Genomic DNA, 70,467 nt, shown 5'->3' with positions numbered 1-70,467 from the left:
TATCTAAAAATTAGTTCAAATGACAGATTTGAAAAGGTTAATTATGAAACAACGTAGTAAGGCACCAGTAAGTAGGGGAGAAAAATGTGGAAAAGGCTTAGATAATAAAATATTCTTTAAAACCTGATAGAGAATTGGAGAAATTTGGCTAATTAACATGTTCATAGTTAAAGCTCTTAGTCTTGATTAAAGTAAAATAAATATTGTAAAGAAATGCATCAGAAGTTTGGTAATTCTTTTTTAAGCATGAAGCTGGATTTAGTGTGGAGCCAAATTTCACATACATGCTTGCATTGCTTCACACTACGTTTACTGTTTTGCATGGATAGCACTGGCACTGGAGTACTTACTGGTCATGGGCCTACAGTGAATTTCTTCTTTCTTTCTTTATCTTTTTGGAGATGGAGTTTCACTCTTGTGCCCCAGGCTGGAGTGCAGTGGAGCAATCTCGGCTCACTGCAACCTCCGCCTCCAGAGTTCAAGCGATTCTCCTGCCTCAGCCTCCGAAGTAGCTGGGATTACAGGTGTACGCCACCATGCCCAGCTAATTTTTGTATTATTAGTAGAAATGAGGTTTTTACCATGTTGCCCAGGCTGGTCTCGAACTCCTAACCTCAGGTGATCCACCCACCTCAGCCTCCCAAAATGCTGGGATTACAGGCATGAGCCACTGTACCTGGCCTAGAGTAAATTTATTGATTGCACAGGATGTGTGGTGATATTGGTGGACTTAAGGATACTGAATTGTGTATCAGGAATAAAATATTTATTATGTGGGGTTTTGGGGGCCCTGGGTAACAATGTAGCCTCCAGGGTAGATTGGGTAGAAAAAATTTAGGGTTGGTTTCCTGTTTCTGTGTTTTTGCTTCTAATTTTTATTAATTTGCTGTTTATTCTCCTCTGGGCTTTGCTTGTGTATGCATATATATAAAACCATGATTTTTTTTTTAGTTTCTAGTGGAAAACTTTTATTTGGTTCTGTGAATAGTTATTTCATTTCCTATGCCTTTCTAGCAAGTCATCATTTGTTCCATTAATCTGGAATTCCTAGACTACCTTTGTCAGGCCCACAGGAATTGATGGGGTGCACCAGCTTTTAAAACTTAAACTGACTTTTTGGATATTAGGCTCCCTGATACTTTGAATGTATTGAGTATACTTTCATAAATAGAATTTGAGTCATTTTTCTCTCTGTCTGCCTAATTTCTCCAAAATTTGTAAACTATTTGTGAATGTTCTTAACTCATGGCAATTTATTTATTTATTTATTTTTTTGCCTACAGTTGAGTAGGGTTGCTAGGGCTGCCTAGGGAAGGAGAACCCAGAAATCTGACATGCCAGCAAAAGGGTAAGAATTTCTTACCAGTTGGACTTCTGACCTCTCTCTGTGCAAACCAATCGAATGAATGGTAAAAATCACTGTTTATCTCCTTTGTAAAGTTTTGGTTAATGTGAAAAGAAATTCTGAGGCTACTCATAAGCTGTAGCAAATCTGGGTTATTTTGTGCTATGAATTTTTCTTTCTCTGTTGTACTGTCATGAAGAGGTGTACCTTAGGATAGAACATGGGCTTAGGACCCCATAAGCTCACTGCTCGTGACAACCCAGTAGCCTGGTCAGTAACAAACTTTGCTGCAGGTCCCTGAAACAAACAAAACAACTGGATGAGGTCTCCATCTTGTTTTATGTCCCTAGGAGGTCATAGTTAGCTCTAAAAGTTGTCTTAAGTAGTTGGAAGCCTTTGCAAGCTCAAAATGAGCTACTCTAGACTCCTTCTGAAAGGAACAGTGTAGACTGTCCAATGCTGTGGCTCAGCAGCTGGGGTTTTGCCATTTTACAGTGGTGGCCTGTGTTGAGTCCTGGCTTGGGAAATGATTCCTTTCTGGTTTGATATCTGTGTGACCTTTACCATTTGTTGGTTCTTTTCCCCTCTGTGAACCATCTTGAATTTTTCTTCTCTGAGCATCTGGGAGGTTACCTTTGGTAACGTTCAAAAGCCAGAAATATTGGCCACTTCATGTGGCTAAAATTGGGTAATATGAGATTTTAAAGGATTTTTTTTTTTAAAGAATGCTGTGGTTAAGTCAGTTTAATTAAAAGTGGATTCTAACTATAGGTACATTTAAAAGGCCTTTATGTTGTGTTTTTTTTCTCTTCTTGGATCTTGTTTTTCTGGAAGAAGGTTTTTTTCTTCTCAGTCGACTGAATGATTTTTGTGGGAGTCCTAAAATTCTAGTATATTCTGAGTATATTCTATCAATCTTAATTATTACGTTAAGTTACTGTAGACCACAGAAATAACCAAATTTCCTTGTCAATAGTGTTTTTAACTACCATTATTTAAAGTCATTTGAACTCCATGGTCTTAAGTCAAATTACCTATTATAACCCATTAGTTATCAGTACTATGCCCGTAAGTTGGAGAAACAACTGGTATTCAAGAGGTCATAAGTCCAGTGTTAAGCATAGGCTCATGGAGAACTAGGATAGCCACCTTGTCCTTCCTGAGTCCTTAAAGCTTTTGTTATTAAAGGTTATGCATTCTATGACTCATCATGGAAGAGATAAAATGATCCAAATTAAATTTATACTGGAGTGCTGACTTATAAATTGCTAAAGTATTTTATAACCAATATTTGGTTTCTCAAATCCATATTCCTGGGAAGACAATCAAAGCTTCAGGTACGTTTGGCTACCTGATGGGTCACTTAAACATTTCAATTGTCATTTTCAATGCACGTTTTCTGGCTGTATAAAAGCGTTCCCATGCAAGAGGGTTGATGTTGTAACCGTAGATTATTATGCTACAGTGTATTTTCACCAGGTAAAGAAAGCTTTTTATGGTTCACTGAGTGAGGAAAATCAACCCCTTCACAGTCTAGAACCGGAAGATTGGATCTTCTGAGAACATCAGAGAAAGACTGTCCTTGCCATCCACGCTACAGCAAAACTTCGGGACCTTGAACTTGGAGTTCGTAATCTCACAGATGAAAAGGGTCCCTCCACACTCTTGGAACTGTACACCCATTGGAACCCTTAAGGTAAAGCTAACCAGGGAAGTTTCTCCCCAGAAAAAGATGGCATCCTTGATGTGAACAACTTGTCCCAACATCATGGATCAAAACTTCTCCACTATCATGAGACTCTTTGAATATTTTTTCCTTGTTTATGCCTCTATGAACAGTAGAAATGGAAAAGAGGTTTGTTGTGTGTACTTATGCGGCATACTTTTATTTGTGAAGGATTTTGCAGCCAGCCTTACACACGGATAACCTTATACTTTGGTAGATAAAAGATGAAAGCCCGATGTAGGTGAGAAAGTTTTTTGTTTTTTTTTTTTTTTTTGAGATGGAGTCTCGCTTTGTTGCCCAGGCTGGAGTGCAGTGGCACAATCTCGGCTCACTGCAAGCTCCACCTCCCACCTCAGCCTCCCAAGTTGCTGGGACTACAGGCACCGGCCATAACACCCGGCTAATTTTTGTATTTTTAGTAGAGATGGGGTTTCACTGTGTTAGCCAGGATGGTCTCGATCTCCTGACCTTGTGATCCACCCGCCTCGGCCTCCCAAAATGCTGGGATTCCAGGCATGAGCCACCACACCTGGCCTGTAGGTGAGAAACTTCAATGGTACATGTCACCTCATAATCAGTCAGAAATGGAACATTGGTTCATTCCTCTTAATCCACATCATGGGTTAAAGAGAACATTGCCAGGAGGCCTTCACTCTTCTAGAAGGGCATCATTTGTTAGGTCCTTTTTCCATGGTTTGGAGTAAAAACAATGATTAGAAATTTATCCCTCGTGATAGGCTGTACAGCAGATTCTACTGTAAAGGCTATAGTTACACAACAGACTTCAAAGACTTTAAATTCTCTTGTAAAGGTTATGATAGAATTGGCTGAATGGAAGTATCTGTGCAGCTGCTGGCACTGTGACCTATGGAGAAATGCATCAAATGAAGATTATAGAGATTCAGTGGTAGGGGATTAATGAAGGGATTGCTTATTTAGGTGAGTAGACTGTTTAGCTCATTCTTTGATCTATTTGATTTTATGTGGTTTGGTTTATGGGAACCCTGGGTAAGGAGTACACTCCAAGGTCTTGGTATTATCCTCCCGATAGTCATGATAATAGTCTCCCTGGTGAGCTGCATTATCTCAAAGGTTTTAAGTGTTGGCGTGCAGCCATCTCTAGAATGTCAAATGGTTTCTCTTTAAACTGAATGACAAGAGCTGAAAGAAATATGCCACCATGAGGACACTGTAACCTATCAATGATGTGCTGAGACCGGAAACCCAACATGGTGGTAACTGAGAGTGGCGGTAACGCCTTAAGTATTGGTCACACTCTCACCTAAGTGAGAACCTGACCAAAAAGGGGGAATTTTTTAAAACAAAATTATGGGAGGTCATTGTTTTGGACTGAGCTCATGTGCTAGGCCCCAACAGACCAAACCAAACCAAAATGGAGTCATTCATGCTAAGACTTTAAGGAAACATACAGATCTTAGAACAGATCAGGTTTTGTTTTTCTCCCGCAAATCTGTATAACAAACATTCCTGACAGCACAGGTATCCACCTCCTGAAGTTCCCATTAAATCTTTTAAACAAATGCATTTCCTGTCCCCTAGAGACTGTCAAGCTTCAGATGATCATGCAAGAAGGGTTCCAGTTAGTTCCAGATGAAGACACCCCCCACCTCCCTGGCCATCAAGAAGCTACCCTGCCTCCATTAGACAGCACAGGGTGAGAGTTCCATGATCCCCAGTAGGTAGAGACTACACCCCAAGCCAGCATGAAGGAGTTGCAGAAGAAAGACCATCAGTCCCTCTGACTCCCAGAAAGATTTATGAGGCTCATGTCTCTCATGGGGGAGATGAGGCAGGAGAATAGGGTCAGGGGGCAGGGAACCTAAGGACTTCCTAGAACTAAATCAAACAGAAAAAACCCAACTTTCTAAGACCAAGTAAATAACTTTGTAACTCTACTTCAGCTATGACAGGAAACATTCTCTTCATTTGCACAAGGTATACACCAAATAAATAACTTTGTAGCTTCACTTCATCCCCTTCATCTGCACAGGGTGTACCCCAAGTAAATAACTTTGTAACTTCACTTCAGCCTCTCCATTTAAATAGAGTGTACACCAAGTAACCAATAGAAACCTCTAGAGGGTATTTAAACCCCAGAGAATTCTGTAACTGGGCCCTTGAGCCACTTGCTCAAGCCACTCCCACCCTGGGGAGTGTGCTTTCATTTCAATAAATCTGTTTTTGTCGCTTCATTCTTTCTTTTCTTTGTGCGTTTTGTCCAATTCTTTGTTCAAAATGCCAAGAACCTGGGCACCCTCAACTGGTAACAGTTTCAATGCCTGCTTACTCATGTCTTATTTTCTAAAGGAAAACAAAGTTTTTCTTATGCCATCATATACCTTTAATAAACCTTAGTTTGGTGAAGCTATGAAATTTTCCATTGGCAGTTACTGCCACAAAGTTAACTTTATGCTTAGAGCTACCAAAGTTATAGGGCATGTGAACAGCAAATTATTGGGGCAAATATATTACAATACCTCATCTAGAGAAATGGAAGTGTTGATTTTAGAAATCAACTAAAAGTTTTAGTTTCGTATACATTGAAGTCTTGTCAGTGTCATTTTTCTTACTATGTTCACCAGTCAATTTCAATAGTTAGTGCTTACATAGTTGTAGTAGTTTATATTTCTTAGAATTCTTTAAATTACATTTGTCATCTAGAACACAGAAAGACCATGATTTTCTTTCAGTATTTTAAAACTTTCCTTTAAAGATGATATTGTTGTATCTAGCATAGAAGAAAATTGAATTTGAAATTTAGTTTTGGGTCATAGATTGGATTTTCAGTTGAATTGAAATGTCTTGGTCCTTTTTCAGGCTTGCCTATATCAGTGAGTTTGTCAATGCCAAGAGACTTTGCAAGTTTTTTAGTATCAATATATTTTTCCTAAGCATTATTGCTGTGTCTTCAAAAAAGTTATTAATTCCTTTAATGCTTTTAAGTGCATTATGTACATTGAATTTTTGCTCCTGCATCATTTTGCGTATAACATCAATTTTACTGAAGCTATTATACCAAATTGGTGCTGAGCAAATATATTTAAAATTGGTTATTTTCAAAATTATCACTTTGGCTTGTGTTACAGAAAAATTCAACAATTAAACTCACAATAATGTCTGAGTATTGCATTCTTACTTTGAGTTTCTAGGGTCATGATAGCTTTGACTGGATTTTTATCTTTTTTTTTTTCAAAAATGGCTTCAAAGTTTTCTCTTCTAAAATTATTTTCAAGTATCTCCAACTCTGATGCCAGAGACATTGCTGCGTGTTTTCTGTAAAGTTTAAAGAATGTGCAAAACAAGGAACACAGGCTGTGTTATATACATTTTTTCAGGGATTTACTGTTACTGGTCTTTTTTTTTTTTCTTTTTCTCTGAGACCGAGTCTTACTCTGTCATCCAGGCTGGAGTGCAGTGGCACAATCTCAGCTCACTGCAATCTCCACCTCCCAGGTTCAAGTGATTCTCCTGACTCAGCCTCCCTAGTAGCTGGGACTACAGGTGCCCGCCACCAAGCCTGGCTAATTTTTGTATTTGTAGTAGATACAGGGTTTCACTATGTCGGCCAGGCTTGTCTCGAACTCCTGGCCTCAAGTGATCCGCCTGCCTCAGCCTCCCAAAGTGTTGGGATTACAGGTGTGAGCCACCGCGCCCAGCCAAGGGATTTGTTGTTCCATCCCTTACATTTTCCATGTGTATTTGTAGGATTGTTATTTTCCTGGCCATCTAAATTATTTCATCTAGATTCAGTTTTTATAAGCATTCTACTGAGAATTGATATTATCTCTGTCATATAGCTCAACCATTTTTTCCCCCAGTAAATTATAGCCCCAGAAAATAAGACTGCAGACTAATAAGTAAGTAACTTTATCATTTGCTTTAGGAAATTCCTGCAAACTAATTTATTAAGGCAAACAGTTGCCTGGTTGTGGCAACAACTAGTCTTATCAAGAGTACTGTGTGCTCACCTGGACAAACAGCTGGTCTTATCAAGACAATAGTTTCGTTTCTCCAGACTTGTTTAAAGACTTGCTGTGACCACCAATCCTAAACTATTATGTCACGAACTTTCTTTCCAAATCCCCACCAGTCCCTGCCTTGAAGGACCTGCCCTGCATCACCAGACCCCAAAACTTTCCCCTGCCAAGACACTGCAGAGACTTTGCTAAGATGCTGCTCTCCCTTGCTGCCATAAGTCAAATACACTTGTCTTTGCTTGACTAACAGGTTATTCTGGCAGTTTCTGCAGAGGAATCAACAATCAACATTATTAAAAACACATATAGTCATTTTCTAGTCATGTCATTTATGGAACAAACTGCCACAAAATTTTCACCCACAGACATATTTGCCTTTTCAACATCCAGAAATCTGGTAATAATTACTATCCAGTCTATATAGCTCGTATCAGGGGCTATATCTAAAATGGCTCAGTAATATTTAGAACTTCCTGCCTTATCCAAGTTATATGTGATTTGATGTTAGTGTTTGTAGTCTAAAAAAAGGTTCTGTATTTAACATTAAAATTTGCTGTGGTTTCTGCCAAATGAGGAAAATTTTTCATTATTATGTTTATAAAGTTCTTAGATGGTCTTCTGAATGCTGACATTGTCCACCAAAAATGAATCATCTACATTCTGTCCTTCACAAGAGTGCACTCATATTTTATCTTATTTTCATATAGTTAATGTTTTGTAGCATTAATAATTATAGCTATACATATAATTATTTTATTTTTAAAAAATATTTTTCCCTTTTTTCACAGATGAAGTAAATGTAACTATATTTTAAAATCACATTTCAATTTTAAATACTTAACACTGTTGTGGATATCTGTTTAATTTTCTTCACGTTTATTAAGGGCATAGGGTAAATACTGCCAATGTTTGTTTTATTTTCTATTTTTCTTTGATTTTTTTTTTTTCTATTCCCGAAGATTTTCAAATAAAGACAGAAAACACGCTATTTTGAAGTATAAAAGACTAGTAATATTTTTTGTGACCTGGGAGAATTTGTGTGTAATGTTTTTAAAAACTTATTACCTGTAGCTTCGGGTAGATAATTACCAACTAGAGATTCCTTTAAATATGCAAATTATGTGAATGTGTACTAGGATCCACAGAAAGTATATGGGGCTTAATGGAGTCTTGTTTTTTTTCTCTTCTGGTTTTTCTGGAAATGTGTCAGTTATAATGAACATGGAGATGAAAAGTAAATTCATATTCTGTCCAAGTAGTGACACATAAGTGCTATATTGTGCTCATACCAATAACTATTCCTTTTTTCTCCCTGCATTTAATCTATTTCCTCCACAAATGTGTTCAATTATCCAAATGTATTTCTGTCATTTACTGTTTTCTTTTCTGTTGTTGTTGCTTTTACTTTTTTGTGGTTGTTTTTTCTTTACATACATATATAAAAATTATATATACTTTATATATTATATATGATAAAATATATATACTTTATATATTATATATGATAAAATATTATATTTTTGTTATTTAATAGAAACAGGATCTTATTATATTGCCCAGGCTGGTCTCCAATTCCTGGGCTCCAGCAATCCTCCCACCTAAGTCTCCCCAAATGCTGGCATTACAGGTGTGGCCCACCACATCCAGCCCATTTTCTGTTTTCTTTCTTTTTTTTTTTTTTTTTTGAGACGAAGTCTTGCTCTGTCGCCTAGGCTGGAGTGCAGTGGCATGATCTCAGCTCACTGCAACCTCTGCCTTCCAGGTTCAAGTGATTCTCCTGCCTCAGCCTCCCTAGTAGCTGGGACTACAAGCATGCACCACCATCCCTGGCTAATTTTTGTATCTTTAGTAGAGATGGGGTTTCACCATGTTGGCCAGGCTGGTCTCGAAATCCTGACCTCATGATCTACCTGCCTCGGCCTCCCAAAGTGCTGGGATTACAGGCATGAGTGACTGCGACTGGCCCATTTTCTGTTTTCTTATACTGGTAATTAGAAAAAAATTCTTTTTGACATCAGGAAAAAGTTATGTAATAGCTTCGTATTTTAACTTAGAATCTGAAACATTACAAAAATAATAGGTTTGGGGAAGACAGGTTTACAGTGGAGATACCTGGCCAACATCACCTTAGCCAAATGACCAAAGTTACCATACCAGTAATATAACCTATCAACATCATGTGCCTCCTGATGTGATGCACTAAGAAGGACTCAAAATCACTTCCGTGGTATTTTTACCAAAAATATATAATCTGAATTTGTCATAAGGAGGCCTCAGTTAACCCTGTCTGTCATTTTCCAACACTAATTCAATAACATCAGCTGGGTGTCCTACAATTTAATTTGACCTTGATGGTAACTACCTGGAGTTAGCACAGACCCTACATGTTAAGAGGCTCAAACTGCCTCATATCAGACACCAGCTGCAATTTTCAGGTGTCCTCAAGGCACCCACATTTCTCCCTACCAACCACATTGATATGGTTTAACTCTGTGTCCCCACCCAAATCTCATCTCAAACTGTAATCCCCATGTGTCGAGGGAGGGAACTTGATTGGATGATGAGGGTGGTTTCCTCCATGCTGTTCTTGTGGTAGTGAGTGAGTTCTCATGAGATCTGATGGTTTTATAAGTGTTTGGATGTTACTCCTTTTTTCTTCTCTCTCCTGACACCTTGTGAAGAAGTTTCTTGCTTCCCCTTTGCCTTCCATCATAATTGTGATAGGGACAGGAGGCAGGGAAATTCTGGGCAGAAGAGGGCCTGTCCCCAGTAAGGGTCCCACCCTCAAGCTTGGAACTGCAACCCAAAGTGAGAGCATACATTCCTGTTGTCCTGTTTGAATGTAGCCTTTTCCAAAACCACCCATGGCCCTCCCTGTCCTCCATCCTGTGCCCATAAAAACCCCAAACTCAACCAGAGAGGAGAAGCAGCTGGACGTCAGAGGCTATGCTTGGACGTTGGAGAGAAGCAGCTTAACTTCAGAGGGATGGCTTGATGGTGTAACTTTGGAGAGGAGTCTGGTTGGGGATGGCTAGACTCTGGGGGAAGATCACCTTCCTCTTCCATCCCCTTTCCACTAAGAGCCACTTTCATTGGCAATACAATCCTCTGGATTCACTGCCCTTCAATTTGTTCTTGCGACTTGATTTTTCCTGGACACTGAACAAGGGCTTCAGTACCACAGGTGAGGATACAAAAGGCTGTCACCCTGAATTTCTGCCCTTGCTGGCAGAAAGCAGCCACCTCACTCAAAAGGGCAGAGGGCTCACTGACCTGTTTAAAACTTAAGTTGTCCATGGACAACAGAGCTAAGAGAGCACTGTAACACACTCCCTCTGGGCTTCAGGGGTTGTAGGCACCCCCTAGACACTGCCATGGGGTTTGCTCTGGCCGGGACCCAAAAGCACTTGCCCCAGCTCCTGCACCTGCTCACCTGCATGCTCCCTCCCATGAAGGGTGAAGCACAGCAGGGTCAAGTGAGTGGAGTTTGCCCCTGCTGGCACTGAAGCAGTCAGCTACATCCAGTGCCCATGTGCTCCAGTTCCTGCCCACAAAGGGGTCAGGGAAATTTCCTGCTTCAATTGTAAGTTTCCCGAGGCCTCCCCAGCCATGTGGAACTGTGAGTCAATTAAACCCATTCTCTTATTAATTACCCAGTCTTGGGTATTTTTTTTTTATCACAGTGTGAAAATGGACTGATACACACATATTTGGGGGTTCTCCTGACCTGCCTCCTCTGAGGTTTGACAATTCTCTAAAATGAGTCACAGAACTCAGTAAAGTGCTATACTTACAATTAAAGTCTTATAAAGGATACAATGCAGGAATGGCCAGATGCAAGAGATGCCTAGGACAAGGTATTGGTGCAGCATGAGTTCAGAGTTCCCATGCCCTCTCCAGGTATACCACCCTCTCAGCACAGCAATGTGTTCAACTTGGAAGCTCCCAGGGCCTTGTTGTTTAAGGGCTTTTATCAAAGGGCTTTATTATGTAAGCATGGTTGTTTAAATCACTGGTCATTGGTGGTTGGACTAAATCTCCAGCTCTCTGCTTCCCTGGAGGTTAGGGAATAGGGCTGAAACTTCTAACATTCTTCTCGCAAGATTGGTTTTTCTGGCAGCTGGCCCCTATTCTGAAGCTACCTAGGGTTAGGATTAACCTCATTAGTATAACAAAGACACTCTCCTAACTCTGGAAATTCCAAGAGTTTTAGGAACTCTGTGCTAGGAACTGTGGACAAAGACCAAAAATAGTTTATATTATGCCACAAGCCCAAATTGTGGAACTGAAACTGCCACTGCAAAATTATAGCTGAGACATAGCTGACCTAGCCGACTCCATCTTGTTTCTAACCTCCAAGCTGTCCTCGTTCATTTCTGGATGTAGGCTGAACTAACTTTGGGAGGAACCTAGTTTATAGTTTATAGTTCAGAACAAAGATGAAGACGGCTCTCTCCCAAGGTGGTCCCCTTCTTGCTTGGGGACTAGACTGCCTTTGTAGGACTAACAAATTAGCCAAAAGATGAGAAATTATGGTTTAAGAGTCATGCAGCTGGAGGCTACAAGATTCTAACCCTCCCCAGATTGTTCCTGGGGATAACATCATTATTGTAAAGCCTAAGATCTGTGCTGGAGATATTTTGCAGACCCTGCACTTAATGGATCAGCTGGCACCACCCAAATTGAGAAACTGGCTCATCTGATCTTGTGGCCCATCTGATCATGTGACTCCCTATGATTTCATCTCCAATCCAAACAATCAGCACTCCCCACTCACTGGCTGCCCCCACCCACCAAATTATCCTTAAAAACTCTGATCTTCGAATGCCTGGGGAGACTGATTTGAGTAATAATAAAACTCCAGTCTCCCGCAGAGCCAGCTCTGCATGTATTACTCTTTCACTATTGTGATTCCTCTGTCTTGATAAGTCGGCTCTGTCTAAGCAGCAGGCAAGGTGAACCTGTTGGGCAGTTAAAGAACATTCCACAAAATAACCAGCTAATGGTCTTCAAAATTGTCAAAGTCAGATAATGCAAAAAAACAAACAACAACAACAAAAAACACCCCAAAACCCAAGCTGTCCTAGATTGGAAGAGACTAAGGATACATGAAAATTAACTGCAACACAGAACCCTGGACTGGATTCTGGGTCAGAAAAAGAACATCAGTGGGACAACTGGTAACATTTGAGTAAGGCTTTGAGATTAGTTAATAATATTGTATCAATATTAGTTTGCTGTTTTTGATCATTGTATGATGGTTATATAAGATGTTAAGGCTGGGCATGGTGGCTCACACCTGTAATCCTAGAAGTTTGGGAGGCTGAGGTGGGAGGATCGCTTGAGCCCAGGAGTTTGAGACCAGCCTGGGCAATATAGTGAGACCCTGCCTCTACCAAAACAACAACAAAAAAGTTAACATTAAGGAAAACTGAGTGAAGTGTATAGTCTACAGAAAATTTTTATGCCATTTTTGCAACTTTGTAATAAGTCTGATATCATTTAAAAATAAAAAATTGAAAGCTAAAAATAAATGAAAAATAGTATGCATGTTACTCTAAATATTTATATTTATTTTTCTTTTTATTTTTGAGAGAAGTCTCGCTCTCGTCCCCCAGGCTTGAGTGCAATGGCTCGATCTCGGCTCACTGCAACCTTCGCCTCCTGGGTTCAAACGATTCTTCTGCCTCTGCCTCCCAAGTAGCTGGGATTAAGGTGCCCGCCACCACACCCGGCTAATTTTATTATATTTTAGTAGAGACAGGGTTTCACCACGTTGGCCAGGCTGGTCTCGAATTCCTGACCTCAGGTGACCCACCCACTTAGGCCTCCCAAAGTGTTGGGATAACAAGTGTGAGCCACCATGCCTGGCCTCTACATCTCAATAGTAGTTATTTTTATATTGATGAAATCGCCATAATTAAAAAATTGCTGTTTTTAAAAGTGGATTAATATTTAGCAATCTCAACTATCGCAGGGACAAAAAACCAAACACCGCATGTTCTCACTTATAGGTGGGAATTGAACAATGAGAGCACTTGGACACAGGAAGGGGAACATCACACACCGGGGCCTGTTGTGGGGTGGGGGAGGGGGGAGGGAGAGCATTAGGAGATATACCTAATGTAAATGACGAGTTAATGGGTGCGGCACACCAACATGGCACATGTCTACATATGTAACAAACCTGCATGTTGTGCACATGTACCCTAAAACTTAAAGTATAATAATAAAAAAAATTGTTAAAAAATCAAAGACAATAAAACTACCAAATTTGTAATAAAAAAAAATTAGCAATCTCTATGCAGTATTTCTTTGTAAATTTTTAGTGGTAAATAAAGGTTAGTTATTATGTAGTGAATCATATGTGGAGCCAAGGGGCTTGTCCTCCTAAAGGTTTGCTGAAAAATCACTGAAATGAGGCAGATTGATTAATAGGAGAAAAGACATACAAATGTATTTAATGTATATACATGTGAGCCTTCAGAATGAAGACCCAACCCCTCAGTGAGGTACAAAAACTTGTGTAACATCTTGAGGTTACAAAAAGAATGTGGGCTCAGAGTATGGCCAAAAAAAATAATAATCATCAGTTATAGCGGTAAGTCAGGTTTTAGTGGCAAAGCAGATCACGGGAGGGAGAAAGGAAGAGGCTTGCCTAACAAATGTGGTCTTGTTATGTAGATGAAACCTCACAGGTAGGAGCCCTTAGAGAGAATAGATGGTAAATGTTCCTTTTCAGACCTTTAACTCTGTTAATCTTTCCTGGATCCAGAGAAGTGCTGGCTGTATTAATGCAGATTCTCTACAGATGGACATATGCAAATTTCTCCCACAAAAGACATCCTTGCAGGTCACTTCAAAGTATGGCAAAGAAATATATTTTGGGGTAAAATATTTTTATTTCCTTCACATGTTATAATCAAAAGACTCAGAGATACTCGACAATATCTTTCCAATATAATAAATAAGTAGGTGATCATATGAACTATTATATGAAATACTAAGTGCCCTAAGACCAACAAAGAATTTTGCTTCACATGTTACGATGCTCCCTAAACAGTATTTTGGTTGAAAAGCATCTCCTTGTGTAGAAGGACAGATTTGTTTCACTTGCTTTTGGATCTTCAAGATCTTTATATTATTGTACTTATTCCTCCTGTTTAAATTGAAACCGAATTATACATATTGAAACAGTTAGATAAACCATTTACTTTCATTTTTCAGAAAATGGTAATATGCAGATTTTATTAGCAAGAGACATTTTACTGCCATCTGCCAAAAACTCTCATAGCATCAATTTTTAGAGCCAATAACATTATAAATACAAATATTCACAAGAATGGAAAATTATAAAGATGTCTATGAGTTGGGCACAGTGACTCATGCCTGTAATCCTAACACTTTGGGGTGCCAAGGCAGCAGGATCACTTGAGCCTAGGAGCTTGATGCTGCTTGAGTGATCTATGATTGGGCAGAGGGAGATGCGCTCTCTCAAAAAAAAAAAAAAAAAAAAAAAGATAAGAATGACATCCTTTACGCCCTTGTGGTTCACAGTCTGAACAGCTGGTCTTGGAGTTACTGAAAATGGAAAAGGTCAGTTTTCCATGGGAGACCAGCCATATAAAATCTCTCGTCTAGTTGTTCTTGGATTCCTTCCAGAAAGAATAATTGAGATGTGCTTCTTTTTCATATTTTCTTTGCTCTGCAAGCCAAGTCATCATAACGTAATAATCTGCTTAAAGCAAGTGGACATTCAAGCACATATACTTTTTCTTACTTGTTTCTGTCAACCTGAAATAATCAAAAGGACCAGAATCCAGTTTAAAGAGTTTATTCAAGCAAAAAGCTGGGAATAGCCATCTGAGACACAAAGACTCTAGAGAAATGGGGTCAGTGTTCCTAAACGAAAAGCTAAGTTCTTACTTATATAGAAAGATAACAAAGACATTTAGTAGGATTATAACATTTTCTATAAAAGACTGGTTTATGAGTTACAACAATGTAATTTGTTGCAGTTTTGTTTTCTTTTCCATAATGCTTGTTTTCTTTTCTTTATAGCTGGTTTTTATTTCCTTTCCAATTAAAAAGAATGTATTTAACATCCCATCTTAAGACAATGTGATAGCCATGAAGTTTTTGTGTGAGAAAGGTAAGAGGAATGTTAATCTATAAGTGAAGAGGGAAGCGGTCTTCCTCGGGGCTCTTTAATAATTTGCAACATTTTACAAAACAATATAGGCAAGGTAAAAGGCTAATCTATAAACAGAGAAACAAAGTTTACGGCTGCCTAGGTTACAGCTGTCTTTCACGTGACTCAGGTGCCATCATCACATTCATTTATTTTGTTTTATTTTATATTTTATTTTATTTTATTTTTTGCTTGTAAAAATTTATAAGGTACAAGTGCAATTTTGTTACATGCATAGATTGCATAGTGCTCAAGTCAGGGCTTTTAGGGTACCTATCACCTGGATAACATACATTTTGCCCTTCAAAAGTAATTTCTCTTCATGTACCCTTGCAATCTCCTTACCCTTCTGAGTCTGCATGTTCTGTCATTCCACTCTCTACATTCATATGTATACATTTTTTTAAGTTCCAACTTATGAAAACATGAGATATTTGTTTTGTGTGTCTAGCTTGCTTTACCTAAGTTTTTTGTTTGTTTGTTTTTAAACAATATAGCTCTGTCACCCAGGCTGGAGTGCAATGGCATGATCTCCGCTCACTGCAACCTCCACCTCCTGGGTTCAAGCAATTCTCCTGCCTCAGCCCCCTGAGTAGCTGGGATTACAGGTGCACAGCACTCTACCTGGCTAAGTTTTGTAGGTTTAGTAGAGATGGGGTTTCACCATGTTGGCCAGGCTGGTCTTGAACTGCTGACCTCAGGTAATTCAGCCACGTTGGCCTTCCAAAGAGCTGGGATTACAGGTGTGAGTCACCGCGCCTGGCCTTTACCTAACATATTGACCTCTAGTTCCATCCATGTTGCTGCAAAAGACATGATTTCATTCTTGTTTATAGCTGAATACGTGTATATATGCCACATTTTCTTTATCGAATCATCCATGGATGAACACTTAGGTTGAGTCCACATCTTTGCTATTGTAAATAGTGCTTTAATAAATGTACAGGTGCAGGTGTCTTTTTGATATATTGATTTCCTTTGGGTAGATATTCAGTAGTGAGATTGCTGGATTGAATTGTCGTTCTATTTTTACTTCTTTGAGAAATCTCCAAACTGTTTTCCGTAGACGGTTACTAATTTACATTCCCACCAACATTGTGTAAGAGTTCCCTTTTCTCCACATCCTCGCCAATAGTTGTTTTTTTTTTTTTTGACTTTTAAATAATAGCTGTTCTGACTGGGATAAAATAATATTTAATTTTGTTTGTTTGTTTGGTTTTGAGACAGGGTCTTACCCTGTTGCCCAGGCTGGAGTGCAGTGGTGTAGTCACAGCTCACTGCAGCCTCGGACTGTTAGGCTCAGGTGACCCTCTCACCTCAGCCTGTCGAGTAGCTGAGACTATGGGTGGGCACCACCATGCCTGGCTAATGTTTGTATTTTTTGACAGGTGGTTTCTCTCTATGTTGTCCAGGCTGGTGTCAAACTCCTGGGCTCAGGTGATCCTGCTGTCTTGGCCTCCCAAAGTGCTGGGATTACAGGCATGGGTCACCATGCCTGGCTTAGATGATATTTCATTGTGGTTTTAACTTACGTTTCACTGATAATTAGTGATGTTGAGCATTTTTTCACATAACCGTTGGCCATTTTTATGTCTTCTTTTGAAAAATGTTGGGCCAGGCATGGTGGCTCATGCCTGTAATCCCAGCACTTTGGGAGGCTGAGGCAGGCAGATCACCCGAGGTCAGGAGTTCGAGACCAGCCTGGCCAACATGGTGAAACCCCATCTCTATTAAAAATACAAAAAATTAGCAGGGTGTGGTGGTGGGTGCCTGTAATCCCAGCTACTCAGGAGGCTGAGTCTGGAGAATCGCTTGAACCAGGGAGGTGGAGGTTGCAGTGAGCCAAGATCGCGGCATTACACTCCAGCCTAGGTGACAAGAGCAAAAACTCCGTCAAAAAAAAAAAAAAAAAGGAAAAAGAAAAATGTCTACTCATGTCCTTTGCCCACCTTTTTTTTTTTTAACAGACAGATATGACTGTTTCTCATTAAAGGTTTATTCACTAAAATGAAATTTGAATTTCATGATTTTCATATAATGAAATATTGTATTTTTTATTTATTTTTTTTTTGAGACAGAGTCTTGCTCTGTCGCCCAGGCTGGAATACAATGGCATGATCTTGGCTCACTGCAACCTCGGTCTCCCAGGTTCAGGTGATTCTCCTGCCTCAGCCTCCTGAGTAGCTGGGGCTACAGGCATGCACCACTATACCTGGCTAATTTTTCTGTATTTTTAGTAGAGACGGGGTTTCACCTTGTTGGCCAGGCTGGTCTCGAACTCCTGACCTCATGTGATCTGCCTGCTTCTGCCTTCCAAAGTGCTGGGATTACAGGCGTGAGCCACTGTGCCTGGCCTGATTTTCACATAATAAAATATTTTAAAAATTTGTCTTCAACCATTAAAAAATGTGAAAATCAGGACGGGTGTGGTGGCTCATGCTTACAATCCCAACTCTTTGGGAGGCTGAGTGAGCCAGGAGTATTGCTTGAACTCAGGAGTTTCAGACCAGCCTGGGCAACACAGTGAGACCTCTCCTCTGCTAAAAATAAAAAAAAAAATTACCCAGATGTGGTGGCACATATCTGCAGTCCCAGCTACTCAGGAGGCTGAGGCGGGAAGTTTGCTTGAGCCCAGGAGTTTGAGACTGCAGTGAGCTGTGATCATGTCACTTCACTCCAGCCTGGGTGACAGAGCAAGACTGTCTATTTATTTTAAAAATAAAATAATAAAATATAAAATAAAATAAAATAAAAATGTAAAAACCAGATTCAGACCATATGTTATTAGGCAGTGGGCAGGATTCAGTCCAGTGGCCATAGTTTGCTGACCCCTGTCTTAAGTGAAGATATTGATAAGCCCCAAACCTGAATCTCTCCTAAAGTCAAGACTTTCAAAGCAGATTATTAATGAGAAATGCCCTGTGCCAGATGCCCCTGTGGTATGAACAAGGTCAGGTTCCTCATACAGGACAATGGACTGGCACTTGCCCACTTTTTAATGGTATTTTTTTTGTTGTTGTTGAGTTGTTTGAGTTCCTTGTATGTATATTCTGGATATCAGTCCCCTGTCAGATGCATAGTTTGCAAATATTTTCTCCCATTCTGCAGGTTGTCTGTTCACTCTGTTGATTATTTCTTTTGCTGTGCAGAAGCTTTTAGTTTAATTAAGTCTAACTGGTCTATTTTTGTTTTTGTTGCCTGTGCTTTTGAGGTCTTAGTCATAAATTCTTTGCCTAGACCAATGTCCAGAAGAGTTTTTTCCATATTTTCTTCCAGTATTTTTTTTTTTTTTTTTTTTTGAGACGGAGTTTCACTCTTTTTGCCCGGTCTGGAGCATAGTGGTGTGATCTCAGTGCCCTTGGCTCACTGCATCCTCCTCCTCCTGAGTTCAAGTGGTTCTCCTGCCTCAGCCTCCCTAGTAGCTGGGATTACAGCCTTGCACCACCATGCCCTGCTAATTTTTGTATTTTTAGTAGAGACAGGGTTTCACCATGTTGGTCAGGCTGTTTTCAAACTCCTGACCTCAGGTGATCCACCCACCTCGGCCTCCCAAAGTGCTGGGATTACAGGTGTGAACCACCATGTCTGACCTTCTCCTAGTATTTTTACAGCCACAGGTCTTACATGCAAGTCTTTAATGTATCTTGAGTTGATATTCATATGTGATGAGAGACAGGGGTCCAGATTCATTCTTATGCATATGGCATTCTAATTTTCCCAGCAGCATTTATTGAAAAGGGTGTCCCTTTCCTAATGTATGTTCTTCTTGACTTCAACAAAGATCTGTTGGCTATACATATGTGGCTTCATTTCTGGGTTCTCTATTCTGTTTCATTGATCTTTTTGTCTAATTTTATACCAGTATCATGCTGTTTTTGGTTACTATAGATTCAGAGTCTAATTTGAAGTCAGGTAATGCAACGTCTCCAGCTTCAATCCTTTTGCTTAGAATTGCTTTGGTTATTTGGACTCTTTTTTTGGTTCTGCATGAATTTTAGAATCTTTTTTTATAGTTCTGTGAAAAATAATGTTGGCATTTTCATGGGGATAGCATTGAATCTGTAGATTGCTTTGGGTAGTATGGTCATTTTAGTAATATTAATTATTCCAATCCATGAACTGGGACTTTTTTTTTTCATTTGTTTGTAGCATCCCTAATTTCTTTCATCAGTGTTCTGTAGTTTTCCTTGTAGAGATCTTTTACCTCCTTGGTTAAATATAGTCCAAGGTATTTCATTATTCTTTAATATTATAGCTATTGCAAGTAGGATGTCTTCTTGATTTCACTCTCAGCTATATTGCTAATTGGTGTATAGACACACCCCTGATATTTGTATATTAATTTTGTATCCTGCAACTTTACTAAATTCATTTATCAAATGTAAGAGTTTTTTGGTGGAACCTTTATATTTTTTCAGGTATAAGATCATGTCATCATCAAACAGAGATACTTTGACTTTCTATTTTTCAATTTGTATGCCTTTTTCTTCTTTCTCTTGCTCAATTGCTCTGGCTAGGAGTTCCAGTACTTCATTGAAGAGTGGTGGTGGATTGCTGTTCATAACACAGGCCAGCAGAAAGATGTAAATGCTAATATTATTTGGAATGATTATTACAGAATATATCTTTATATATATATATGTATATATATGTGTGTGTGTGTATATATATATATATATATATATATATATATATATATATATATGTATTGCCCTCTGTAAGTCCCCATTCAGCATCTGGTACAGCATCTGCTACTAATTAGTAAAAGAGACTTAAAGCTTTCAATTCCCATTAAATAGACAGTTCACCCTCATTAATTGGGCAGTCCTTTTGACATAGTTTGGGGTTCTAGGCACACATGGTTTGTTATCTATAGAACTATGACTAGTTTGCCTCTTTTCCCAAAATAGGAAGAGAACCCAGCTTTTGGGAACCTGAGATGACCAAAACTTTTTTTATAACAGCCATGCCAGCATTATGTAGACAAGAGTGTGCTGTATATCTTTCTGAACTAACACTTACCACACAACTGATTAAAGGCCTAGGATTTAGGACTGAAAGATATGTGAAAAAATTCAGAATCTAAGCTGTTGGAGATCTAAATTATTTTGAGCCTTAAAAGAATGTGACCTAAAAAAGAAAACTATAGACCAATATCCCCAATGAACATAGATGCAAAATTCCTCAACAACATACTAGTAAGCCAATTCAAACAGCACATCGAACAGCACACATCATGACCAAGGATGGGATGCAAGCATGGTTCAACATATGCAAATTAATAAATGTAATACATCATATAAACAGAATTATAGATAAAAACCATATAATTATCTTAATAGATGTGAAAAAAGCATTTGATAAAATTCAGCATCCCTTTGTGATAAAAACCCTCAACAAACTAAGCATAAAAGGAATATACATACCTCAAGCTAATAAAAGCCATGTATGACAAACCCACAGCCAACATCATACAGAATGGGGAAAGGTTGAAAGCATTCCCCCAACAAACTGGAATAAGACAAGAATATTCTTTTATGATCAACTATATTCATTATGCCTAATATTTTATTTCCTCCATGGCATAATTTAAATCATCACTTCCAAACTATTAGTTTTCCAATTACCAGGTATAATGCAGTTTTTCTGTTATCAGGTCTATGTAGTTTTCCCCAAGGGCAAACCAACTCTTTAAATAAATTTTCCAGTGGCCCTGGGTCACTAGATTATCCAGAATAGAGCTCTTTGGTAAGGCAAATTAAGCGGTGGCAAACTTGGCTGGGACACTGAAGCACAGTCTCTGAGGATGCAGGGTTGTGACATAACAAACTCCTGGAAAGTGTTGGGGACTGAGGTTAAGGGTTAATGCAACCAGAAAATCTGGAGCCTGTCTTCAGAGCTGCTAGGAGAGGTTTATAGCAGGGATTTCTTCCCTTCCCTTCCCTTCCCTTCCCTCCCCTTCCCTTCCCTTCCCTTCCCTCCCCTCCCCTCCCCTCCCTCCCCTCCCCTCCCCTCCCCTCCCCTCCCTCCCCTCTCCTCCCTCCCCTCCCCTCCCCTCCCCTTTCGTTCCTTCCTTCCTTTCTTTGTTTCTTTCTCTCTTTCTCTTCTCTCTTTTTCTTTCTTTCTTTCTTTTTCTCTCTTCCTCTCTTTCTCTTCTGTCTTCCTCTCTTTCTCTTCTTTCTTTCTTTCTTCTCTCTTTCTCTTCTCTTCTTTCTTTCTTTCTTCTCTCTTTCTTTCTTTCTTTCTCAATCACAAGGTCCCACAATAGGCCATCTTTCTTTCCCTTTCCCGTGGTACCAATATGGCAGGGATTTCCCTGAAAATTGCCAGGTGTCTTCTAGCTCCTGCAAAAGCAGCTAGAATGGGCTTGCTCTTCCTCACATCCTAGCCACACTCTGAATCTAAGGGCCCCTGTGTTCAGGGTCACTCCCCAGTGACAAGCTGCCTTCTAGTGTGGTCAGTAGGTGGATGGGAGAGCTTGGGCTGGGGAACAGGACCATCAAGGGGCTCAGTTTCTTCCTCCTCACTATTTTTGTTGTCCTGGCCTAGTTTGGGTCTTTGGTGCTAGGGATCCTGATAGAGCTCTTTTTAGTTTGTCTGGACAATGTCTGGGGTGAATACCAAGAGCCAGAGTGAGGTAAGACTCCACATGTCTTGAGATGAGCTATTGGCTGAAACCCAGAGAGGGGACTAAGGCTTCTTGGAAGTTCTATGAGATCGAATGCCCTATTTAGTAGAAGGCTCAGTGTTAAAATATGAATGTAATAGTATTGAAATGTAAACTGTGTCCAGCCAAGGAGGAAACGAAACACTGAGGACTGTAAGTCAAAAACTTTGGTTCTGTCTTTCTGTCTTTACTATTCCACATAGTAGACAAGTGGCAACAGGGATAGTAGACAAGTGGCAACAGGCAGATCACTAAATCTCCCTGTGGCTTGGCTTCCTCTCTGTAATACAGTAATGGGGTTATGGTGAGGGTCACTGAGACAGCATATGTGGAAACAAACAGAAATACATGCAAAGTTGTTCACCATTATTAGTATTTTCTGTCTCATAGACACTTTAAAGATTGGAAAAAAGAAAAGAGCTTCTCTGAAGAAATTAGTCCAATACAAACCATTTAAAATCACTGACCAGTAGAGCCTGATTTCCCACATTTTCCAAATTCTAAACTAAGAGGTCAATGTTGGTTTTGGGGGCTGTATTAGTCAGGGTTCTCTGGAGGGACAGAACAAATAGGATAGATGTATATATAAAGGGGAGTTTATTAAGGAGTATTGACTCACACAATCACAAGGTCCCACAATAGGCCATCTACAAGCTGAGGAGCAAGGAAGCCAGTGCAAGTCCTAAAGCTGAAGAACTTGGAGTCTGATGTTTAAGGGCAGGAAGCATCCAGCATGGGAGAAAGATGTAGACTGGGAGGCTAAACCAGTCTAGTCTTTCCACATTCTTCTGCCTGCTTTTATTCTGGCCACACTGGCAGCTGATTAGATTGTGCTCGCCCAGATTGAGGGTGAGTCTGCCTTTCCCAGACAACCGACTCAAATGTTAATCTCCTTTGGCAACACCCTCACAGACACACCCAGGAGCAGTACTTTGCGTCCTTCAATCCAATCAAGTTGACACAATATTAACCATTATGGGGCATTTCAGCAACACCATCAACCCCCATAGATACACCACCAGATTTTTAACTCCCCCTCACTTTTTTGCTATACAGATTGGCATGACTGTTTCTTCTTCTGCTGCTTCTGCTTCTGCTTCTGCTTCTGCTTCTGCTTCTGCTTCTGCTTCTGCTTCTGCTTCTGCTTCTGCTTCTCCTTCTCCTTCTCCTTCTTCTTGACAGAATCTTGCTCTGTCGCCCAGGCTGGAGTGCAGTGGTGCGATCTCACTGCAACCTCCACCTCCTGAATTCAAACAATTCTCCTGCCTCAGCCTCCCAAGTAGCTGGGATTACAGGTGTGCACCACCACGCCCAGCTAATTTTTGTATTTTTAGTAGAGATGGGGTTTCACCATGTTGGCCAGGCTAGTCTCCAACTCCTGACCTGGTCATCCACCCACCTTGGCCTCTCAAAGTGCTGGGATTACAGGTGTTATCCTCCATGCCCAGCCAGCATGACCGTTTTAAACATTTTTAACACTGAGGAATGGAATACATATGTAGAAAAGGGAATAAAACGGCTGAGCGCTGTGGCTCACGCCTGTAATCCCAGCACTCTGGGAGGCCGAGTTGGGTGGATCACCTGAGGTCAGGAGTTCGAGACCAGCCTGATCAACATGGTGAAACCCCGTCTCTACTAAAAACACAAAAAATTAGCCGGGTGTGGTGGTGAACGCCTGTACCAGCTACTTGGGAGGCTGAGGCAGGAGAATCTCTTGAACCCAGGGAGGTGGAGGTTGTAGTGAGCCAAGATCATGCCATTGCACTCCAGCCTAGGCAACAAGAGCAAAATTCCATCTCAAAGAAAAAAAAAAGGGAATAAAACATAATTTTGCTAGCTTGGGGTCCTTCGAGAAGCAGAGGCCAAGAAGGGATTAAATGTGCAATGATTTTATAAAGAGAAATACCTTTGGGAAAGTAAATAGAGAGGGAATCGGAGAGGCTTTGGGGAAAGGCTAGGACAGCAATTGTTCCCCTGCAAGTCTGACCCAGGGTGAAAGAGAGAGAGATAGATTTGTCCTAAATTGACTTGAAGTCTAGGGAAGGTTTGGCAAAGCTATTGGGGAGCCCCTCAGCTGAAGTTTGTGGTTGCAAGCCTCCTGTATCTCCTAGGATCTGTTCTGCCCTGCTCTACCTGTCAATCTCAGCCATGAGTGGAGCAGCCTCAGGGCCAATCCTATTGTTGTGGGTGGGGTTGGCCTTACCACAATGCTGCAGTGGGGTTCTGAATGCATCTACGCCTTCAGTCAAGTAATACTCCTTGTAATAGGAGGGCTGGGTGGTGCATTCTCGTAGGCTCCACAGTAAATGTTCAGTACAGTAAATATTTATAAGGCAAACACTTGTCTGATTATCAGCTAGATTAAGACAGGAAATTTCATAATATCCCTGTGTTTTGAAACAACATCTGGCTCAAACTCCTCCTTTTCCATGGAGGAACCACAATTCTGCTTTTTATGAATGTTGGTCACTTCTTTTGGTCACTTGCCATTCTTTGGTGTTTTGCCAATTATGTATGTATTCCTAAACAATAGTTTAGTTTTGCTTATTTTTGAACTTCATATAAATGGAATTAGCATGTATGCTTTTGTGTCTTGCATTTTTGCATGATATTAACTTTAAGATTCATTTATATTATCGTGCGTATCTCTAGTCTGTTTACTTTTATTGCTGTGTGTATTTCATTGTGTGAACATCTCACAATTTATCCATTCCAATGTTTTTCCTGCACGGGCTATTGCAAACAATGTTGAGTATATAAGACCATCAGGATACATGTACGATGTCAAATGTTTTTGTGAGAGAAAGGTCCAAAGGCAGCCAGTGTTCCCAAGAAGAAGAAGAACGCTGTGCTTGGTACAGGAGGTGCTGACCAGCTCACTAAGCAAATTGCATGCAAGAGCTCAGAGCGCACCGGACTGTACCTGTTCCCTCTTTACTGAGCACAAGTAAACCTTTCTCAAAACTGCTTAACAGGCTGGGCGTGGTGGCTCATCTCTGTAATCCCAGCACTTCCGGAGGCAGAGGAGGGTGGATCACCTGAGATCAGGAGTTGGAGACCAGCCTGGCCGACATGGTGAAACCCTATCTCTACTAAAAATACAAAAATTAGCTGGGCATGGTGGTGGGTGCCTGTAATCCCAGCTACTCAGGAAGCAGAGTCAGGAGAATTGCTCGAACCTGGGAGGCAGAGGTTGCAGTGAGCCAAGATCATGCCATTGCACTCCAGCCTGGGCGACAGGAACAAAACTCCATCTCAAAAACAAACAAACAAACAAAACAAATAAAAAACAGACTACTTAGCCATGCATGTGTCAGGCATGCCTCCAGCTTTTTGTATTTCAGACCTCATGGGGCAAGGGTCTGGGCCCAGCATACTACAGCCCAAAAAGGGCTGTGTGTGGCCATGCTGCCTGGATTGGATATGAAGTGTATCTGCTGGTTGTGGGGACCGATATCTTGCAAGGGACTGGATTTTGTGTTCTCACTCGTCTTGCTGTAAATAGATGCTTGACCCTGGTGTGCATGTTGTCTGTTCTCAGTGACCTTGACTCATGCTCTGGTCTTCTCTTCCCTGGGCAGCACTTACCTGCTTCTTGACCTTGGCCACACTCATGTCATATTTTATCCCGTGGCACCATCTGACCACCTGGTAAAACAGTTCCTGTATAAATATCCTGGTGCAGATGCACATAATTTTCTCAGGGAATATGTCCCTGGGTCACTACATGGATCTCTGCTATTTACATATTTATTTTTCACTCTAGTAGTTAAATATGAAGAGCTTAGCATGATGTTGGTGGGTTTTTGACACAGAATTAAACAAGTAGAAAAAAATTTAATTTTCTTCCTTTAAAACCTCGAACATAAAAGAGAAAAAGGATTAAGATTCATAACAGTCGATGAGAGAAAGAGGGAAGTGTAGTGGAGAGTGGTGAACGAGTAGGTTGGAGACCTGTGTGCTTACTCAGGGTGACCCTGGTGTGTCCCTGGACCTCAGTATCTTCATCTCTTAAGTCCCCTTCCGGTTTAAACATTCTAAGATTGAGATAAGATAACTAGCAGCAATTTCTATCCCTTTCAACCTTATTCTAAAGGTATCCTAATCAGTTCTTTTGAACGTTAATTTTTTTTTTTTTTTAAGGGAGTCTCATTCTGTCACCCAGTCTGGAGTGCAGTGGTGCGATTTTGGCTTACTGCAACCTCCGCCTCCCAGGTTCAAGCAATTCTCCTGCTTCAGCCTCCCAGGTAGCTGTGACTATAGGCGCTCGCCACCATGTCTGGCTAAGTTTTGTATTTTTAGTAGAGATGGGGTTTCACCATGTTGGCCAGGCTGGTCTTGAACTCCTGACCTCAAGTGATCAGCCTGCCTCGGCCTCGCAAAGTACTGGAATTATAGGTGTGAGCTACTGTGCCCGGCCTTGCATATTAGAATTTTTAAATGCTTGTCATTGTGCAGCTCATGTGCTCCTTGGGTGTGGACGTGGTCTCTCCTTTGTGAATTGACAGCTGAGGATACTGGCATTCACGCAGCCCCAGGAAAAGCCCAGGGAAAGAGAATGGTGATCCTATTAGTTTGAAGATGGCAGCACAGAACAATTCTTTGGTGCAGTGGAAGATTAAGAAGCACACAAGGATAGTTTGAGCTTAGGAGTTTGCAGCTGCAGTGTGCCATGATCACGTCTGTGAATAGCCACTGCACTCTAGCCTGGGCAACATAGCCAGGCCCCTCTCTCTAAAAAAAAAAGACATACACCACGAAGTAAATTAGTTAACATGAGCTGGGAATACACAGTTTATGAGGAGGCTTGGTGGGAGCCATCAATGTATAGGACACACCCATACAGATGGGAATGGCAGATGGAGAGAACCTCTGTCATGGCAGCAGGCAGGAGGTGCCTACTACAAAGAGAGCCTCTACTCTACTCCAGAGCTCCTCCCTTAGACTACACATGCTCACTTAGCAAATTCAGCATTTCCTACCTGCCCTTTCCGTTCTTTTTTTTTTTTTTTTTTTGGAGACAGTCTCGCTCTGTAGCCCAGGCTGGAGTGCAATGGCATGATCTCAGCTCACTGCAATCTCCGACTCCCGGGTTCAAGCGATTCTCCTGCCTCAGCCTCCCAAGTAGTTGGGATTACAGGCCCATGCCACCACACGCGACTAATTTTTGTATTTTTAATAGAGACGGGGTTTCACCAGGTTGGCCAGGCTGGTCTTGAACTCCTGACCTTGTGATCTGCTGGCCTTGGCCTCCCAAAGTGCTGGGATTACAGGCATGAGCCACTGTGCCCAGCAATTACATTCCTATTACATTCTGACTCCCCCAGACTAATTCTCTGTAGTCTTTCCTTGTGGCACGCTGCATTCTTTTAATATACCTAAGGAAACTGGTGCTCGCCACCATGCCTGGCTAATTTTTGTATTTTTAGTAGAGACGGTGTTTCACCATGTTGGCCTGGAAACTGGGAAAGTCATGGCACCTCCTACCCACTCCCCCTTTTCTTTTTAGTTAAATCAAGATGTTGAACATGTGTGGGAAAAACACTGACCCTTAATAGAACAATATGCTCAGCATCCCGCGTTTTCCATTTATGGTATCTCACTTCACTTTTAACTTTCTATGATGAGTTATTTTGTAATCACTGTTTAAGAAAACAATGTCAGCCATGTATGGTGGCTCAGGCCTATAATCCCAGCACTTAGGGAGGCACAGATGGGAGGATCACTTGAGCCCAGTAATTCAAGACCAGCCTGGGCAACAAAATGAGAAAAAAAATATTTTTAATTAGCTGAGCATGCTAGAGTGTGCCTACAATCCCAGCTACTTAAGAGGCTGAGTCTGGAGGATCCCTTGAGCCCAGGAGTTCAAGGCTACAGTGAACTAGGATTGTACCACTGCACTCCAGCCTGGGCAACAGAGTAAGACCCTGTCTCTAAAAAAAAAAAAAGAAAACAACAAACAACAAAACAATACCAACAACAATCCTTGTCAACCTTGTTTGATTGGTGAATGTTGTGAAAGGAAATTAAATTTTGAGACCCCCAAACTCATTTAGCCAAAGGGAAAAGTCAAGCTGGGAACTGGGTCACGCAAACCTGCCTGCCCCATTTGGTTCTTAAATAAGATGGCTGCAAGAGGAAAGTCTACATGCCTCCCCCATGATTTGTCCATAAGAAATTCCTAGTGAGCTGTTAAAACTTTACCATGGCAATGCAAATTGATAGCTTATCTTTTTTTTTTTGAGACGGAGTTTCACTCTTGTTGCCTAGGCTGGAGTGAATCTTGGTTCACTGCAACCTCCGCCTCCCAGGTTCAAGTGATTCTCCTGCCTCAGCCTCCCAGATAGCTGGGATTCAGGCATGTGCCACCAAGCCCAGCTAATTTTGTGTTTTTAGTAGACAGGGTTTCTCCACGTTGGTCAGGCTGGTCTCGAACTCCCAACCTCAGGTGATCCGCCCACCTCATCCTCCCAAAGTGCTGGGATTACAAGTGTGAGCCTCTGCATCTGATCCAGAGCTTATCTTTATAGGTGCAGTCACCCCCACCTGCCAGACACAAATGCCTATCTGATTGTTCCCCTACCCCATTCTGTCTGTATTATTGTAACTGCCCGAGGAGTTCACCTTGCCCACTGCCTAGACAGAACCGATTCATCAAGACAGGGGAACTGCAATAGAGAAAGAGTAATTCATGCAGAGCCAGCTGTGCGGGAGACCGGAGTTTTATTATTACTCAAATCAGTGTCCCCATGCATTCAGGGAGCAGAGTTTTTAAGGATAACTTGATGGGTGGGGAGGAAGCCAGTGAGCCAAGAGTGCTGATTGGTCAGGGGTGAAATCCTACGGAATCGTAGCTGTCTTCTTGCGCTAAGTCAGTTCCTGGGTGGGGGCCACAAGATCAGATGAGCCAGTTTATTGATCTGGGTGGTGCCAGCTGATCCATCAAGTGCAGGGTCTGCAAAACCTCTCAAGCCCTGCTCTTAGGAGCAGTTTAGGGAGTGTCAGAGTCTTCTTTAGCCTCCATCTGCATGACTCCTAAATCGTAATTTCTAATCTTGTGGCTAATGTTAGTCCTACAAAGGCAATCTAGTCCCCAAGCAAGAAGAAGGTCTGCTTTGGGAAAGGGCTGTTAGCATCTTTGCTTAAACTATAAACTGTAAACTAGGTTTCTCCCAAAGTTAGTTCAGCCTATCACCAGGAATGAACGAGGACAGCTTGGAGGTTAGAAGCAAGATGGAGTCGGTTAAGTTAGATCTCTTGCACTCTCTCAGTCATAATTTTGCAAAGGCGGTTTCATTATCTTATGTAAAATGCAGATTCCCACATTTTTCCTCTGCCCTCTTTTGTTGATGCGAAAATTCTGTGCTTTTCTCTTTAAATTTGGAGCCCTCAAATCATCTTCGGAGAAAGACATAGACCTGTCTCCCGGGCACGTCCTTAACTTTGGCAAATAAATCTCCAAAAATGATGGAGACTTTTCTCATCATTTTCTTGGATTGACAATGTAAATACTTTTTATTGATTATTATAAAACAAAAGACAATGTTTTTATTTCTTTTTAACATGTAGCTGCTGTATGTGGTGCGATCTACCTTTTGAGGGGGAGACATTTCCATCAAAGGAAGGGACCATGCATAAGTTTCTCTTTAGGGCATTTACCTTGTAATTTAGTTACATTTCTGGTCTAAACAATTTCTTATAAAGAAACAGTTAAAGGCCAGGCGTGATGGCTGACGCCTGTAATCTCAGCACTTTGGGAGGCCAAGGCAGGCGGATCACGAAGTCAGGAGTTTGAGACCAGCCTGGCCAACATGGAGAAACCCTGCCTCTACTAAAAATACAAAAATATTAGCCAGGCATGGTGGCATGAGCCTGTAATCCCAGCTACTTGGGAGACTGAGGCAGGAGAATTGCTTGAATCCAGGAGGCAGAGGTTGCAGTGAGACAAGATCCAGGCTGGGTGACAGAGCAAGACTCAGTCTCCAAAAAAAAAAGGAAACATTAAAATATATGAATTGGCTGGGTGCAGTGGTTCATGCTTGTAATCCCAGAACTTTAAGAGGCCCAGGCAGGCGGATCACTTGAGCTTAGGGGTTCAAGCCTGGGCAACGTGGTGAAACCTCATCTGTACCAAAAAAAATATAAAAATCAGCTGGGCATGGTGGTGTGTGCCTGTAGTCCCAGCTACTCAGGAGGCTGAGGTGGTAGGATGGCTTGAGCTCTGGATGTGGAAGTTGCAGTGAGCTGGGCAGCAGAGTGATACCCTGTCACAAAAAAACAAACAACAACAAAAACAAAAACAAAAATGAATTGATATTGTTAAAACTAAATCTTCCTTAAAGTTAAGGTTTATGAGTTTCCAGAAAGATTTCCATTTTTGTAATTTGATACTTAAATGGAAAGAAGCCACAGTTAATCTTATTCAGTGTTAGGTGCAGTAAGTTCCTCTTCAAAGAGTTGAGTTGGCTTGTTCAGCTTCCTTGTTCTTTGTTCTCTGTTTTCTTTTTTTCTTTTTTTTTTTTTTGAGACAGAGTCTTACTCTGTCACTCTGTCACCTAGGCTGGAGTGCGGTGACATGATCTCGGCTCATTGCAAGCTCCGCTTCCTGGGTTCATGCCATTCTCCTGCCTCAGCCTCCCAAGTAGCTGGGAATACAGGTGCCCGCCACCACTCCCAGCTAATGTTTTTGTATTTTTAGTAGAGACGGGGTTTCACCGTGTTAGCCAGGATGGTCTCGATCTCCTGACCTCATGATCCGCCCGCCTCGGCCTCCCAAAGTGCTGAGATTACAGGTGTGAGCCACAGCGCCCGGCCTATTCTTTGTTCTCTATTTTCAAGCCTAACTTCCTCGTTCTTTATACTTCTTCTTGCCCCTAGTTACAGTAAATAACCTTCCCGCCAGCCTTAATCTGTAACTCACATCTATTTCTTATGTGCTCTGCAATTGCCCTTCCTGCCAAAACTACCCCTCCAGCCTTTGCTGCTCCCTAACACGCCCGGACATGCCTTGTACTGTAACAAACAGCCTCTCCCTTCCCACCAAGTTAGCCCTATTCAATTTTAAACAGTAGCCAATCAAGTCACCTTAGATTGTGTAGTCGGACTCCAGCCAATGGGGAAAGGACACAGCTACAGGAGCTGCTGCGTTAGGGATAAAAACCACTGCCCTACCCCACTCTGTGTGCTATTGCCATGGCCAGGAGTGTGAGCAGCACCTTCTGCAGAAGTAAATTTGCCTTACTGAGAAATCTTTTGTTCGAGTGCTGGTTTTCTTTATGACTCCGAGCTCTTATTTCTAACATTCAGTAACAACTGCTAAGCAATAACCTAATTGCCCTTTTCTCTTATCCCCAGTCTCTCACCTGAGGTCCTTTTAAGTAAAAAAATTATTATTTCTGAGGAGAAATAATTACCTGTCAAATATGAGTGACAAATTCAAACTGTAACTGGTAGGCACTGAATCCTTAGCTCAGTGTCAGTTTGGGCCTGGATTGGTTGTTTCAGAAGCTGAAATCTTGTAAGTTTCAGCCTCAAAGATTTGTGGTGTTAGCCTCCTGGTGCTCAGCACAGGATGTGTTCTTACCCTAACCAAATAGAAAGAGTAGGCTGAATTAACCTATGCCATATACACCTCAACCCAGGCCCTGCAACTCCTCTGTATTGTCAATGGGTGGACATGGAGGGGGATTAAAAAAAAAAAAAAAAAAAGAAAGGCCGAGCATGATGGCTCATGCCTGTAATCCCAGCACTTTGGGAGGCTGAGGTGGATGGATCACCTGAGGTCAGGAGTTCAAGACCAGCCTGGCCAACATGGTGAAACCCTGTCTCTACTAAAAATATGAAAATATTAGCTGGGTGTGGTGGCACGTGCCTGTAATCCCAGCTCTTTGGAAGGCTGAGGCAGGAGAATCACTTGAACCTGGGAGGCAGAGGTTGCAGTGAGCCGAGATCGTGCCACTGCACTCCAACCTGGGCGACAGAGCAAGACTCTGTCTCAAAAAAAAAAAAAAAAAAGAAAGAAAGAAAAAAATGATTGATGGCACCACTCACCGCCTGCAGTGGTTTGATCAGAAAATACACCACTTGCATGAATAATTTTAGATGCAATTTTTGAAGCCGATGTATTTATTGAGTAATTATGACAGATGGAGGAAAAATGACATGTAGTAAGTTAAATTCTTGTCTAAAATTGTTGTTCAAAACATGTGAAGCACAATTAAATTATTCTGAAGCAAGATTTTTTTAAAAAGCAGGATTTTCTTTTGGTGTGATTAGGCTCTGTTAATTACTCTCTTATTCTATGTTTAGAATGAAAAGGTGGGCGTCATTACCCAGTGCAGCTGGATTAACAATAACAGCCCGCCCACAAAAGAAGGGGAGGACTTGTCTTAGACCCTATTAGGATCACAAGGCCTTTGTAAGTATGCCGATCAGACTTCCTTGAACCTTGGAGACATCTCTGAGAAAGAAATGTTCTGTCACTCTGAAAACATTCCTGAGGTGGGTCAAGCATGACCTAATCATAACACAATGGATTCCTTTTATGACCAACAGGAGAAAACACTCTATGGTAAAATGAATGCCTTGCACTATATACGCCTATTTAAATTTGAAAGCCTGGGAAATTCACTACCCGGCATGGATGACTCACCCACTAACGAAAATAGCATGAAATACACGCTGGTAACTGCCAGTGACTTCTTTCCATTCATCTGTAGGGAAGCTCCAAGAGACAGTTTCCTTTTGGGACTTTTTGTCTGTGTATCTGCTTAAAAATTGTTAAAAGAGATTTCTGGAAATTGTATTTTGCAATTTCCTCCCATCTTTCTCCTTTTCCTTCTCCTCCTTCTTTTGCTCCTCCTTTCCTCCTCTTTATTCTCTTCTTTTCCTTCTCCTTGGGCATTTCCATTTGAATTTAGGTGCAGCATTCGGTGCAATCTAGGACCATTCTTGGTATGGGAATTGAATTTGGGTCACAGGTGGAGCCTTTAGCCTTACGATGATGAAAAGAATATTGCACTAGCATTTAGAAGAACTAGATTGGTTCTGTTTTAAGTATCAGCACTGGAATTGCAACTCAGGTTTTCTGATTTCAAACCCTGTACTCTTTGAAACACACCATTATTTCTTCTGTTCATTTTTGTCCTGACATCATTATATCATTTGGATATCAAATTTTTAAAATTAATTAATTTTTTTGAGACTGAGTCTCGCTCTGTCACCCAGGCTGGACTGCAGTGGCATGATCTTGGCTCACTGCAACCTCCGCCTCCCGGGTTCAAGCAATTCTCCTGTCTCAGCCTCCCAATTATCTGGGACTACAGGCACATGCTACCACACCCAGCTAATTTTTGTATTTTTAGTAGAGACGGGGTTTCACCATATTGATCAGGCTGGTCTCAAACTTTTGACCTCAGGTGATCCACCCACCTTGGCCTCCCAAAGTGCTGGATTACAGGTGTGAGCCACTGCATCCATGTCTCCATCCATCTGTAATCCTAGATTACTGGATATCAAATTTAATAGGCAACTACTAAATATTGTGGGGTTTCCTACTTGGAGAAGGTAGATTAGGATAACAGGGTATACAATTTTCCTGGGACAGATGGGTCTGGGTTGGGGTATATTCAGAATAGTTATTCCCTGAATCAGTTGTATTACTCAGAAAAGCCTATTTTGGCTTCACAGAAGGAAGGCCAAGGTGAAGTCTGGAGGGAAAGAGAATAAAAAAAATATTAGAATAAACAAAATGACTAGCTGGGAAGGTGTGTGATTTGAATGTCCCTGAAAGAGATATGTCGAAGTCCTAACCTCTGGTACCTATGAATGTGATCTTATTTGGAAATAGGATCTTTGCAGATGTGATGAAGATAAAATGAGGTTGTACTGGAGAAGAGTGGACTCTATTCCAATGACTGGTGTTCTTATAAAAAGAAGGAAATTTAGACGTGGAGAAAACGTCACGTGATGATGGAGGCTTGGGGTGATGTGTCTACGAGTTAAGGAACAACAAACAAGGAACTACCCAGGCTGGGCGCAGTGGCTCATGCCTGTAATCCCAGCACTTCAGGAGGCCAAGGTAAGAGGTTAGCTTGAGGTCAAGAGTTGGAGAACAGCCAGGACAACACAGTGAGACCATGTCTCTTTAAAAAATAAAAACAAACTAACTGGACGAGGCGGCACACGCCTGCAGTCCTAGCTACTTGAGAGGCTGAGGTGGGAGGATCGCTTGAGCCCAGGTTGAGGCTGCAGTGAGCCGTGACTGCACCACTGCACTCCAGCCTGGGTGACAGAGCATGACCCTGTCTCAAACAACAACAACAACAACAAAAACAAAACCAAACAATAAACTATCAAAAGCTAGCAACAGGTGAGGAAGGATGGAAGGATCACAGGATCCTCGCTTAGAGCCTTCAGGGAGAGCATGGCTTGCTGACACTTTAATTTAAAACCTGTAGTTTCCAGAACTGTAAGACAATGAGTTTCTGTTGTTTTAGGCTACCTAGTTTGTGGTACTTAGTTACAGTAGCTCTAGGAAATTAATACAGAGAACTAGAAATGCAAGTTGAAAAAAATCGATGGAATCGGTTGAATGAAGTGACTCAAAACTATGAAAGAATCATGCTGTTTTTATACTTAGATCTCTCAGATTCATTTCTTTATTGACTTTCATTTTGCAATACTACAGGAAGAAAACACCTAGATTAGGGTTCTGAGGTTTTCTGATAGCAGGGAAATCTTCCTTCTCAGTAACTATCAGCAAAAATAGGAAGAGAATCTTGTATCTAAGAAAACACAATATGCAAACATTACTTTTTTTTTTTTTTGAGACGGAGTCTTGCTCTCTTGCCCAGGCTGGAGTGTGCAGTGGCGCGATCTCGGCTCACTGCAAGCTCTGCCTCCTGGGTTCACGCCATTCTCCTGCCTCCGCCTCCTGAGTAGCTGGGACTACAGGTGCCCACCACCATCCTGGCTAATTTTTTGTATTTTTAGTAGAGACAGGGTTTCACCGTGTTAGCCAGGATGGTCTTGATATCCTGACCTTGTGATCCGCCCGTCAGTGCTGGGATTACAGGTGTGAGGTCCCCCCACCATGCCCAGCCTAATTTTTTAAAAAAATACATATTTTTGAGACAAGGTCTCACTCTTTTGCCTATGCTGGAGTGCAGTGGCATGATCATGGCTCACTGCAGCCTTAAACTGTTAAGTTCAAGTGACCTTCTTGTCTCAGCCTCCCTAGTAGCTGGGACTACAGGCATGTGTCACCACTCAGCTATTTTAAATTTTTAAATTTTTTGTGGAGATGGAATCTCACTACGTTGCCCAAGCTAGGCTTGAACTTCAGTTCCCAAGTGATCCTTCCGCCTCAGTCTCCTGAAGCGCTGGGATTACAGGCATGAGCCACTGAGTTTGTCTAATGCTATTTCTTGACTTCAGTTTTAGCTATTATTTATTGTCATCCCCCTATTGTGGAAAAAGACGCTTTGGCTCTTTTTACCATAATACCTTTGTCTTCTTTCTCTAGTCTCAATACTATTATTTAGTTTCCAAACTCATTGTCAGAAGTATAGATCTTTTCTCAATACATTCGCGCACACACACATACACGCACACACACATACACACACACACACACACACACAGAGAAATTGGTGAGAAAAAGTGACCTGATAGAATAAGAGTGGAGGACATGAAAAGACATTTCACAAAAAAGAAATACAAATGTTAAAACATTTATGAAAAGACGTTAAATCCAATTCATAATTAGATGAATGCAAATTAAACTGAATATACCATTTTTCACTTCTCAGATTAGCATAATCTGAAAGTTTTACAATGCATTCTTGGCAAAGCTGCAGAGAAACAGGCTCTTTCATACACTGCTGTTGTGATTGCACGTGTTATAAAGAATCTCTATGTAGGGCAATTTGGCAATATCCCCCAAATTACAAATGCATTTATTCTGTGACCTGAAACTCCTACTGATGAGCATTTATCCTTGAGATATACATATATAACGTCAGGAGTATATCAAATTATTTGTCACATTAAGGAACATTAAAAAGAAAATAGTAGGCCGGGCGCGGTGGCTCACGCCTGTAATCCCAGCACTTTGGGAGGCCGAGGTGGGTGGATCATGAGGTCAGGAGATCGAGACCATCCTGGCTAACACAGTGAAACCCTGTCTCCACTAAAAATACAAAAAATTAGCCAGGCGTGGTGCTGGCGCCTGTAGTCCCAGCTACTTAGGTGGCTGAGGCCGGAGAATGGCGTAAACCCGGGAGGCGGAGCTTGCAGTGAGCCGAGATTGCGCCACTGCACTCCAGTCTGGGTGACAGAGCGAGACTCCGGCTCAAAAAACAAACAAACAAACAACAAAGAAAATAGTAAATAATGATGTGTGTGTGGAAGATGGTGGTCAGGATGGACGGAGACATGGATGAAAACAGATATTTTATGTTTCTAAAAACTATATGAATGTACTGCCTATTGTAATTCATACATAATGCATTCGTATGCAAATGAAGAATCTGTTAAAATAAAAGTTGATAAATGGCAATTACTCTTCTCTCTCTCTCTCTCTCCATACCCATCCATCCATCCATCCATCCCTCCATCCAGTTTGAGACACTGCTGATATTTGTTCTGGATTTCATGTCCTCCTTCCTCCCTCTCCATTCTGGGTGAATTCTCTTCTAGTCTTGTTTTATAGTTGTTGTTTTAAAGAGTCTGCCCAGGTACAGTGTCTCATACCTGTAATCCTAGTGCTTTGGGAGTCCAAGGCGGGAGGATCGCTTGAGGCCAGGAGTTCAAGTACAGTCTGAACAACATAGTGAGTCCATGTCTCTACAAAAAAAATATAAAATTTAGCTTTGTGGTGTGTGCCTGTAATCCTAGCTACTCAGGAGGCTGAGGTGGGAAGATTGCTTGATCCCAGGAGTTTGAGGCTGCAGTGAGCTATGATCACACCATTGCATTCCAGACTCCAGCCTCGGTGACGGAGAAAGGTCTCCTAACCGCCATTTTCAGAATTTCCATTGTCTCTCCTCTGTGCTAGACTCTCTATTTATTAAATCCTATGTCTTATTTTCCTTAGTATTCTCCCTTGTTTGGGTAGAGACTGTGTTCCAGTGCTTATAGAGATTTGGCGTGTAAAGAAAAAAGTTTGTATTCTGTCCTCACATTGGATTAATATTTTTTTTTGTCAGTAGGCTGCAAATGATTTCTGCTATGAATTCTGAAGTCATTGCTTCATCGGTTTCTAGATTTCAGTGTTCCCACTGAAATCTGATGCCAGCCTGATTCCTGATTCTTTGTACTCGATGTGTTTTTTTTACCCTTCTCTGCAAGTTCTAAGGGTCTTCTTTTTGTCTCTGGTATTCTGAAACGTCATTGCAATGAGCCTTGGTGTAGTTTCCCTCTCATTTGTAGTCTTGTTTCTAGGGGACTCCTTTTGATCTGGAAATTGGCTTTCCTTAGTTGGAAACAATTGTTGCTGTTATGTCTAGCATCACTTTCTCATGTTAAAACTTAGTTTCCTTTCTCTGGAATTCCTATTACTTGGCTTAAATCCTAAATTGATCTTTTAATATTTGTTATTTGTTCTGTGTTCATATCTTTGCCTTTTGCTCTACAGTATGGGAGATTTCCATGGCATTATGTTTCAACCTTTCTATTGAAGTATTTACTTCCACTTCCATATTTTTAATTTCTAAGAGCTTTCTGAATGTTTCTTTTTATACCTTCTGGGAAGAAAAGGATTAGCAGCTGGTTTGTAACTTACTCGACTTGACTTGGAAATGCCAGGAAAAAAAAAAAAAAATAGAAAGGACCAAGTCAAATCTTGCAAACTAGCTAATGGGATAGCATCTACAAGCAGAAAGAGGTCTCATTTCTGGAATGATTTTACCAGGATGTACCGGGTCTGGCTAGGTTGCTCTTGCTGTGCAATTCTGGAATCCATGCATACATGGAGGCATGGCCCACTCGAAAATGTCAGTGTCTGCTATGTAATTGTCAGAGTATAAAAAGAAGATTTTTGTCAATAAAATAGCTCTATTTGTGTAATGGATGTCTTATATATACTACTTAGAACCTTACATGTTAACTCTGGACTACAGAATGTTATAAAGTGGCAAGGAAGGACTGGGGATCCGCAGTGGTCATTTCAGACTTTTCCAGGTTTTGCCTACATGTCATGATCACCTGTATCCTTTGAATAATTAGGTTTTCTGTTGGTTTATTTGTTTTGAGACAGAGTCTAGATCTGTTGCCCAGGCTTGAGTGTATGGCACAAACATGGCCCATTACAGCCTCGACCTCCCTGGCTCAAGTGACCCTCCCATCTCAGCCTTCTGAGTAGCTGGGACCATAGGCACATGCCACCACACCTGGCCAATTTATTTTTATTTTTTGTAGAGATGAAATTTCACTATATTGCCCAGACTGGTCTTGAACTCCTGGGCTCAAGTGATCCTCCTGCCTGGGCCTCCTAAAGTCCTGGGATTACAGGCATGAGCCACTGCACCTGGCCTAATTAGTAAATTTTGATACTGGCTAAGATCTCTGATTCTTATGAGTTTGATTTGATAATCTCATCCTTGGGGTTACCTCAGCATCCCATTTCATAGATTCAATATCTTCTCTTTTCTCTTTGAGGATATCAATTACGGTTTTAATTTCTTATTTAATTTTTATTGTTTTAGAGATGAGCCTTACTCGGTTGTCCAGGTTGGAGTCCAGTGACATGATCATAACTCACTGTAGCTTCAAACTCTCAGCCTCAGGCCATCCTCCCATCTCACCTTGCTGATTAGTTGGGATAACAGGCGTAAGCCACTACAGCTACCCTCAATTATGTTTTTAAAGTCATTTTTCACCGGCATTGTCTCTTTTTCCATCCAATTCCTTCTCTCTTTGTGTTTGTTGGGATCTCTTTGATGTCAAAAGCTTTTTCCAAGTGTTGACTCATCCTTAGGTGTTCATTTATATTTCAGATTTAGACACTGTGTGGATGAGTGTAGTTTTTAAAAAGGAGATTTCACTATAGGATGATCAGGGAGGGCCATCGGCTATTTTTCAGGAGACTCCGGGTGCCAATATTGGTCTGTATGAATTTCCTGTGGACTGGTCAGTGTTGAAAGTGAGGAAGCCTACACTTTCTGGATTGGGGGCTTTGTAAGTTCTCTGTTGCTACTGTAACAAATGACCATAAGTGTATCACTTAACATGGTAGAAATGTATTATCCTACAGTCCTGGAGGTCAGAGGTTGGACACAAGTCTCACTGGGCTAAAATCAAGGGGTTGCAGGACTGTGTTCTTCCCTGGAGGCTCTAGGGAGCATCTGTTTTCTTGCCTTTTCCAGCTAAAGGTTGCTCCACATTTCTTGGCTGTGGTCCCCTTCCATCTTCAAAGACAGCAGTGGCCCGTGGGGTCTTTCTCATATCCTGATACTCCCTCCCTCCTTCTGTCACTTATTAGGACCTTTGTGATCACATTGGATGCATTCAGATCATCCAGGGTTTATTAGCAACCTTAATTTCACCTTACCATGTAACATAACACGTTCACAGGTCCTGTGGATTAGGACGTGGACATCCTTGTGGGGCCATTATTCTGTCTACTGAAGGGGTATATTCCTGGTTACTATTATTCTGAAAGACAAGTAGGAGAAGGAGGCTGGGAGATGGTACCAAATGTGTGGTATGTGGAATATTACTTAGTTCCCCTTATTCAGCTAGCATCCTCAACTCTGCCTGGTGTCTGAGTTCAGAGTGCAAAGCAGTATCTTCAGAGGGTTAATTTTCAGTCTTCTTCAAGGGTAGGGGCAGAGTACTGTCCTAACTTTCTCAGGATGGGAGGACATTTAATGCTGTTTCATTTTCATTTAATTCAAAATACTTCAAAATTTCTCCTAAGACTTTCTTTGACTCATTTGTTATTTAGAAGTGTGTGCCTTAATATCCAAATATTTCAGGATTTTTCAGCTACCTTTCTGTTATTTTTTTAAGAGATGGAGTCTTGCTATATTGCCCAGGCTGGGCTTGAATCCTTGGGCTTGAGCAATACTCCCACCTCAGCCTCTAGACTAGCTGGTACTACAGGTGCATATCACCATACCTAGCTTTATCTTTCCATGATTAATTTCTAGCTTAATTCCATTGTGGTCTCACAGCATACTCTGTATGTTTTCTATCCTTTTAAGTTTGTTGAGATCTGTTTTATAGCCCAGAATGTGGTCTATATTTGTGAATGTTCCACGTGACCTTGAGAAAATGTGTTTTCTGTTGTTGTTGGATGACGTATTTCATACATGTCAATTAGATCCAGTTGATTGGTGGTGCTGTTCACTTCAGGTATATCTTTACTAATTTTCTGCCTGCTGGATTTGTCAGTTACTGATAAGGGGGTTTTGAAGTCTCCAATTATAATAGAGGTGGATTTGTCTATTTCTCCTTGCAGTGCTATCAGATTTTGCTTCAAGGATATTGACTCTGTTGTTTGGTGCATACACATTGAGGATTATTATGTCTTCTTAAAGAATTGAGTCTTCCATTGTTAGGTAATACTCCTCTTTATTCTTGAGAAATTTTCTTATTCTGAAGTCTTTTATCTGAAATTAATATAGTTACTCTACTTTTCTTTTGGATAGTGTTAGCATGGTATATCTTTCTCTTTTTACTCTTAATCTATGTCTTTATTTTTAAAGTGAGTTTGTTGCACACAACATAAAATTGGATCTTGTTTTTTGATCCACTCTGTCTGTCTTTTCATTGGTATATTTAGACCATTCACATTTAAAGTGATTATTGAAATAGTTGGATTAATATCTACCATATTTATAACTGTTTTATACTTGTTGCACTTTGTCTTTTTCTTTGTCTTCCCTCTTTTACTACCTGCTTGGTTTTAATGGAATATTTTATATGATTCCATTTTCTGTCCTCTCTTAGCATAATATTACACTTTTACATTTTTTCCACTGGTTGCCCTAGAATTTACACTGTACATTTACAACTAATCTAAGTCCACTGTTAATACTATGCCACTTCACAGGTAGTGCAGATGCATTATAACAAAGTATTCCTAGTTCCTTTCTTCCTTCCCTTAAAACATTGCTGGCACTCATTTCACTTATCCATACACTATAATCAAATTATTATCAAATTGCTATTATTATTTTGAACAATAATTATTAGATCAATGAGTATGAAAACTAAAACATTTTATCTTTCATTTATTCTCTGATGGCTTTTTCATTCTTGATGTGAACCTGCGTTTCTGTCCTAAATAATTTCCCTTGTCTCTGAAAACTTTAAAAAAATGTTTCATATACGATGGATCTACAGACATCAAATTCTTTTATTGTTTAGCTGAGAAAGTATTTATTTCTCTTTCCATTTTTGAAGGATAATGTATTGGATACAGAATTTTAGATTATTAGTTTTGTGCTTTCAACATTTTTTATATATATATATATATATATATATATATATATATATATATATATATATATATATATATATACTTTTTTTTTTTTTGAGATGGAGTCTCGCTCTGTTGCCCAGGCTGGAGTACAGTGGCACGATCTTGGCTCACTACAACCTCCACCTCCCGGGTTCAAGTGATTTTCCTGTCTCAGCCTCTTGAGTAGCTGGGACTACAGGTGTCCACCACCATGCCCGGCTAATTTTTGTATTTTCAGTAGAGACAGGGTTTCACCATCTTGGTCAGGGTGGTCTCGAACTCCTGACCTCAGGTGATCCACCCACCTTGGCCCCCCAAAGTGTTGGGATTACAGCCGTGAGCCACCGCACCCATCCATGTTTTTAAAATTGTAAATGGACAAATTATAGTTGTATCAACACTTTAAATATTTCACTCCACTCCTTCCTTCCTTCCTTTCCTTCTTTCTTTCTTTCTCTTTTTCTTTCTTTCTTTCTTTCTTTCTTTCTTTCTTTCTTTCTTTCTTTCTTTCTTTCTTTCTTTCTTTCCTTTCTTTCTTTCTTTCTGTCTCTCTCTCTCTCTCTCTCTTTCTCCCTCCCTCCCTCCCTTCCTTTCTTTCTTTCTTCCTTTCTTCCTTTCTCAGAGTCTTGCTCTTTCACCCAGGATGGAGTGCAGTGGCATGATCTTGGCTGACAGCAACTTCTGCCTCCCAGGTTCAAGCAATTCTCCTGCCTCACCCTCTTGAGTGGCTGGGATTACAGATGTGTGCCACCACGCCCAGCTAATTTTTCTGTTTTTAGTAGAGACGGGCTTTCGCCATGTTGGCCAGGCTGGTCTCAAACTCCTGACCTCAGGTGATCTGCCCACCTTGGCCTCCCAAAGTGCTGGGATTACAGGCGTGAGCCACTGCACCCAGGCATGTGGTTTCTCTTCGCTACTCTTCTCCTCCCTTCTCTTCTCTTCTCCTCTCCTCTCCTTTCCTCCCCTCTTCTCTTCTTCTCTTCTCTCTCTTCTTCAATTTGGAGACAAGGTTTCATTCTGTTGCCCAGACTGGAGTGCAGTGATGCAGTCATAGCTCACTACAGCCTTGAACTCTTGGACTTAAATGATCCAAGCAATCCTCCTGCCTCAACGTCCGGAGTAGATGGAACTACAGGCGTGTGCCACCATACCCGGCCTTGCTTTTGTGGTTTCTGAAAGAAAGTCTAACATAATCTTTATCCTTGTTCCTCTATAGGTAAGGAATTGTTTTCCTTTGGCTTTTTTAGTTGTCTTGTTTCCTGCAGGTACAGATTTTTGCTACTTATCTTGCTTGGTGTTCTCTGTGGCTTGGTGTCTATCATTAATTCCAGACATTTCTCAGCCATTAGTACTTTAGATTTTTCTTTTAGGCTAGGTGTGGTGGCTCACGCCTGTAATCCTAGCACTCTGGGAGGCTGAGGCAGGCAGATTGCTTGAGTCCAGGAGTTTGAGACTAGCCTAGACAATGTGGCAAAACCCCATCTTTACAAAATATATACAAATTGTCAGGGTGTGGTGGCACACGCCTGTCCAGCTACTTGGGGACTGAGGTGGGAGGATTGCTAAAGCCCGGGAGGTGGAGGCTGCAGTGAACCATGATCATGCCACTGAACTCCAGCTTGGGCAACAGAGTGAGATCCGGGTGTCAAAAAAGAAAAAAAAAGGCCTCTGTACATATTTTGCTTCTTTCTCTTCTCCTTCTAGTGTTCCCATTTCCCGTGTTACACCTTTTGTAATTGTCCCACAGTTCTTGAATATTTGGGGTTTTATCTATTTATTTATTTCACTCTTTGCATTGCAGTTTTGGAAGGTTGTATCAGTATCTTCAACCTCATTGATTCTTCGGCTGTGAACAGTCCAACTACGAACCCATCAAAAGCATTCTTCATGTTTGTTACAATGTTTTATATTTATTTTTCCCTTTTCATTTCTGTCAGGTAATGTGCTGACTTCGCAGGAAGGGTTGAGGGAGGCACATCTCACAGATCCAAGTGAAAGCCCAATCATCAAGTGTGAGAGCCGAATCAACCATCATGCTTAGGAATTACAAAAAGATTACAGTGTTTTTTTTATTTCTAACATTTCCTTTTGATTCTTTCTTAGGGTTTTCATCTTTCTGCCTACTTTACCCATCTGTTTTCGTTTGTTTTTCCCAAATTGAATTTTCTTTTTCTTTCTTTCTTTCTTTTTTTTTTTTTTTTAGATGGAGTTTCACTCTTATTCCCCAGGCTGGAGCACAATGGCGCTATCTCGGCTTACCGCCGCCTCCACCTCTTGGGTTCAAGTGATTCTTCTGCCTCAGCCTCCCGAGTAGTTGGGATTACAGGCATGTGCCACCACGCCCAGCTAATTTTGTATTTTTTGGTAGAGTCGGGGTTTCTGCATGTTGGTCAGGCTGATCGCGAACTCCTGACCTCAGGTGATCCACCCACCTCAGCCTCCAAAAGTGCTGGGATTATAGGCATGAGCCACCGTGCCCAGCTTGAATTTTCTTACTTATTTATTTATTGAGACACGTCTCACTTTGTCACCCAGGCTGGAGCGCAGTAGTGCCATCTCAGATCACTATAGCCTTGACCTCCCAAGTTGAAGCAATACTCCTGCCTCAGCCTCCCCCAAGTAGCTGGGACTACAGGCGTGCACCACTATGCCTGGCAAATTTTTTTTAATTTTTGGTAGAGACAGAGTTTCACCATGTTTCCCAGGCTGATCTCAAACTCCTGAGCTCAAGCCATCCACCTGCCTCAGTCTCCCAAAATGTTGTGATTACAGGTATGAGCCACCTTACCTGGCCTTGAATTTTCTTTATTTTCTTTCTCCCTTTCTTTCTCTCTTCTTCCTTCCTTTCTCCTTTTCTCCATCTCTTTCTTCGTTCCTTTTTACTTGAAAAATTTTTGTTTTAATTGTTTGTAGAGACAGTCTCACTCTGTTGCTCAGGCTAGTTCTCAAACTGCTGGCCTCAAGTGATCCTCCTGCCTCGACCTCCAAAGTGCTTAGATTACAGGTGTGAGCTACCACACCCAGCTTCCTTTCTTTTCTTCTCATCCGTCTGGTTTTTTTAATTATTATTTTTTAAATGGTAGTCAAATAAAGCAGTAGGAATGGAGAAGGAACAAAGAAATCTGTAACTGGTTGCGATCAATTAGTTACTCATCTGTTTTTGCATGTAGTTCACGTTTTCCTTTAGAGCACTTAGCATATTAATCATAATTATTTAAAATATCTGCCTGAGAATACCCAAATCTCTGCCATGTCTGAGTCTGGTTCTAATGCTTGCTTTGCCTATTCAAACTGTAAGCTTTCTTGCCTTTTTTTCTGCTTTGTAATTTTTTTGTTGAATGCTGAACATAACGTATTGGGTAATAGGAGCTGAAGTAAATGGGCCTTTAGTTTGAGGCTTTATGTTTATCTGGCTAGGCTGTGTTTAATGTTTGCTGTAGTTATAAAGTGTCAGAGACTTCAGTTTCTCTAGTGTTCTTGTTTTTGTCTTTCCTGTTGCCTTTGGGTTTCCCTAGAGTCTCCTTCTTTAATAGAGCTTGTGTCTTTTATATCTCTGTTATAATCTACTGTTACTATACTGGAACCCTATTGATGTGGTGGTAAGGTATTATGGAGAAGCAGCATTGTATAATCATGATTCAGCCTTCCTTTTCTTTCTTTCTTTCTTTCTTTCTTTCTTTCTTTCTTTCTTTCTTTCCTTTCCTCTTTCTTTCTTCCTTTCCTTTCCTTTCCTCTTTCTTTCTTCCTTTCCTCTTTCTTTCGTCCTTTCCTCTCTCTTTCTTCCTTTCTTTTCCTTTCCTCTTTCTTTCTTCCTTTCCTTTCCTTTTCCTTTCCTCTTTTTTCTTTGTTTCTTTTCTTTCTCTTTCTTTCTTTCCTTTGTCTCTTTCCCTTTCTTTCTTTCTTTCTTTCTTTCTTTCTTTCTTTCTTTCTCTTTCTTTCCTCTTTTCTTTCCTCCTTTCTTTTCTTTCTCTCTTTCTTTCTTTTTCTCTCTCTTTGTCCCTGGCTTGTGACTTTGGGAAGAGTTTTAGCTTTTTTCCCTCCCTTTATATGAGATAGGAAGCTAAAAGTGGCTTAATTGCTTATTGTCCTTCCACAAGATCAGATAAGGCTTTAACAAAGTAGTTTCTTTTGAGAGAAGCATTTTGTTATGGAGAACAGAAGTTTCTGGGCTTATTTCAAAGTGGTTACTTCTTCTCTCCACCTGCCCTACACATGAGGAGATTTTCCTGTGTTCTTCATTGTAAGAACCTAATGGGACTTCCGGAGGAAAACTCATGAAAGTATCAGGGGCGGGAGGGCAGGGGGGTGGGACGGTGTGCCTGAGATTGAGCCCATAATAGTTTTTAACTCGCAGGCTGGTCCACACTCAACCTCCAGCACTTAGTCAGTTACAGTTTAAATGTTCCCACAGGCTTCATCTCTGTCAGCTTCTGCTCCTAGTAAGCTGTGATTCACCTGTCTCTCCAGCTTTTGATGTGGGAGTTTGCTCTGTGACCTAAGTTCTCTGATGGTTCTGAGAAGAATTGCTGAAATTTAGTCTGTACAGCATCTTTTCTTGTTGTAAGGATGGGAGTGATGACTTCCAAACTCTTTACATATTTGTTTGAAAAACTCAAATCATTTTTCCTCACACCACCACCACCACAACAGAGAAGACTTCTGCGACCAAATGTGCGTGGGTTTTCCCCCATACCCTAAGAAACAGACACCAGCTGAGTGTCTTTTAATTCAAGTCACTTTTGGTGCTATCTTCCTGGAGATGGCTTCAGATCCCACATGTTGAGGGCTCAGTCCCACAAGACTGTGTGCCCCCACCCTGACTTTCTTCAGACACCAGTTGCAAGTTCAGGCCTCCAGAAACTTCTGACCAATCAGCTTCAAGTTGGGGTTTCCGCAGCCCCCTCTTCGGGTTCAGTTAATTTGCTAGAGCAGTTCACAGAACTCAGGGAAACATTTACAGGTACTGGCGTATTATGGAGGTTCTTACAAAGGGTACAGATGGAGAGATGCATAGGGAAAGGCATGTGAGAAGGGGTGCAGAGCTTCCAGGCTTCCCTGGGTTCATCACCCTCTAGGAACCTCCATGTTTTCAGGTACCTGGAGGTTCTCCAAAGCCAGTCCTCTTGGGCCTTTTATGAAGACTTCATTGGATAGGCATAATTGACAGCCATGTAGAGATGTGATTGAATAACAGGGTATGATCCAAACCCAGTAAGGCCTGTCTGTTCAGATTCTTCTTGGCCTCTATGGGCAGTATTCCTTCTTCCAGAGTACAGGGCAGAACCCCTTCTGAAATGAGGGTCTCATGACCCATAGTCACATGAGAGTTCTGCCTTGGGCAGGTGCAAAGAGGTCAAGGAGAAGGTCAGAGAGCAAGATTCTGGCTTTTTTGTTGTTGTTGTTTGGTGAGATAGAGATTAACTCTTGTTGCCCAGGCTGGAGTGCAATGGTGCGATCTCGGCTCACTGCATCCTCCGCCTCCCAGGTTCAAGTGATTCTCCTGCCTCAGCCTCCCAAGTAGCTGGGATTACAGGCATGTGCCACCACGCCCAGTTAATTTTGTATTTTTAATAGAGACAGGGTTTCACCGTGTTACCCAGGTTGATCTCGAACTCCTGACCTCAGGTAATCCGCCCGCCTTGGCCTCCCAAAGTGTTGGGATTACAGGCGTGAGCCACTGCGCCCAGCCGGAGAGCAAGATTCTGTTTACTGAAACAAGGGTTATGGGAGTTATGAGCCAGGACCTATAGGCAGAAACCTAATACCACACTATCAGAATGAAAATCTGACAGGCCTGCATGTTTCTGGCCATAATATCTTCCTATTGATTTCATTTTGGGGTCACCCCTATGCAGGACTCAGGCTCAGCTGTGGTCTAAGGGTGGCTTTCCAAGTTCCGCCATCTTCAGGTGACTCAGAATAGGAGTTTGGGGCTCTTTCCATCTCTGAGTCACTCTCTGCCAGGTAGCTCTGAGCCATGGCTATGCAGCGGCTCCCATGCAGGCCAGCTCTGTACACAGGAGTCATCACTGTTTTGGCTATGGCCTTCCTGCTTCATCCCATTACTTTACAAACAGATTCTAGCAATTCTCCTGTTTTTTGACCCACCTGTACCCCACCTATGGGGTGTCTTGGGGCCTCAAATTCCCAGAATTTTCGAGCTTCAGCATTGTGAATCCATTGTCATTAACTCCCTCTTGCTTCCACATATCCGGGTGGACTCCTTTTAGGCACTTTGATTTCAGAACTGCTAAAAGATAAACTGAGGCAGATTAATTTATTTTATTTTAGACAGAGTGTCACTCTGTCACCCAGGCTGGAGTGCAGTGGTGCCATCTCGGCTCACTGCAACCTCCTGGGTTCAAGTGATTCTCCTGCCTCAGCCTCCTGAATAGCTGAGATTACAGGCTTGCACCACCATGCCTGGCTAATTTTTGTATTTTTAGTAGAGACGAGGTTTCACCATGTTGGCCAGGTTGGTCTCGAACTCCTGACTTCAGGTGATCCGCCCGCCTTTGCCACCCAAAGTGCTGGGATTACAGGCATGAGCCACTGTGCTTGGCTGTCACATTAAAATTTTAAAGAGTTTACTTGAACAAACAGCAGTGCGTGGGTTGGACAGCTCCAGATCACAGTACCGGACAGAAGACGCAGGAGTGAAAGGCTTTTATAAGGTAAATGTGGAACCAGGGCAAGACAATATTTGGTAGGTGAAAGTGGAGCAGTAGCCATATTTGGATCATTCCAGTGGAAAGTAGTTCGAGTTTGAGGTTAGATGGCAGTTTCAGAGTGGTTAAGCTTCAGTTTCATTTTCCTTTAAGCTAGTCACTTACAAAAGAGAGCCCAGTGCAGTGGCTTATGCCAGTAGTCCTGGCTACTTGGGAGGCTGAATTGGGAGGATCACTTGAGTCCAGGAGCTCAAGACCAGCTTGGGGAACATACTGAGACTCTGTCTCTATTTAAACAAACAAACACACAGACAAACAAACACACAAACAGATGTATTTGGGTTAGGTTTTGGTTTGCTCATGTAGGAACCTAGGACTTCAGAGCCACCCCTAACTGCCTCCTATTAAATTATTTTAACAGTGCTCTCTGGTCTGTTACACCAGTTGCCAATCTTTCCTCTTCATTCCAGCTCCCAGTTTTGGGTTGATGCCTTTTGTCCTCCGCACTCCTATTCTCTTTGGCCATTTGGGCTTATGAGTCCTACTACTTTACTATTATTCTTAGTGAAATTTGTAGATGAACAGTGGCAAACATATATGTTCAATTGGAAACATTTTTGTCTTGCCTGATTCTTTTTTAACGACATAATTATCACCAGAAGGCAAATGTTCTCTAGCCGACTCTCAATTGCACTGAGAAAGAGAATGGCCAGCTCAGTATTTTGAATTTCATCAAGCTTCTTATTAAATACAAGTGTAACTTACATGTCTATCGGTACTGTCAGCCTGACGAAATCAAAGCTAATACTTTCTGATTTTCACAGAATTCTGTCATTATCTGGTGTTTCCTGAAGCCTGAAGCTCTCCTTTTATGATGTGTTTGATGGCTATGCTTGAGGGAGGCAGGATAGTTTTCAGGCAAAGGTGGCACTGTTATTAGGTGCTAGATGAAGGGTCTAAGAGAACCTCATAAATTCTTCAATAGAAAGCTGCTGGCTTATTCACATCTGCAGGGTCCCTGCTGCCTTTGTGTTTGGAATTTAAAACTATTCCCAAGGTATGTGTGAGCACTGTTCTTTGTTCACGTCCCCCTCCCCCACAGTATGGTGATCTTTCACAATCCATTATCTGTTTTCTTTTGATAGGATTTCTTTTTGGCGGGGGTATGATAACTTTGATTTTGCTTCTGTTCCATTTGTTCTGATTTCCTTGGTAATGCTTGCTTTCCTTTCATCTTTGTCATCTCTTCATTTTATATGTTTTATTTCAGTTGCAGTGAGTTTTGTCGTATTATTTCTCTTAGGAAAGTCTATTCTGGTTTAACAAAGAAAAGTAATGCTTTCCTTTACCTCACTGAGAATAAAGTGCATATATATTTTGCTACAAAAAAAAATCTATGCTTTATGGAGGAACTCTATTAGGGGTGGGGTGGGCTGGGCTGAGATTTTCGCTTGAGCCTTTACTACATTGCCCTTCTTTTGTTTGTAATAGGGAGTTAATTTTTTTAAAATCCTATGTCTTGTTTGTTTATTTTTGTTAAAATTATCTGATTTTTTTTTTTTAAACCAGAGGAGAGGAGTGCTGGTTTTAAGGTTGGTGACTTAAAACCTGATTGATTGTAAAGAGAAGTATCCAGAGACAATATTAAAATAAACTTGGCCCTGAAAATGTTGCTTTTTGGTTTCCATTTACTTTGGAGGTCTCCTGGAGCAGAGGAAAGATTACAGAATGGAGCGCCTCCACAGAGTCTTCTGTGGGAGTGTTAGTCATTCAGTATTTCTCAGTTGCCTTTGTAGATGCAAATTATCAGTTCAAATCATCTAAGCAAAGGAGAAAAAAAAAGACCTCTCCAAGTCTAATCTGAGAAGAAAATCTCCTCGGGAGTAAAGTCTCAGTTCAGAGAACAAAGGAAGAAAAGACCAAAGGATTATTTACCTTTGACTGCTTTGGGGGATTCCGAGGCCACCAAGCATACAAATGCAAAAGAAAGCTTAGGGCTAGACATTCCTTTCTCTACTCTTTCTTTCTTCTTCTTTTGTGCAATGCAATAGACAGACCTGCCCAGAGGCAAGGGAGCTAAGGAGTTTCTAAACTTGAGGTCGGGGGCAATGCAGTAGTAGTATTATAAAAGCCTTTGTTACTGATTAAGGTCAACAGGGTGAGAAAATACAGAAGCTAGAGAGAAATCTTTATGGGAATGCAATCTAAGGGTGCTACATTTGGGAAGATGACTAGTAATTTTTCCTCCTAGGAGAAAGAACAGGAGAGGTCTTTTCCTTTAGAAGATTCTGATAAGCCAACAAATAAGCCAAACTGAGAGAGGCAGCTTTCCCAACATCCAGCCTCCCCATGGGAATCACAGACTGTTGAGAAGAGGGTGTTTGTTATTCATAATGGCTGAGGCTAAGACAAAAGTGGATTTGGGCTCCCATAGCAATCCCCAGGCCTTAATCAAATGTTCTTTTTTTTTTTTTTTTTGAGACTGAGTCTCACTCTGTCACCCAGGCTGGAGTGCAGTGGCACAATCTTGGCTGACTGCAACCTCCACCTCCCAGATTCAAGCGATTCTCCTGCCTCAGCCTCCAGAGTAGCTGGGATTACAGACATGCACCACTACACCTGGCTAATTGTTATATTTTTAGTAGAGATGGGGTTTCACAATGTTGGCCAGGCTGTTCTTGAATTGCTGACCTCAGGCGATCCACCTGCCTTGGCCACCCAAAGCTTTGGGATTACAGGCTTGAGCCACCGTGCCGTCTCAAATGTTCCTCTCAAAGTCAAATAGTGAGTCTTACCTTTTATAATTACAGAAATACAGATGTTGCCACAAGTCAGACAGGGAAATACAAAACAATATCCCAGAGAAATCACCATGGGAAAAATGAAGGTGTCTGTACATTAGATTATCTTTACGTTTACTTTAAAATGCTTCAGCATGGATAGTGTGGTGTGATGTGTTCTAGTTGCTTTCATTCTTTACTTAGGAATAGTTAGTTGGGCATTTGAAGAGCCCTGACTGAAACTGGCTTTGCAAAAGTATGACAGAGAAATTGGACGTGGCTGACTGCATCTTGCTTCTAGCCTCACAGGCTGGCTGGCTTTGCTCATTCGTGGGTGTGGGCCAAGATAACTTTGGGAGAAACTTAGTTTATAGTTTAAATGATAATAACCTTCCCCCAAAACTAAACGATTCTTGTAAAACTAATGAAAGGCCATGAAGTTAGGAGGATGAGAGGGGCTTAAATTCTAAATAATTACCAGCCATTATTATGGAGGTCGTAAGATTTGCAACTTCCCCAATTACTCTTGCAGACAACATCACTATTGTAGAAACTAAGACTGGCCTTTTGAGATGTCTTTTCAGGTTTTTGCATTTCTGACAATGGATGGCCCCACCTGGACCTGCCAACCAGTCCTGTGGCCCCAACCCAGGAACTTACCCACCATAAGAGGGCAGCTTTGATTCCCTATGATTTCATCTCTGACCCAACCAATCAGTATGCCCCTACCTTAGGCCCCTGCTCATCAAAAGATCCTGGGAAAAACCCTAATCTTTGAGCCTTTGGGGAGATTGAGTTGAGTGATAACAGTCTCCTGTGTGGTGTGGCCAGCCTTGTGTCAATCAAACTCTTTTCTTTACTGCAATGGCATGGTCTCAGAGAGTTGATTTTGTGTGTGCAGCAGGCAAGGAGAACCCATCAGGGAGTTACATAATTTGGATATATGGGTGAAGGAAGTCCTCTCCTCCATTCTGAAGATTTGAGGCTGAAAGTCTGGGGAAATAAGCTGGCAATAGACAGATTAAAAGGAGAAAAAAATATATATATACATTTTATTAACATGCAGAAAGGCATCACATGGAAGTTAAGAAACTACCCAATAACTCAATGAGACCTAAAAGCTTTTATATTCCCTTCATAAGAGAGAGGGAAGGGGAGTATGTAGGCAACCTAGGGAGAGTAAATGATTATGAAAAGTACGAATCAGCCTTCAGAAGAATAGGTTATATCCTGTCTGTAGGAGGTGCTAACCTCCAGCTTTTTCTAGGTTTGACTTCTGTTGTGTGTTAATCTTCACGGATAGATAAAAATCCCCAGGAAGCATTTCTTGACAATTGGCTTCCTTCTGGAGAATCTGCACTTAGTCAGATAAGGGAAATTCAGGAAAAGCCCCTCTGTGCGTTTGGCATTTCCCAAATGACTTCAGTTTGAAGTAATCAGCATACCAATGCTGCATATTTTGGGGTGATATTTCTGAACTCTCTCAGGAAAAATATACTCCTGGATGGTAGGTTAATATTTGAAATTGTCAGTTCAGGCTTGGCTTGGTGGCTCACGCAGGTAATCCCGGGACTTTGTGAGGCCAAGGTGGGTGTGGATCACTTGAAGTCGGGAGTTCGAGACCAGCCTGGCCAACATGGCAAAACCCCGTCTCTACTAAAAATTCAAAAAAAGAATTAGCTAGGCATTGGGTTCATGTCTGTAATTTCAGCTACTTGGTGGGGGCTAAAGCAGGAGAATCGCTTGAAACTGGGAGGCAGAGGTTGCAGTGAGCCGGGATCGTGCCACTGCACTCCAGCCTCAGCAACAAAGTGAGGCTTCATCTCACACACAAAAAAAGAAATTCTCCATTCAGAAGCCACATTCCAGAAGGATTAGATTATGGCTCCAGTCGTCTTTATCTCATATCAATCCCAGGGGGTTTGTTAATTAGCATAAGGGATGTTAGAAATGATTTTTTACTGGTAAAATGAATTCAATTTTATGTGGATTGGATAAAAATGTCTTATGGATACTCTTGCCTTTGCATAAATGAGGTGTAAAAGTCCAGCTAGCCTGTCTATTCATTTTGAATTATGTCTCCAGGCTTGAAATTCTAGACTGTTTGAATTATCTCTCCAGGCTTGAAATTCTAGACTGTAGTGAGAGAATTTTTCACCTGACTCTCATTTGAGAGTTAGTTAATCCTGCTCCAAAGCTGGAACATGGTCCTCCTGTCTCTGACGCTCATAAGGTTCTGTGGGAACACTGAAAGGTCAGAGAGCTAAGACTTCATCAAGCTTATAAAACGGGTAGTATGACTATTTGGAGGGCCTGATTGCTAATACATATTTATACCCATGGCTGAATGAGGTCTGAAATTTGCTTTCATTATAACATACCATTTGGAATTGAAGTCTCTATGGTTGTCACCAAATTCTAATTACTGGAAGCTTTGGAGAGCTAATCATAAAGCAACTAATAAGGGTGTATGACCAAATTGGCTTAAGTATCTTGAAAACAGCATTGAAGCTACTTTTTTTTTTGAGATGGAGTTTTGCTGTTTCACCCAGGCTGGAGTAAAGTGGCACAATCTCAGCTCACTGCAACCTCCATCTGCTGGGTTCAAGCAATTCTCCTCAGCCTCCCAAGTAGCTGGGATTATAGGCACCCACCACCATGACCAGCTAATGTTTGTATTTTTAGTAAAGACAGGGTTTCACCATGTTGGCCAGGCTGGTCTCGAACTCCTGACCTCAGGTAATCCACCCCCTCCCCCGCCCTTGGCCTCCCAAAGTGCTAGGATTACAGGCATGAGCTACCGTGCCTGGCTGCAGCTACTTCTTTATATGATTCATGGCTTTTGGCCACAAATGCATGCAAGTAACTAGATGAATACGTATATTACTTGCATGTGCATTAAAATTATTTCTTCTTTTTCAAATTATTCCTTCTTTGCACCAGCTAGAATTTAAATATATCTACCTGATTCGGAGCATTTGGCAGAGATATTAGAGATGGAACAAGATCCAGAGAGGGTCTAATGAAATAATAATTGTGGTGGCACATGCCTGTAGTCCCAGCTACTTGGGAAGCTGAGTTTGGAGGATCACTTGAACCTGGGAGGCAGAGGTTGCAGTGAGCCCAGATTGCACCACTACACTCTAGCCTGGGTGACAGAGTGAGACCCTATCTCAAAAAAAAAAAAAAAAAAAAAAAAAAAAAAAAAAGAAAGAAGAAAGAAAAAACCTTAATAATAATTATATAATTATAATTATAGTAAAAGTAGCAAGTAGCTTTTTCCTTTTTGCAAAATTAATTCTACCTTTCAGCATGTACAAAAGTACATTCTAGAAAGATTAAAGAAATAGATATAAACACCATAAAAATCATGGAAGAAACACATAATATTTTAATCTTGGGGATAAGAAAATCATCTCAAGCAAGAAACACTTGAGAAAAAAATAATTTTTGCTCACTAATCTCTAGGTTCATGGCTGAGGCCCCTATAACAAAATACAGATTCACAAGAGAAAATCATACACATATTATTTATACGTGGTATGGAAGCCTTCATAAGGAAAGGAAGACCTCCCCCAAATGCATAAATTTGTATATTCTTTATGCTAGGTTTGATGAAGAAATATGATTGAACAAAGGGAGAATGATATCATTGAGAGAGGAAGGAGGAAGAAACCAGTCAGGCAGGCAGTTATGGTGGGTCCTTGGTTGAATCTTTTCAAACAAAAGAACAGCCAGAAAAATCAAGCTGCAGGCACAGATAAGGGAACTTGCACAGCGGCACTTGCCTAAGACATGCCCACAGCCACACAGATAAGAAAGCCTACACAGGTGACTTGCCCAGACATGCCCGTAATGGAAAATTCCATCCCCTGACACATGTGCAGTAAGGGCAACAAAGCAATACGGAGTAACTCAAGCTAAGGGCCTACATGTGCATTAGGAGGATGGGGTGGAGCTACCAGAAATTCGCATCTCATGCAAATGAGATGCCCAGCTCTAACTGGTTTCTTATAAAAGCCTTTGCATTCAACTGTAAAAATGGCAACCCTCTTTTGGGCCCCTTTCTGTGGTGGAGAACTTTCTTCTTTTGCTTATTAAACTTCCACTCCAACCTCACCCTTGGTGATCATGTTCCTTAATTGTCATGGTTGTGAGACCGAGAACTCAGGGTGATACCTCAAACGAGAGACTGCTACATTGCGGTGCGTTGGTGAGACTGTAACATAATGTTAATAAACTGGGGAGAACTTAGGAAGCCGTTTGTTCAAACTCTTCTCTTTGTCCTTGTATCTTCAGAAATGAGGATGTTGCTATCTTCTGGGTATAGGGAGGGCACCTCTCACATGAGGGTCATAAGACCTACTTGAGGGGATGGTCAGGAAATCCTTCCTAGGTTTTATGATCTGTTTCAGGGGAGTAGAGCATTGTGGGGGAGGTAGTGAGCGTGACCTTCCTGCTTCTGCTGTCTTCTCAAATGCCAAGTTTTCACATTTTGGGGTAGCATGTCCTGAATTCCTTCAACATGAAACCCAGAGTTAGAAAAAGAAAAGATTGAGCAACTTAATTAGATAAAAGCAAAATATTAAGCAATGACAAAAGATATCATTAAAAATGTTGTTAAAAGGGAAAAAAAAAGAGGAAAAAAAAGAAAACAAACAAAATGTTGTTAAAAAGCCACAGTTTGGCTGGGTGCAGTGGCTTGCACCTGTAATCCCAGCGCTTTGAGAAGCCAAGCAGGAGGATCTCTTCAGTCCAGGAGCTCAAGACCAGCCTGGGCAACACAGTGAGACACCTGTCTCTACAACCCCCCCATCCCACTTCCCAATGCACACAAACAACAATTTGGCAGAAAATATTTGCAATGTGTAAGAAAAAATCAGAAAATACTTACACTTGAGCTAATTAATTGATGACAGAGATGATGGTTCTTAATCATTGAGAACCTCATTGAGGGTTTGTCATCTATCTCAGTATCATAATTTTTCTCACACATAATGACATAATTTGAACATGTTTTCATATTATTAAGTATGTTTCTAGAACCATAATTCTTAATAGTCCCACAGAAATTCACTATGCTGAGTGTGGTGTTGAATGCTGGGGTCACCACAGTGGAGCAGCCCTGGAGGAGAATGAGCAGGGTGCTTTCATCAGTGACCCTCCTCTATCCTTTCCAGTCAGTGACACAGGCTCTTGTCAATCAACGGTGGACAATCATTTATAAAGTGTCCCAAATGATTAACTTGCATGGGTTACCTGTGTCTGCTGTTCCAGAACTGATTCAATTTCTTCAAATCCTTTTCTCCTCCTCCTCCTCCTTCTCTGCTTCCTCCTCCTCCTTCTCCTCTTCCTCCTCCTCCTCCTCTTCTTTCCCTTTTTTAAGCTAAAGATGGAAAAGAGAGGCAGGAGGAAAACATGTGGTAGTACGAAACCAGTAAATGTGTGAAAACTCCATGACTAATATTCTCAAATTATAAGCAGCTTTCTCAATGAATATATATCTATCAGTATCTATATCTATATATAGATAAAGATATAAAATTCCTCGTATTAATAGATATTTTTATAAAATAACCAGAAACTGGGTTTGACTGGAAGTTAAATGTAATACTTCCTTTCTGATACCCTTAAATAATACTTTAATTCACAGGGAATATCAAATGAAAACTGTTTTAATAGTAGTTTCTTATTTATAGATTTTGAAAAAGTTTTTTTCCTGTTAGAGCAAGCATATTGCAATTTATTTAACAATTAAATGAATTAAAATATTTTGTTTGAGAAGTTCATGATTTCAAATGATTCTAATAAAATGCTAAATGTTTTACATTTGTAACATAAGTGAAAAGCAATGAAATTGCTATAGGAAAATTAAAACACATTCTAAAATACAATGTTTCAATGTTTTCATAAGTTTATGACCTAGTAATAAGTTCTGATTAAGAAGTAGAAAGCCCTTAAATGTGGAAAGAGGAAAAAAAATCCATTCAAAGCCTCACAGTTTTTAATATTCATTGTATGTTTTCAGTCATTTTTCCAAGCAGAAGTTCTTCCCTTTCATCCTTCATTATTATTATGTTACATATACAATGTGAATTTTTCATTTTTCATGTGACATAATATAATGGGTTTTTAACAGAATTGTCATTCTATGAGAAGGATCTTTCATCTAAAGAATGCACATTTATGATATAGTCCCTGTAACAGCAAGCAAAAACACCAGGCTTAAATAGATGTGTTTATAAATGAGTCCCGCTTCAAGTCCAAAGCCTTTTTGGAATTTAGGGAAGTTTGGATAACATTACTCATTTTAGCTTTCTTCCCAGTAGCAAAGAAAATGGCTTTTGGCAGCTGGGTGTGTGATATAATGCCAATCACCAGGGGCAATGCCTGATGATTAACTTAGAAAATCTTATTACTTTTGACTGATAAAAATGGAAATGGCTAGTTTCCAATTTATAAATATTTGGTTTATTATTGCATGGCAGACACAAAACAAATTTTGTGAGAAGGTACTATTTATGTCAACTACATCCTCCCAATAGGTTGGTGAACAGATGTCTTCTGTCTATAGATCAGTGATATTTCTAGCAGACATCCCTTAGAGTACAGGCAAATCTCAGGGTCATTGTACCTACAACCAATTCAAGCACTGAGCTGGGCACTCATATTTGTTCTTAACCTTGGTCAGGAGAGGACTCACTCACTCCATCATTCATTTCCCTTCAGTGAAGTCTAGCCTCCCTAGAGAAAGCCTGCTGTGAAAGGTGTGGCCCTCTCAAGTATCAGTTTGCAGATGACTTTATGTTGACACAATAAATAATGCACAGAAAATAAAATGAATGCTACTGACCTGAAGTATTTATCTATCTCTGGCACCTGAATTCCCTGCCCAGAAGTAGGAACCCTGACTGTATGAAGAATGAACAGCACACAGCACCACCATTTCAAAGCAAAACCCCCAGCGTGCACAGAACACTGCTTTGGATAAAAGATGGCAGCTGCAGAGCTGGAAGGGTAGCTGGTTGCCATGGTAACCGAGGCTCTGATTCAGCCACCATATGCCACCTGGTGTTCTCAGCCTGAAAAAGCAGGTCTGGGTGTCCTAGATTGGCGATAGAGCTATGGCCATAGCTCTTTCGAATCAGTACTGGGTTTGAATGTGCAGAAATGTTTGCATTGTTTTATTCATCTATAGAAGATTTTGGGGCTGACACCCTCATTACTTAAGGTAGAGGTTCATCTGGGGAAAGGAAAGAGAAATACTTTTAAAACAATCATTCTAATTCTTCCATGGAAACACTGCTATATGGATATTCATTTTCAAAGATCCATCTTTTGTTCTCTTTTGTTCTCTTTTTGTTCTCTTTTCAGGGCAAATTTGTTATCCAAATCTGATAGGATTTCCAAATCCTATATGATATCCAAATCATATAATATTGCAACAGCAACTAACTCAAAATGCTGGGCACGATGATTGCAGAACATGATATATCAATTATCAGCCATCTCTGATCTTTAGAACATTTTGTCTTCTTCTAAAAGTGCTGTATGGCAAATAACAGTGGTATGACCTTATGTTAACGTTGAATTGTGTCCAATTTTTTGCTTATATATAAATAATATGTAAATTTATATATATTTAAATATGTATATATGACATTCTATAAAATTGCTAAATGGAAAGAAATCTGTTATAAATTTGTAATAATAAGGTAGAGATTGAACACCCATTTGAGACTCCTTGAGAGTATTCCACAGTGAATGGGTAGTTGTTACACAGTAGTGACTAAATATACAATATGCTATGTTACGATAATATAAGAATTTTGGCCTTTATTGTATGTTTTGTGAACTTCATGTTTGATTTTTATATTTATGATAAAAATATCAACTAGTGTTGGATATTGCTGGTGATTCAACTTTGAGATAAACATTTCAGGTTATCCTTTTCTCCAATTTCTACAGCTATTAAAAAGCTGATTACTGATTTTTTTTTTTTTTTTTTTTGAGACGGAGCCGCACTCTGTTGCCAGGCTGGAGTGCAGTGGTATGATCTCAGCTCACTGCAACCTCCACCTCCCGGGTTGAAGCGATTCTCCTGCTTCAGCCTCCCAAGTAGCTGGGACTACAGGCGTGCGCCACCACACCCAACTAATTTTTGTATTTTTAGTAGAGACAGGGTTTCACCATGTTGGCCAGGATGGTCTCGATCTCTCACCTGGTGTTCCGCCCATCTCAGCCTCCCAAAGTGCTGGGATTACAGGCGTGAACCACCGCGCCCGGCCTGATTACTGATTTTATATTAATAATCTGAGCTTGCAAAATTGTTATTTTGATGTCATTTTTACCACTGCTGGGGAAACAATTATCAACGTAGTAAATAAAATGGTTTTAAATATAAGAATAAAATAGCTTTTACTCTTTACAACTGTTCCTGAATATTGTCAGAATTTTTTAGTACTGTGCAATTAAAAAAAGAAAAAAAGAAAAAATTCGCCAGGCATGGTGGCATGCACTTGTAGTCCCAGCTACTTGGGGCCCAAAGTGAGAGGGTTACTTGAGCCCAGGAAGTCAAGGCTGCAGTAAGCTGAGATCGTGCCACTGCACTCCAGCCTGGGTGACAGAACAAGACTGTCTCTAAAAAATAAAAGGTTAGAAAAAAAAAAAAAAAAAGGCGAGGTGTGGTGACTCACACCCATAATCCCAGCACTTTGAGAGGCCAACGTGGGCTGATCACCTGAGGTCAGAAGTTTGAGACCAGCCTGGCCAACATGGTGAAACCCCATCGCTACTAATAATACAAAACTTAGCTGGGTGTGGTGGTGGGTGCCTGTAATCCCAGCTACTCGGGAGTCTGAGGCAGGAGACTCGCTTGAACCTGAGAGGCGGAGGTTGCAGTGAGCCGAGATCACACCATCGCACTCCAGCCTGGGTGACAAGAGCAAAACTCCATCTCAAAAAAATAAAATAAATAAATATAAATAAATAAATAAATAAATTTGCTCTAGAGATTGCTATAACATTCAGTATCATTTTTAATTTTGGTGTTCTTCAAAACAGCCTCATTCTAATTAACTGACTTTATGATAAGTTGTAAATATATAAATTTGAATTTAAAATATGCATTATGTCAATTGAGAATAGGTTTTTTTTTTCTTTATTATTGGGGTCCCAAATACAATTCTTTTTCTTTCAGAATGGGTTCTGTTGCTATAAAGTCTGAAAATCACTAGACTTGATCATGTCAGGGACGTAGTCAAATAACTTTTTTATTCTTATCTTTTGTCAAGACGAGGTCTCTCTGTGTTGCCCAGGGTGGTCTCAAAGTCCTGCGCTCAGGGCATCCTCCTGCCCTGGCCTCCCAAAGTGCTGGGATTATAGGCATGAGCCACTGCACCTGGCCTCAAATACCTTTTTGAAGATAATTGACCTAGTCTCAGTAGACAAATCAGTGCAGGGAATGTCAGGGACTCTGGCCTCCCTCTGTCCAGGTGGAAATACTATTAGCTGCCACTACACACATACAGAATTCACAGAATATGCATGAGATAGAATGAGCTGGCACATATAAAGAAACTTTGCCCTACAAGAGCAAAATCCTGCGATAGGCCAGGATCCTGTTAGGCCTTGAGAAGAGGATGCTGACTGGCAAGAGAAATCACATATGCTGGCGGAAGCAGCCTCAGGTGCAGCTTCGTTCTCCTGGAGAAAGATCTGCTTTGCTTCCTGCACACTTGCCTATTTTTTCTGTTTCTTCATTCCTGAATGCATCCTAGGGACTGTGACCTCCTCTGTCTTATTTTTTATATTTGTTTTGTTTGCTTGGTGATCTCCTGAATACACTCCTAGTTTTGTCCCCCTGACCTAACCACTTGACATTTGGCCCTTGGCTCTTTAATGATTAACTCACCCATGATTACCAAAAATACTATTATTCCTACTACCTGAACCACAGCTGCTCCTCTTCTCACATCTCTATCATTTATTGAGCCTCTACTATGAGGGAGGTACTATGCCAGCTGCTTTGCTCTGATTTTCCCGATTTTTACAGAAACTCTTTGAGGTAGATATTATTCCCATTTTACCAGGGGGAAAGCTGAAGCTCAGAGACAGAGAGGTAAATTCAGTAGCGCAAAAGGTCACATGGTCGATGAATTTTAGAACACATTCAAATCCAAGTTGGCCTGTGTAAAAGACGCCACATTCTTTTTCTTTTTCTTTTTTTTTAAGTTAGTTCCTGCAAGCAGAATTTTGTTTTCTCTTTCTGCCTGCCGGACTTGGTCTGCATAGGTGCTAGCCACATTCTGGCATGAGGTTGCTTCTAGAATCTACCCAAGCTCTGAATGCCATCCCGTTTTAAGATGAAGTGTTTTTAGTCTGAAAATAACCAGAGACCCTGATATAAAATTTGTATTTACAGCTTTTAAATAGAATGGCTCTGTGTGTGTGTGTGTGTGTGTGTGTGTGTATGTATGTTTATATGTATGTATAATTAATGTCAAGTGGAATTTCAATATGTGTAGGATAACTCTTTATAGCATGGTTTCAAATCATTTCATCTGGGGAGATGAGAAAGAAAGAGTGAGTGCCTAGTGTATTTAGGAACTGCAGGTCCTGTGATAACAGAGCAAACGTAACAATATTAAACTGCATTCCAGGGAACACTTTAGAATTTGTTGTATAGGTACAATGTTGCACTCAACTTTTTTCACTTAACATTATACTATATGCATCTTTTCCATGTTTTAATTTTTATAGTTTTTGGGTTTTTTTGTTTGTTTGTTTGTTTTTTGAGATAGGGTCTAACTCCATTGCCCAGGCTGGAGTGCAGTGGCACAATCTCGGTTCATGGCAGCCTCCACCTCCTGGGCTCAAACAATCCTCCCACCCCAGCCTCCCGAGTAGCTGGGACTATAGGTGAGCACTACCACACCTGGCAAATTTTTAGTAGAGATGGGATTTTGCCATGTTGGCCAAGCTGATCTCTAACTCCCGGCCTCAAGTGATCCAGCCACCTCGGTCTCCCAAAGTGCTGGGATTACAGTCATGAACCACTGTGCCTGGCCTTAATCTTTATAGTTATAATTTCTAATTGTAATCATATAATTTCTGTGTTTCACTGCGACGATTTATCATAATTTTTTTTTCTTGAGCATTGAATAGCTTCCTAAGGTGTTATCTGCCTTCCCTCCCAAGAACATTTAAACTAAATGGGCAATAAGATTTTTTAAATGCCAACTTTATCAAGATATAATTCATATGATATACAAATCACCCATTTAAGGTGTACAATTCAATGATTTTTAGTTGCACAGAGTTGTGTGGCCATCATCATTATACATTTTAGAACATTTTAATCGCTTCTCAAACTCATACTAATTAGCAGTCACTCCCTGTTTCCCTGAATCTCTCTACACTAGGCTACCACTAATCTACTTTCTGTCTTTATGGATTTGCCTGTTCTGAATATTTCATGTTAATGGAATCATACAATGTGTAGTCTTTGTGACTGGTGTCTTAGCATAATGTTTTCAAGGTTCATCTATATTGTAGTATGCACCCAACTTTATTCCTTTTTATGGCTAATTAATATTTTATTGTATGACTATACCATATTTTGTTTATCCATTTATCCATCTAGGGACACTTGGGTTGTGTTATGGTCTCTGTGTACCTGTTCTTCCATTCACACACAGGCAGCAAGGCATGTAGCTGTGTTGCTTCTCTGTCTCCTGGTGATAAACCCACACAATATTCCACAAAAATGAACAATTGAAATAGGGACTTGGTCGGTAAAGATGAATGCAGAAAAAAAAAAAACCCAATGAATGATAATGCTAGATGTGAAATTTGAGTCCAACATAAATGGAGTTATAGATGAAATTGTTGACAGAATGTTGAATGCCTGACTACACAGGCAGTCAGGGGCATTTGGTGAAGGTGACTTTATTGACAAATTGAAGAAAAATATTTATAAGAAAAAGGATGAAGATCTTCCAGAGGAAGTGACAGCAGCAAAAAAACTTTGCATTAAAGGAATTCTCAGAGATATTTTATGACATTGAAAGCATGAAGGATAAAATGTTGGTGTCTGATTCAAACTTAGAAAAGAGTATGACAGTTCTTCAAAGCATAGAAAAGATGTTTGTATTGTATCATAAATTATATGAGAAAAAGGCAAAAACTTTTCAGACTACTCTTGATATATTTTTTACAAGGAAATAAAGCAGTTTAATTTTCAATGTTTCTAAAATTTTATAGTATGCTGATTAAATATTAGTTGTACTTTTTTCCCATTTCACTATACATTTATAATCAAGAAAAAGAAAGTTTTTAATGTTTCAACAAAAATTTAAACATCACAGACAGTTGTAACTTTCCCCATTGATTATTATGACTGTTTTGCATGGTTTTAGCTTGCAGCCTTTTTTTTTGCAGTCCCACACTATCATGCAAAGGGATGATTGCCTGTAGTTTATATAATGTTGCTTATTGGTATAAATTTATGTACATTTATCTTATTTAACATAATTTAATTTTTAAATTTTTTTTGTGTGTGTGTAGAGGTGGGGTCTCACTATGTTGCCAGAGCTGGTCTCAAACTCTTGACCTCAAGAGATCCTCCTGCCTTGGCCTCCCAAAGTGCTGGGATTACAAGCATGAGCCACTGTGCCTAGTCAATTTAAAATTATTAACCCTTTTCTTATCAAATTTTTTGTTTGTTTGTTTTTGAGACGGAGTCTTGCTCTGTCGCCGAGGCTGGAGTGCAGTGGCGCAGTCTCGGCTCACTGCAAGCTCCGCCTCCCAGGTTCACGCCATTCTCCTGCCTCAGCCTCCTGAGTAGCTGGGACTACAGGCGCCTGCCACCACGCGCAGCTAATTTTTTGTATTTTTAGTAGAGACGGGGTTTCACTGTGTTAGCCAAGATGGTCTCGATCTCCTGACCTCGTGATCCGCCCGCCTCGGCCTCCCAAAGTGCTGGGATTACAGGCGTGAGCCACCGCGCCCGGCCTTTCTTATCAAATTTTAAGCTCCTATGTTGTGCCTGGCCCATAGAACCTGCTTAATTTTATATATATATCATTTTTCCCCTGAATACCTCCTTTCATTATGTTTATATTTGGTTTTTTTTTTTTTTTTTTTTTTTTGAGACGGAGTCTCGCTCTGTCGCCCAGGCTGGAGTGCAGTGGCGGGATCTCGGCTCACTGCAAGCTCCGCCTCCCGGGTTCACGCCATTCTCCTGCCTCAGCCTCCCAAGTAGCTGGGACTACAGGCGCCCGCCACTACGCCCGGCTAATTTTTTGTATTTTTAGTAGAGACGGGGTTTCACCGTTTTAGCCGGGATGGTCTCGATCTCCTGACCTCGTGATCTGCCATATTTGTTTATATTTGCTTCTGGATACAGCCTTGACCTTATACATCAGTAAAGTAAATTTTTAACATTTTTCCAATTTTTAAACAATACTGTAAACATTCTGCTCACTGTGTGTGTGTAAAATAAAATAAGAATAGTTTGAATCTAAATTTCCTTTTTTTTCCCCTGATACTCTGGTCAACTAAAGAAAAATCAGACTTTTAAAGAATTAAAGTTACAGTTTTATTTAGAGTTACTGAGCATTGCAATGTGGGAGAGTCTTTCAGAGTTTCAGTTAGACTGCTCAAAGCTGTATTTCAGTCCACAGTTTATATAGCAAGTGGTAGAGGTTCTGCATGTGCTCATGAGTGAAGTCAAATGTGCTCAGAAGTTACATTAGGGCAACATCTCAGCAAAGTTTGGGTGCAAGAGTACATCTGGTTATAGATGACAGAGGCAGAATCATTAATCCTGTCAGATGTTATCTTATGAACAGGCAAGTGCCAGGATTATTGAACTTATCTTTTCTCAAAATGCAGTGATTCAGGCAAGAGACGTGGGAACCTATGCTCTGTCCTGCTTATTGTCTCCAAGGTATTCTTCTGGAGGGCTGCACATAGTCACGGAGTCAGGGGTTTATGAAATGTTGCAGACACGCAGGATGAGCAAACATGGGCTGACCACATGACAAGGGCTGACTATGTGGCTGGCCAGAGGCAGACATTTCCTTGATTAGTTCTAATTGTTTGGCCTTTGGTTTTTAAATTTAGACCTTTAATTCATCTGAAAATATTTTTGCATCTGCCGTACAATATAGTCATAACTTTATTTTTTATTTTATTTTATTTATTTTGAGACAGAGTCTTGCTCTGTTGCCCAGGCTGGAGTGCAGTGGCGTGATCTGGGCTCACTGCAACCTTCACCTCCCAGGTTCAAGCCATCCATGCCTAAGCCTCCCGAGTAGCTGGGATATAGGTGCGCACCACCAAGCCAGGCTATTTTTTTTTGTATTTTTAGTAGAGACAGGGTTTCACCATGTTGCCAAGGCTGGTCTCAAACTCCTGGCCTCAGGTGATCCACCCGCCATGGCCTCCTAAAGTGCTGGGATTACAGGTGGGAGCCACTGCACCCAGCCTACTTTATATATTTTTTTAAATGGCGATCCAGTTGTCCCAATGCCATTTTCATTCAAGGGGCCATCCTTTCCTCACTGACTGTAAGTGCCCCAATTATCATACATTTCTTTCCCATTTGTACATGGGTCTATTTCCAACTCTGGAAGGACTCTGGAAGGAAAACAATGACCAATCACCTATCACTGTCTGATAATTGAAAATTCAAGATACTGAGATTTAAAAAAAGAAACTATTATATATAAAAAGGCAATTTAGAATGACCTCTAGCTACAAGGTGAATAGTAAAAGATCAATAGCTTTTCTTTATAATGACATCCCCGTTAGAAATAGAAATTTAAAAAATTTACAGCAGCAACAAATCTATAAATTACCCAAAGCTAAATTAAGCAAGAAAGGCAGAACACTTATGTGAGGAAAACTGTGCAATTTTACTGAAGGACATAAAACAAGAGCTGAACACAGATACATACCATGTTTCTAGATGGAAAGATTTACTATGAAAAAGCTGTTCACGTTTCTCAAAATAATGTATTAATTCTATGCAATTCCAAAGAGAATCCCCATGCAGCATTTGGGAGGGGATCTTGAAAAGTTTCCATTTTCGTCTTAAGGGATAAAAAGTGGTAATTATACCAACAATGTTTTGAAAAAGAATAATAGTGAGGGAGGACCTAATAGATACTAAACTATATTCTAAAGCAACACTAATTAGTATTTTTGGTAGGGGAATGTGTCAAATATATCAGAGGAATCAAAATAACCCAGAAATAGACCTATGTACAAATGGGAGTGAAATGTATGATAAATGGGCCATTTACAATCAGTGAGGAAAGGATGGCCCCTTGAGTAAAAATGGTATTGGGGCCGGGCACGTGGCTCATGCCTGTGATCCCAGCACTTCGGGAGGGTGAGGTGGGTGGATCACCTGAGGTCAGGAGTTTGAGACCAGCCTGGCCAACATGGCGAAACCCTGTCTCTACTGAAAATACAAAAATTAGCTGGGCATGGTGGCGCGTGCCTGTAATCCCAGCTACTTGGGAGGCTGAGACAGGAGAATCGCTTGAACCCGGGAGGTGGAGGGTGCAGTGAGGTGAGATCACGCCACTGCACTCCAGCCTGGGCAACAAGAGCGAAATTCTGTCTCAAAAGAAAAAAAAATGGCATTGGGACAGCTGGATCTCTATTTAAAAAATATAGTTATGACTATATTGCATAGCAGATGCAAAAATATTTTCAGATGAATTAAGGGTCTAAATTTAAAAACAAAAAGCCAAACAATTAGAACTAATCAGAAAAAATAGAGGCCATATATATATAATTTTAGAATAGCATAGAAAAGCCAGAATGTCTAAAAAAAGCCTCTAACAGATCTGACTAGATAATATTTTATTATGTATATATATTTCTTGGTTGGACTTCATGTACAGAGGGCTGAGTTAATCATATGCTTTAGTTTATGTCACATTATTATTATTATTTTGGTACTTTTGGCATTTTAATTTTATTTTTAGAGACAGTGTCTCACCCCATTACCCAGGCTGGAGTGCAGTGGTGCGATCATATCTCACTGCAGCCTTGAACACCTGGACTCAAGGGATCCTCCTACCTCAGCCTCCTGAGTAGCTGGGACTACAGGTGTGTGCCAGCACACCCAGCTAACTTAAAAAAAAATTTTGTTGTTGAGGTTTCACTACATTTTCCTAGCTGGTCTTGAGTTCCTGGCCTCAAGTGATCCTCCTGCCTCAGCCTCCCAAAAGTGCTGGGATTACAAGTGGGATTACTTTTGGGTTAAGTAAATATTTTTGTGATCCCATGTATCTCCACTATTGATTTATTAGCTATACTTGTTTTTTGAAAAAAATGACTGTGGTTAGGTACAATGACTCACGCCTGTAATCTCAGTTCTTTGGGAGCCAAAGCAGGAAGATTGTTTGAGCCCAGGAGTTTGAGACCAGCCTGGGAAACATAGTAAGACCTCTTGTCTACCAAAAAAAAAAAATTAGTTAGGTGTGGTGGAACGTGCCTCAGGAGATGAGGTGGGAGGATTGTTTGAGCCCAGAGGTCAAGGCTATAGTGAGTTGTGATCATTCCACTGCACTAAAAGATTGTTCCAGAGTTTCCCCTGTGCATATTTAACTTAAAACAGGCTATCATCAAACAACTTCACATTCATTGTTAAAAATCTTATTGCAATATACTTCTACTTCTCCATTTGGAAAGCTAGTTGGCAGCTAGTAGAGGGGTCAGCCTGGACATTTTGTCCTTGAGAAGGCTGACCTGTAGTCAGAATTTCATAAGTTTGTGGCTTTTCCAGATGGCTTTGGGAATTTTACTCGTGGTGTGCATGCCATGTGGTCTCTAGTATAACGTCTGTCAGGTCCTTCTGTGAGCATCTCTTCCTCAGCTGGGCCAGGGCTGTGCTACTTTCCTCATAGGAATTTCTCAATTCCTCCATTTTGGTCAAACAAGCTCCAAGTGGAACAGGTTTGGCCATGAGGAGTCAGTCTCTTCCTTTTTTTTTTTTTTTTTTTTTTTTGAGACAGAGTCTCACTCTGTCTCCCAGGCTGGAGTGCAGCGGCATGATCTTGGCTCACTGCAAGCTCCATCTCCCAGGTTCAAGCAGTTCTCCTACCTCAGCCTCCTGAGTAACTGGGACTACAGGCGCCTGCCACCACGCCTGGCTAATTTTTGTATTCTTAGTAGAGACGGGGTTTCGCCATGTTGGCCAGGCTGGTCTCAAACTCCTGACCTCAAGTGATCTGCCCGCCTTGGCCTCCCAAAGTGCTGACATTACAGGTGTGAGCCACTGCACCCGGCCTAGTCTCTTCTTGACACAGCCTTGACACAGTTTCATCAATTGTCAATTTTATCAATTGTCAATGGTGTGTGTAGCAACATGTTAGCACCTGGCTCTTAGGCAATGGAGGAGGGAGCAAATATTATGAGAAACATTGGGAATTTATGGCTTATCAAAGAGAGTAGTTTCCCCAAGTTTAGTTCAATAAGCTGCTGTGTGTGTGTGTGTCTGTGTGTGTGTGTCTTAATTGAGTATTTTAACTGTTATTTGGTTGATCAGAGGTAAATTATGGGTCATACATTCTGGTTTTGAAACATCTTGCCACAGTAGAATCTTTCTTAGAAACCAGTGAAATTCAGCATCTTAGCTCCCTTTTGACAACCTTTGACATCAGGCTTTATTTTAAATACTTCAAAAGTCTAGAAAACAAATTCAACAGTTGGGAATGGATAGTGGTTCAGATGCCAGAAGGATTAGCATGAAAGGAAAAATGGAAAAAAAAAGAAGATGCAATAAATAGTAAGACCTGAGTTCAAGTGTAAATCCCTTACCCTGATCATAAATCTTGATTCAAAGACCTTGGCAGGACTTTGTCTACACTGGATGTCATCTTGAGTCACACGATCTTAAATCACAGAATTCACAGATGTTGTCTGCATTGGCAGTGGTCTGTTTCTGGGGCTTTTAAGTGGGTTCCAGGGTCAGATTTCCAGCAAGTTTGTATGTGAAAGTTACATAACTTTTTTCTTTTTATCATTTTCTTCCAGACTAACCTCTTGGTAGATACGAGGTTGTAGAATCTTAAGTTCTTCTCCTCTTCCTCCTCCCCGCCTTCCTCTTCCTCCTCCTTCTCTTCTTCTTATAAAATATATATAACATGAAATTTATTGTTTTTTTTGTTTTGTTTTGAGACAAAGTCTTGCTCTGTCGCCAGGCTGGAGTGTAGTGATGTGATCTCAGCTCACCGCAACCTCCACCTCCCAGATTCAAGCGATTTTCCTGCCTCAGCCTCCTGAGTAGCTGGGACTATAGACATGCGCCACGATGCCCAGCTAATTTTTGTATTTTTAGCAGAGACGGGGTTTCACCATGTTGGCCAGGATGGTCTTGATCTCTTCACCTTGTGATCTGCCCGCCTCAGCCTCCCAAAGTGCTGGGATTACAGGCGTGAGCCACCACACCTGGCCGAAATTTATTGTTTTAACCTTTTTTCAGCATAAGTTCAGTGGCATTAAGTACATTCACATTGTTGTGCAACCATATCACCATTCATTTCTAGAACATTTTCATCTTCCCCAACTGAAACATCATACCCATTGAACAATAACTCTCATTCCTTCTTCCCTCCAGTCCTTGGCAACCAACATTTTACTTCCTGTTTCTACGAATTTGACTGCCCTAGGAACCTCCAATCAGTAGAATCCTATAGTGTTTGCCTTTTTGGGACTGGTTTATTTCACTTATTGTACTGTCTTCAAGGTTCATCCAGATTGAAGTCTTCTCACATATAATTAAGTATATATGAGTTAAATAATATGATAACCAATGAGGTCAGAATGTACAAGGCAGAATCTTTCAGTACAAGTCTTAAGCAAAATCTTCAGGGAATTTTAGTAACAATTTCATATAGGGAGGGTTTATAGAGATAGGGTAAAGCTCTCCTTATCATTCAGGCTCGTGGTAACACTTTCAGCCAAGGAAAAGTAAGCTCCTTTAAAAGCTGGCAGTATTGACTTTAAAATATCATTAGCTTACCTTTTTCGTAGAGCTTTAAGGATAATGTGGACAAAATGTTTCAAATTAATGTGAATACTTTGCATACATTAAAAAAATTTTTGCTGGTAAAGTGAGCTTTCATTATTATTGATGATTGAAGATATTTCCAGACAGGAAAATAAAATCTGTATGTCTTTGTATCAGCCTGTTAGTCTTTGGCAAGGGGTTGTTTCAATTTGGCCAGAGTATTTTTTAAAATAAATAATTATTAAGGATGGGAGTGGTGACTCATGCCTGTAATCCCAGCACTTTCGGAGACGGAGGTGGGAAGATCTCTTGAGGACAGGAGTTTGAGACCAGCCTGGCCAACATGGCAAAATCCCATCTCTACTAAAAATACAAAAATTAGCCAGGTGTAGGAGCACACACCTGTAGTCCCAGCTACTTGGAAGGCTGAGGCAGGAGAATCGCTTGAACCTGGGAGGTGGAGGTTGCAGTGAGCCGAGACAGTGCTACTGCACTCCAGCCTGGGTGACAGAGTGAGAGTCTGTCTAAAAGAAACAACAACAACAAAACACCAACAGTTAATACATATTGAGTGCTTACACGCATTGTCTC

At 40.8% G+C, this 70,467-nt stretch overlaps 2 long non-coding RNA genes, 1 other non-coding gene and 1 pseudogene across 3 annotated transcripts, besides 9 other annotated features; 2 read left to right on the top strand and 2 right to left on the bottom strand.

The window, feature by feature from the left end:
* Positions 1–430: 430 nt before the first annotated feature.
* Positions 431–5,284, top strand: LOC124901754 (uncharacterized). Its single transcript, XR_007060555.1, has 2 exons — positions 431–3,041; positions 3,883–5,284. It is a non-coding gene; the product is annotated as an uncharacterized LOC124901754 (long non-coding RNA).
* Positions 9,504–10,465: an enhancer, noted in NCBI's record as "NANOG-H3K27ac-H3K4me1 hESC enhancer chr7:137893886-137894847 (GRCh37/hg19 assembly coordinates)". NCBI's record gives its function as "activates a minimal SCP1, AML or CMV promoter by ChIP-STARR-seq in naive H9 embryonic stem cells {active_cell/tissue: H9 hESC(naive)}" and the evidence as "EXISTENCE:reporter gene assay evidence [ECO:0000049][PMID:30033119]".
* Positions 10,466–11,428: an enhancer, noted in NCBI's record as "OCT4-NANOG-H3K27ac-H3K4me1 hESC enhancer chr7:137892923-137893885 (GRCh37/hg19 assembly coordinates)". NCBI's record gives its function as "activates a minimal SCP1, AML or CMV promoter by ChIP-STARR-seq in naive H9 embryonic stem cells {active_cell/tissue: H9 hESC(naive)}" and the evidence as "EXISTENCE:reporter gene assay evidence [ECO:0000049][PMID:30033119]".
* Positions 11,429–12,390: an enhancer, noted in NCBI's record as "OCT4-NANOG-H3K27ac hESC enhancer chr7:137891961-137892922 (GRCh37/hg19 assembly coordinates)". NCBI's record gives its function as "activates a minimal SCP1, AML or CMV promoter by ChIP-STARR-seq in primed H9 embryonic stem cells {active_cell/tissue: H9 hESC(primed)}" and the evidence as "EXISTENCE:reporter gene assay evidence [ECO:0000049][PMID:30033119]".
* Positions 13,359–14,224: an enhancer, noted in NCBI's record as "OCT4-NANOG hESC enhancer chr7:137890127-137890992 (GRCh37/hg19 assembly coordinates)". NCBI's record gives its function as "activates a minimal SCP1, AML or CMV promoter by ChIP-STARR-seq in naive and primed H9 embryonic stem cells {active_cell/tissue: H9 hESC(naive and primed)}" and the evidence as "EXISTENCE:reporter gene assay evidence [ECO:0000049][PMID:30033119]".
* Positions 13,548–13,842: a silencer, noted in NCBI's record as "tiled region #8296; K562 Repressive non-DNase unmatched - State 22:ReprW". NCBI's record gives its function as "represses a minimal TATA promoter and a strong SV40 promoter by Sharpr-MPRA in K562 cells {active_cell/tissue: K562}" and the evidence as "EXISTENCE:reporter gene assay evidence [ECO:0000049][PMID:27701403]".
* On the top strand, positions 31,476–31,607 carry LOC124900243 (small nucleolar RNA SNORA51). The gene has a single exon (XR_007060657.1). It is a non-coding gene; the product is annotated as a small nucleolar RNA SNORA51 (small nucleolar RNA).
* An 11,715-nt stretch (positions 31,608–43,322) lies between these two features.
* LOC124901851 (uncharacterized) lies at positions 43,323–43,451 on the bottom strand (annotated as a pseudogene).
* Positions 47,991–48,110: an enhancer, noted in NCBI's record as "active region_26742". NCBI's record gives its function as "activates an Ori minimal core promoter by ATAC-STARR-seq in GM12878 lymphoblastoid cells {active_cell/tissue: GM12878}" and the evidence as "EXISTENCE:reporter gene assay evidence [ECO:0000049][PMID:35858748]".
* Positions 48,809–49,484: an enhancer, noted in NCBI's record as "OCT4-NANOG-H3K27ac hESC enhancer chr7:137854867-137855542 (GRCh37/hg19 assembly coordinates)". NCBI's record gives its function as "activates a minimal SCP1, AML or CMV promoter by ChIP-STARR-seq in naive H9 embryonic stem cells {active_cell/tissue: H9 hESC(naive)}" and the evidence as "EXISTENCE:reporter gene assay evidence [ECO:0000049][PMID:30033119]".
* Positions 49,566–50,436: an enhancer, noted in NCBI's record as "OCT4-NANOG-H3K27ac hESC enhancer chr7:137853915-137854785 (GRCh37/hg19 assembly coordinates)". NCBI's record gives its function as "activates a minimal SCP1, AML or CMV promoter by ChIP-STARR-seq in naive H9 embryonic stem cells {active_cell/tissue: H9 hESC(naive)}" and the evidence as "EXISTENCE:reporter gene assay evidence [ECO:0000049][PMID:30033119]".
* LOC107986749 (uncharacterized) lies at positions 54,120–57,832 on the bottom strand. The gene is made up of 3 exons (XR_001745033.3): positions 57,697–57,832; positions 56,103–56,229; positions 54,120–55,361 (listed from the first exon to the last, which is right to left on the bottom strand). It is a non-coding gene; the product is annotated as an uncharacterized LOC107986749 (long non-coding RNA).
* Positions 54,591–55,790: an enhancer, noted in NCBI's record as "MED14-independent group 3 enhancer chr7:137848561-137849760 (GRCh37/hg19 assembly coordinates)". NCBI's record gives its function as "activates an origin of replication core promoter dependent on BRD2, BRD4, P300/CBP and CDK7 cofactors, and independent of MED14, by STARR-seq in HCT116 cells {active_cell/tissue: HCT116}" and the evidence as "EXISTENCE:reporter gene assay evidence [ECO:0000049][PMID:35650434]".
* Positions 57,833–70,467: the final 12,635 nt, after the last annotated feature.

This window comes from Homo sapiens, chromosome 7 (assembly GCF_000001405.40).
Source record: "Homo sapiens chromosome 7, GRCh38.p14 Primary Assembly".
Taxonomy (NCBI): domain Eukaryota; kingdom Metazoa; phylum Chordata; class Mammalia; order Primates; family Hominidae; genus Homo; species Homo sapiens.
The sequence above is the reverse complement of the archived record's forward strand: the minus strand, read 5'-3'. Positions and strand labels throughout refer to the sequence as shown.